Raw genomic sequence first — 71027 nt, 5'->3', positions numbered from 1 at the left:
ATTACATTAACTTGATAGGCATGAACACTTATTAAAGCTATAGACACCTCAGGTCAATTGAGAACAGTATTCAAAGTTCTAAAAAAGTGAACACAAGACATTTGTTTCCATTTTCCAGATGGTTTAAACCCGGTCTAATTTTGTGATGTCCCCACTATACAGGTGTTTGCAGCTGCTTCTGGTCCAATGAAATATCCCAAGTTGATGTCTTCAGTTTGGCCCACTGGAGTCCAATGATTTGGACAGTCTATTCAGAACACAGAAATGAGAGCAAAGACCCCATACAATAAAGCACAGGGATATGCTACTAGAAGTTGCTGTCCTTCCATTGCTAAGGCAGAAATAAAGATTTTGGAAGCAGAAAAGCTGCACCAGCCAATGATCCCAGCTGTGAAGATAATTCCCATCACTCCCCTGTAAAGATAAAAATAATACAAGAACTCATTCATGACTCGTACATATACTTACAGGAACCGCAATTGGATGCAACACCTCTTAAAGGCTAAAATCCTTCGAATTCAAATCTCTCTCTTGCTTTAAGAAGTCACACTGATTTCCTTTTGTTTGAAAAAAATGGATTTTGCATCTTAACTTACAATTAGCTTTTAGACTTGGCAGGTACTAAGATTTATCAGAATCAAAGCTGACTGAAAACAATACTGTCATTTGTCTCTGTGCATTTAAAAGCTGCTGACTGACTTAGAAGCAGTATTCCCACCTTCCTTTTTTTCCCCACCTGAAGACTGTCAATACTTGTAATTTTACACTTACTACAAATTCCTGTCATATCCAAATTGCACAGATCTTCACCACTGAACATCAAGATTTCTTTTAATAGCTGCCTTTATCTCACAGGAGAGGAATCTACAATCAAATTACAGTTTATGTACTTACTGCAATGAAAATACAATGGCAAAAGTGGAGAGCAGGATCATAGGAAGAAGACAGTATCCAAGGACACTGGCGACACAGCCAAATGAGACACCCGTCATGCTCATCAGGTTCAGGAGACAGAACATCCCTACGCATCCAATTGCACTTATTCCATACACGTAGCCAAACTGAATTTTGCCAGCCTGAAAGTCAAGCAGAGCAGTGCATGTTAATTACCAGGACAGGTAATGCCCCTCACGAGAAAAGAAAGAAAAAGGAAGAACAAACATTTACAGAACATCTTCATTTCTCTCACTGTCCTCCCAATCCCAACAAATTCAACATCTCCCCACAACCCAAATTCCAGCACAACCATACAGTCCAGGCACCCAAGAAGCATGTTTTTCCTAAGATCACATATTTCAATAAATGGTCTTTAATCACGTTGTTACTGTCTGATCTGGGCTGCAAAAGCCTATGAGCTTTCAGCAACCAACTTGTTAGTATGTCCCTAAAGATTTCCTGTAACAACAACCTTTGCAGAAGTAATATCTGAAGATTTAAGAAGTTTGGAACTCCTTTATGAATCAATTAAATTCTTTATTTGGGATTTGCAGTAGACTCCACAGCACGGCAGTACAATGTAAATCATGAATAAGCAGCAACCTTATCACTCTCTGCAACTTCTTGTGGAAAGAAAGCACAGGAGGACAGGCTCCAGCCTATGCACAGATGTGTGGGATCACCTCAAAGCTGTTCCAGAGCAGGCTCAGATGTTAGGAGACACTTTCTCCCTGTAAGGGTGGTCAAACCCTGGACAGGCTTCTTAGGGGAGCAAATGCTGCCTCACATCAGTCAGTGCTCAGGAGGAGTTTGAATGACGCCCTCAGAAACGTGCTTTTAACTTGTGGTGATCTGTGTAGTTCCAACTGAACTGTTCTATAGGAGTTCCCTAAAAGGCTGAAGCTGAGCTGCAAAGTACTGTATACAAAGAGCAGAATTAAATTGTACAGATTTTCAAAAAACAAAGAGTCAAAATCAGAACTTTGCTTAACTTGCAAGTGTGTTACTTTGTAACACGTGCACCCTATGTCAACATTTGTTTGTCCAACAATATGATCTTACTATCAAAATGCCACAATTCCAGCCCTGCAGAAAGACAGGGCCATGAGGAGAGCAGCGCTCCCCTGGTGCACAGCTCCTGTGTCTGCCTCCCACTGCCTTCCAAAGTAAGGTATATATAGCTCAGCTCTCCCCTACCCTCAAGCGCTACAAAACCTGCATTAACCCTTTCTTTTTCCCAGCCTATGTCTGCTTTCTGTCACTACACTCTCACATTCTTACTATGTTTTTTTACTTAAAATTCAGGTAAAAATAATAAAAGTAACATTGTCAGGGCTCAAAACACCTCACAGGAGAAAGTGATAATTTTCCAGTAAGGGTACATCCAAATTTACCCATTACGAACATGCTCATTAATTCTGCTGTCCCAGTTGCCAGAAATGAAGTTAGTTATAAAAGTAATTCCTCTCGGTGCCAAAGCACTGCGCTGCAGCAAAGTGCAGTTTCAGAAAGAAATAAATGCAGTGCCTCAAGACATTTAGAGAAGAAAACTGATGAATACTGAAGCTTCCTATGACAAGGAATCCTACCTGCTGCTACTTTGTCATTTAACAATTGACACTTTTGAGTCATTAAAGCACGATCTAATTTCAGTGAAGCTCAATTAAAAAGAAGGCTTCATCAGATGCTGACCTACCAAGAAGCATAAACTATTTGAAAGCAGATCTACTTTAAAAGTGTTTTAAGATTGACTATTCATACCAGAAGACAAACCAAATGTATCAACTGTAACAGCACTGGTGAAGTAATAACAGATGAACCTCCTCACCTGGAGGAACAGTGTAGAAACAGTGAATAAAGTATCACATAAAAGACACAGGGAAACAAAATAGAAGCCTCAAGCACTGAGCACAAGTGCTAGAAAAAGATTAAAAAAAAAAAAGAATATATGTTTAAATATTGAATGTGTACATTTTCCCAAGTCCTGATCAGAGCCAGGTGCTTCAAAACAACAACGCATGGTTCTGAAAGTCAAACAGCTCCATCTCCTAAGAGCTACATGTAAAATCTGAGAACATGGGTCACACGTCTGTTCTGTGACAAAAAGGATCCACGTTCCTCAAAAACAAAGTATTAAAAGAAATATGCATTCCAGTTAAATAAACATCATGCAGAAAGCAACCTCTAAAACCTTCATTTAAACCCTGCAGAAGAAAAAGGATAATTAACTTATTAACTGCAATGAGCATTGTACTAAACCCCAGTTCCTCTCCCACTGAGCTAGAAACACTCACCCGGGATGCATTTTTTGTGCCCTCTGGGCTAAGAAGTCACTTCCAACAAAGTCGCACATAACTTGGCTTTTTCCCCCGGCCTCTCCAGGCATGAAAGCATCAAAAGTAACAGGAGGCAATTAGTATCTTACCAGTAACAATGTGACTCCGAAAGCTAGACAGAAGACCATTGGTCCAGCCAAGTCAGTCTCATTCATTATGCTGCCATCTGCTACTTTTAACGGGTGCAGAACTGTTAAAGTTTTTTGCCATATGTGCTCAAAATTGATCCCAAGTTCTGCAAGTATAATGAGAAGAATTATGCATACATACTTTTCTCCGCCTTCTCCTCTTGCCCCATTTGCTTTGCTGTCACTTTTCCCTGCCATTCCACTCTAAATTCTTCTCCAGAAATTACCCTGCAGGAACCAGAGTATGGAGTAATTCCACCTCTCCTTAACTGCCAAGTTCACTGCTTCTACCAATTCCAGGTCTCATACACACTGAAGTGACAAGCCGGCTTCTAAAGAACCAGATAAGAGCACAAAAGCAGGGCTCTGTGTCAGACCAAAGTTCAAATAGACCCATACACTGCTGTCCTTGTATGTGACTTCAAGTACATACATACCAAAATATCAGAACAAAATATGCAGATTTCTCCATTCCCCAGGTTTCCAGTGATTGCTGGCTCAAAGATTTCTAATTCAAAGCAGTTTCTCTATACTTAGCTCCCTTTCAGTGGGCTTCTCTTTCATAAAGCGCCCATCCTACCAGTGAATCCACTTGAAAACACAGTCATCTAACACTGATGTCTCACGACATGTCCAGCTCCCTGCAGCTGGAAATTATTGTGAGTCTCCATCCACAGTTTCACCACAGCTGCACATGCAAACCTAGTTATGAGCACAGTGATCATCTGCGCACCTTGGGCCCTAAGAGGCATCTACATAAACAAAAGCATTCTGTGAATAATATACACAAGCCCAGACGGGCGGAAAAAAAAAAAAAAACAACTCTAAATCAGCAACTAAAAGAGCCTCTTGAGTTATTTGGTAATTAACAATGATGCATGAGTTGGAAACTCAAAGCATCCATCCAGGCACTCATTGTATATCCATTCTGGCATTTGGCAGTCTGTATTATGGACAGGAATTTCTGCAGTGTTTAGCACTCAGCTTCAGCAATGAAAGATCTCAGTTCAAACCAGAGAATTAACTGAAACTAACAGCACCAATTTGTTTCCATACAAGGCAGACGATTTTAAGTATTATTTAATTTACAATAGAAAAAAAATGAGCATTCTATCACGTTGCACAAAATCCATTTAATTTAACCTGCTTTCCACAGAACAGCTTGTATAAATAAAAGAGTGCTACAGCTCTGTATAGAAATTCACATAAGAACATGCCTTCTGTATACTGAAATACAGTTAAATAAGATAATATCAACTCAATTGCCTACTTTCAGAAACAGAATCTACACCCGATTACTCAAATCACTCAAACTGAAGACCATTGGAAGGAGTTTTGAATTTGGCCATAAAGCACAAGTTATACCTTCTAATAGAGGAGGTTCATCCTCAAAATTACTTCCATAGAACGACTGTGCTGAAGTTGAAGTGTATGTCTGTGTTGGCTGGTAAATCTGCCCTGTGTAAGGCTGCTGCTGCATCATCTCGGGAGGGACAAATCCACTTTGTTGAGAGTACTCGTAGCCTCCATACTGCCTATAAAGAATTACATCAGATCACGGAGAGATAAAGAATTTGACTTTAAACACCTCCATGCAAAAAGCAAAGCTCATACACAGTAAGCAAACAATGCTGCCCATCTTCTTGTTTTAGTTACCATCCACAATCCCTCTGCAGATCTAGGCCTGCTGGGCACTTTGCTACTTTCTCCTATTGAAACTCTTATAAAAAATACTGATCAGCTAAAGAAGACACGCTGCTACCAGCTAAATGAGTAATTACTGCTGCATGTGTTAGCATTGCTTTTTGCTTTCAAGTCCTAGGCCTGCACAAAGCAGTACTACTACTGCAGCACACGGGCACATAAGAGTAGGAAAACTATCAGAAACTAATTCATTTGCACCTTAATCACTACTGACATCTCATTTGATGCCATCATTAGCTCATGCTATCACTTCTGCCCCCCTCTATATTTGAAAAGCATTATTTAAAAGGTATATATTTCAAGTTTTAATTAAAGAAAGCCCTCATTAGAGCCACGTTCCATCCTGAACAATCTGCCGAGTTACTCCGGCCGCTGCCCGCCTGCAGGGACGAGCACAGAGACCTCAATAAACGCCCCCAACGGATGGTGAGCTGCACAGAAGGCCAGTCCCACCAGCCGGCCCCGCTACCTGCCGTAGGGGCTCCCGCCGTACTCGTAGGGCTGCGCCTGCTCGTCGATGCTGTAGCTGGTCTGGAAGAACTCCGTGTTGAAGCTCTCGAACCCCGACATCGCCGCCGGCCGCGGGGCGCTCGGCCCGGGGGACACACGGATCTCCTCACGGGCAGCGGCCCTCAGGGCGCTCCCGCAGCCTCAGGAACCGCTCCGGGAGCCGCTCCGGGAGCCGTCCGCCGCGACGGCCCGACAGCAGCGACTCACTCCGGCAGACCCAGACCCAGACCCAGACCCAGACCCAGACCCAGACCCAGACCCAGACCCAGACCCAGACCCAGACCCAGACCCAGACCCGTCCCGGTACCCCCCGAACCCCCCACACTCGCAGGCACCCCGCACCCGCCCCGGCCCTGCGACGTGTCAACGCGCCGCACGACCGCTTCCGGGGGCAGTGACCCCGCGCATGCGCACAGGAAAGGCGGCGTTGCGCCCCTCACTGAGCATGCGCAGCTCGCAGCACCGCCCTCTGCCTGCGTGGCGCCCGCCAAGTCTCGCGTTGCCATGGGAACGAGGCGGTGGCAAGATGGCGCCGGGCCTACTTGGCGTCATGGCGCTCCTCATGCTGGGCTCAGTCTGTTCCCTGCTTCCTGCGGGGCTGACCTCATGTTTTTAAGTCTCTCTGTAAGAAATGAGGCCTTGAAGCTTCACTTCTGTTTCCGACCATTTTGTCAAAAATCTGAAAGAAAGCAAAGCCTTACCTCACAGATAGGCATGGCCCATCCAGTTGTGTCCATTGGGCACCTGAATAGTCAGAGCCTCCTTCACTGCGTTGCTTGTGCCGTGTGAGCTGTAGGGCAGGGCAGAGCTGGTGTCTGAGGTGGAGCTATGAGCTCTGTGCACCAAAACACTACGATGGACTGTCACGTCCTCCCCTGGTGCAGCCATCAAATGTAAGCACTTGTGGTTATAAACCTTTATCTGTTCAGACATGAAATAGCCGTTGTTTGGGAGCACTGAGGAGAAGGTCTGTAGGTGCTGTTACGTGACACATAGAAGAAGGGGGACAAGAGAGTCTAACTAAAGAAGAGACTGATACAAAGGAGCTCCTTCACAGCCCAGTCTTTGCTAGTCACTCTGTTTATCCATCCAGTTCCATCATTTTGCTCCTTTTTTTCATGCATCACCAAGAGAAAAAGTTATACGCTGACTGTTAATTAGAGTTTGTTTTTATTGACTACCTGAGGTACTGGTACAGAGTGCAGGAAAAAAGAGAGATGCGTTGTTGACTCAGATGGGCTTTGTTGTAGACAGAATCAGTGAGAAGCCCAAGTGAGGTAATTTAGGAGAGGCTTCTGAACAAAATGAAACATAATTGCCACATTGTTGTTGTTGCTGAACAGGTAAACAGTGATGAGGTTTAGAAACATGTTAGATGTGAATACATAAACAGTTGCAATCCCATTCTCTATGCTTGCCAGTTGGGTACACATACTTCTGCAAACATGCGTCCCTGCTTTGAAGTACATTTTTTTTCTTCCCTTTGTGTTTTGTTTGTTATTATTATTATTTTTATTTTATTTTATTAATATCATTTATTTATTTCTCTATTTATTTATTTCAATTCATCCTGGCTTAGGGCACAATTGCAGTTATTTTGTTACTAACTCTTGGATGTAATCTTCTAGCGAGATTACTGTATTTAAATTATAGAGCTGTTATAAGCTTCTGCAAAAACGTAACTTGTGGTGCAGTGTGTACAGTATCTCCTGAGAACAGCCTCACAAAAAGTATGCGTGTTTGTAGAACTGAATGAAATAATGACGGGGGAATTGTAGGCACAGATAAGGCAGAGATCAGTGACTGTGGCATAAGCTGCTTCCCGCACATTTATACTTTAGGTAAATTAGTGTTAGAAGTCTGAGAAGATCCAAGCTTTCATGGAAGAGCTGTAAAGTGTGCAGCCTACATCTGATGTTGATGGCTTAGTGCCTCTTTACTGAACTGTGTGACTCTGTTGCAGTTCACTAGACAGTGAAATGAGACCCAAATCCCAGGCAGTGGGCTGTTTAATTGTGATTTGCTGGTGAAATGCTCTTTGGCTAGAAATCTATTTGGATTTGCTTAGATTATTAGAATTTGCTCTCAGCTTAGGTTTGAGCTTTCATTAATTATCTCTCTCTGTTTGCACTGAGCTTCTCAACACTTCTTTAGGGTATTAGTTGTCAGCTTCAGCTTTGCAGGACAAATTCACACTTGTCTGTGTCAGAGTGTAGCCTAGTATGGGCCTGAGGGTCCAAGAGAAGGCAAGACATTGCAGCTACACAACCATTTCCTACTTGCATGACATAGAAAGTGCATTGTGCTGAGCAGTGCTAATGGAATAGAGGGAAGTTTGGCCTTGGTACAGCTTTTCCACCAACATATGCTTTCTGGAGCTATGCATGTGAGAGAACCCCTCATTTTCTGGTGAAGCAAAAAAGGAATGATTCTGTAAGGGTGCTGCATGAAAGGGAAGCTTCAAAACAGTTAAGGAGATGTATCAGTTTCTGCCAGTATGTGTCTCACAGTTCACAAGTTTTTGCCTATAGGGCACTCGTAGACAAGTGGCTACTAATGAATTTTAACCAGCAGATTTGACAGTGCACCAGCTTGGAAAATACAGCACCTTTTACAATGAATTTGCTTTGGATTTGGTGTCTTATAAAAGGTGTGAACCGTTTTCTTTGCTGAAGAACGTTCTACACCCACGTTCTGTGTCTTATATGATAGGGGGGAAAAAAGTGTTGTCTCACGTTTTCTGTTTGAATTCTCTGCCTTGCTTACACTTGCTTAATCCTGCCTATGCTTACACACTGAGCAGCCATGAAAGCTGTTCCTCCTCTGCCTTTTTTTTTATGAAAGGGCATTATGCACTTGAGTTATAAATAAAAGATCAAGGGCAAAGCTGTATAATGCTTTACCGTGTTCTTTGTAATAAACCCTACTTTATGGCACTCACTCTTTTGCTAGCAGATCTCCTTTTGGGGAGATTCTGTCATTCGGTGTTTCTCTGTGCTTGTTCTGCAAGGTGAAAGGTTTGTTAAGTCTTCATACACTGATGGATTTCAGCAGCTGAGATCTGCACTGTGTGTAATTTGCACTGCTGGATCAGTGGGTAACATTGTTTTATCTCACTATTATTCTTTTTCTTGCCTGACTCAGTTCTTGGGAACTTAGTTTCTAGAGCTGCCTGAGGGATGTGAAGTCTGCTTCACTCTAGAAGTACAAGAAATCTTTCATGAAAGCATCTAGGTTAAAGGTCTCTGCTACAGCAGAGTTCCTACCAGGACATGGTTACTCTCAATAGATATGGATTGAGACTGGGTTAAAAGTGCTGCCAGCTGCCTGCTGCATCTGGTGGTGGTTCTCTCTGGAACCAAAGTCACTTTACAGTGCTCTGACAGTAAGCCTAAAGCACCTGCTGGGGACAAACATTTCTGCTTCTCTTTGTCACATTACTCCCCTCAGCAACTGCACTCTTTTCTGTGGTTTAATTGAGCCTTACCCTGGTGGTGTGTTGCTTTGCTATTTAGATAGGAGGCTGCTGAGGAGCACTGGAAGTTGAAGAATATGTAGCTGAAGGCTCCTTGGGTGGCACTGTGAAGTGATTTCCAAATCAGAGCATCAGTCTGGAACTGAATGTACAGCTTTCCCTTCTTTCTTTTCGCTCTCTCTTTTTATTTTTTTTTTATCTATTGTGTTTAAAAATCCCCCAGAGCAATGCAAGTTCCCAAGTGGCTTTTTAGTGGAAATCTTCTGTCCCAAATCCAACTTCAATATTTCTTTCTTCTCAGAATAACTCCTTCAATTTCCACTAGAAATTATTGCAGTATCTCTGAGTGCCTCAAAGTTCAGTGCAGAGCAGCTAAATGCTGATAAACAGCTCCTACATTTCTCATTATGCGTGGGTGGCTTGACTGGTATTTATAGCTTGTGCTTTTGCACTTCGAGATGGGAGGTGAGATGCGTACGTACCATTGCTACTATAGACCAAATTGAATACTACCCTTCCTAACATTCATTGCAGTTTCTTTAAAGATGCTGACCCTATTTTAGCATCCACGAAATCTGATGAAGTCAGTAGTCCCATGATTAGTGAAAGCTTGAGTGCTAACAGCACTTTGTCATAAGGAAGGGCCTCAAACCTGTGAATGATGTCATATCACTGATGCACTGGGTTTTAGCACAGCTCTGCTGTGACCTCTGGAACATACGCTTTAAGCTTGGGCTAAATTTTCCCCTATCTAAATTGAAGGTTATGTAGGCATCTCTAAAAGTGGGACAAGCTTCAGCCTCTTCCTTCTGATAGATGCTGCTTTTCTTTTCCATCATGGAACCGTAACTGCACTTGAGGTGAGCTGCTTTAGTTTCACAGCTGAATAGGTAAGGTTCTTTGTGTGGTGCTGACACATATTTTACATTTAGGTCACTGGTGTATTTGGCCCAGATTTTCAAGTTTCACTTGTCTCAGTCAGTGTTTGGATGGATTTGGCCACTGGCTTGTATTTAGCAAGGAAGCATCACGTGATACTTCTACAATTGAAATCACTGCATCAAAGGAAATTGTATTACAGTAAAATGATTGGAACATCCTGTGTGAAGAAATAAAGGTAGGAGTTGGATTTCTTTCATTTATTATTTGAAAAGTGCAGATTCTTTTCTAAAGCTGTTGTGATTAAAATTCTAAGGTTTTTGTTCTTTTCAAAGGACAATTCTGATTATAATTATTCAGAAAGACTTGGCGTTTAAGTACGTCTGTATTCACTAATCACATGGTATTGATGTCAGAATACTTCACAGAACCTTGTCAGGAATCACAGCTCTCTATAAGACTCATCCCCCTGCTGTTGCCTGCACATCAAGCCTGCCCTGTTTCCACTCTGGCTTCAGGACTTCTGCCCAGGGGATTCTATCAGTCTCCCTTGGGACTTGGATCTGTCATGCCGTGTGACCACAAATGACTTTGGTGTTTGTTTGGACAGGATCAATTTTTTACTGGGCACAGTGAATTGATTCTCCAAATCTTGCCAATAGGACAGCACTGGCTTCATGAAAATTGACCTAAATATTATTAAAGCATATTAACTAACATTAATAACTAAAGTATTTGAAAAAGCTGATGGAATACTCCTTACTTTCAACCAAGGCAGCACTAATGAGTTTAAATCCTAAAGGAAGCCCATCATTTCATCTACCTGGTCATGCAGATGTTAAAGCCTGTATACTTTGACTCTACTAGACTTAAATACATGGTGAAGGCATCTAAGTTAACATGTCCTCACACCAACCCTTTTAAATCCTCATTGTAAGCTTTACAGTTCCCTTGACAAGTTCTTCAGCTGGTGTGTGGGAACAGCAAGTGAAGATGTACAAAACTGTCTTTTTCTGAGATATAATGTACATCCCTGCAGCAGTCCCATACTCTGCTGGTTTGAAAATTAGAAGTCGGGTCCAGCAGTAAGAGAGAACCTTGGTTCAAGAGCCTCACAGCTGCTTCTGAATTAATGAATTGATTAAGGTCAAAAGCGAGGGTTTGATATACTACTTGACTCTCAGGCTTGAAATTGAGAAGCTTGTAAGCACACAGATCAGTGCTTTCCTCCCTCGGGCTATAGAACTGTACTCTTTAAGTTAATGTCCTCCTCAGTCCCTCCCTTCCTTCGTTCCTCCTGAAGTATCTGCAACTTCAGTGCAGCCAGCAGAGACCAACAGCTCAGTAACTTCCCTGCACAAAGATTTGACTCTAAAACTTCCTCTCTGGGTTTTCTTCGATGTGTGAATGAAGGGCTTTTTATCATACATTCATCATTCCGAGTATCCCCATTTTAATGAGAACTGATGTCTGCCAAAATACACAACGCTGAACTTTTCTGATACTTTTTCTGATACTTTTTCTGACACTTTTCAGACGATCATGTGCAATTATGTGTGAAATCGACTACACGCTGCGGTGCCCATTTTGTGCACTAGCTGAGCAACCCGGTCACTTCATTTCATTTTATGTTGCATGCCGTATTTGTTTAACCCGAGACAAAGCAGTTCACGCTGAGCAGAGCCCACGGTGCCCAGCTGGTGGCCGCAGCCCACGCCCCGCAGCGGCAGCTCGGTGCTCCCAAAGCCCATTTTTTTCCGGCGTTTTTCATCTCGCCTTTCCCGCAGCGTTTGCCCTGGTAACAGCGCTTGGGAAGAACCGGGAGCAGGGCCAGGACTGGACGCGAGGTGGCGGTGCCAGCACGGCCACGGCCGAGAGGAGAACGGGGCGCGGCGGGAGCCCCTGCCCCCGTCCTGCCCCCGTCCCCATCACGGTCCGGCAAACGAAGTGAGTGCGGCAGCGCTCCTGCCGAGGCGCCCCACCTCCTCCTTTCCGTCCCTGCGGTAAATGCACAGCGCCTCGTTACTGGCTTCTGCCCTTTCTGGGTCACTGCTGGGGAGATGAGGAGCGCGAGCGGCACGATAAAACCGCACTCCTGCCGGAGAGCCACGGGCGAGCGTGCCGGGAGCGCCCACCCACCGGCTGCTCCCACCCTGCCCGCCTGCGTCGCTGGGTGAAATCACCGCCTCGCCTGCGCGGAGCCGCGGACAGGCACGTGTCGGCGGGCGGGCAGGGGCCGGGAGCTGCCGCCCGGAGCTGCCGAGAGGAGCGGAGCGGGAGGAACTTTACCCGAACTCGGGCGCTGAGGGCTGCGGCGGCGGCGCCCCGGGGCGGCCAACCCGCTCGGCGGAGCGCGGCCCGGCGCTGTCCGCGGTGCTGGCGCTGCCCCGGCTGCTGGCGCCGTCTCCGGTTCCGGCCCGGTCCCGGCCCGACTCCTTTCGGATGATGCAATCGGCGTCGCCCTCTGCGCTCCCGTCCCCGCGCCTCTGAGCGGAGCGGATCCGAGCAGGGCGGCGCGGCAGAGCGCGGGAGCGGAGCGGCACAGCGGGCGGCCCCGGCGGGGACATGGGAGCGCCGCGTTCCGCGCTGCCCGGGCGGCTGCCGCCGCGGGAGTCGCTGGAGCCTTTCAGCCCTTAGCGCGGGCTGCGGGGTTTCTGCAAGTCATCTGAGGCAGCGTCCCCCGCAGCGCGTTCCCCCGCTCTCCCTTGGCCCCACTCTCAAGGAACCCGATCGGATTTATTTGGGATTTTTGTGCTTTTCCCCTCCCCCCTTTGTGCTGTGTGTCTTGTTTTCTGGTCACCTGCCGTGGTTAACTTTTTTCATGACTCGGTTTAACTCTCGAGATCTACACGAATGTTGTTAAGAGCACTTTTCTTGCCTTTGCTGTCCCTTGCTGGGATCGGATCTGATACTATCTGGACTCTATGTGCCTGTATGTGTGTTCTGAGTGTCTTGAAATTTTGCTTTCCTTTCCAAGAGCTATGCATTATTTGTAACCAAGGTAAGAGTTGATGTTCTCATTGCCTCTTCTGCATGTTTAAATTAGATGTTTGTTTGAAGATAAATTACGTTGTATTCTATAAACTGCAGGGTCACACTGAGTCCTTTCATTGATTAGTGTTTCTGAAAAAGAAGGGGAGAACTTGGGAAAATTAGATATATTTAGCAGGAAGGCTAACAGCTTTCTAGAATGAGTTGTTTTTCTCTATTGCAATTGCTGGCATGCTTAAGAGGTTAATTTGAATCTTATTTTGTTTTCCCTTTTAGAAGACCAGTGAATTACCATAGGCTGGGCTTGACCTTGATTTTGATGGCTTTGTTGGAAGATCTAATGATGTGATTGTGTTTCACGAAGGGATTTTTCTCCAGCCCCAGTGGCTTAGGATATAAGACACTTCTATCACATTGCTACTTATGGACAATTCAGATATTTTTTTAGACATACCTTTTGGATTTTTTTTCTTTCCTTGCTTCCCCTTTCCCCCGTTTCACCTTAATACTGGAGCCTTATTCTAGACTTTGATGTGACTGACTATCCTTCGTGCTACTGTTTTCTTTTTTAAAGTACAATGGCTCTAAGTGGCAACTGCAGGACTTACCTCCCTGCCCGAGAGCAGGGGTCTGGGCTGCAATCCTTCCCAGAGGTTGTGGAGCTAAACGTGGGTGGCCAGGTTTACTTCACTCGCCACTCCACCTTGGTTGGCACCCCTCACTCCTTGCTGTGGAAAATGTTCACCCCAAAAAGAGACACAGCCAACGATCTGGCCAAGGACTCCAAGGGAAGATTCTTCATTGACAGAGATGGTTTCCTTTTTCGCTATATTCTGGACTATCTCAGGGACAAGCAAGTTGTTCTGCCTGACCACTTCCCTGAAAAGGGAAGGCTCAAGAGGGAGGCTGAGTATTTCCAGCTCCCGGACTTGGTCAAAATCCTGACTCCTGATGACAGCAAGCAAAGCCCCGATGATTATTGCCACAGTGACTACGAAGAGGTCTCCCAGGGCAGCGACACGAGAATATGCCCCCCTCCATCTCTCTTACCATCAGATCGAAAGTGGGGATTCATTACCATTGGGTACCGGGGTTCATGCACTATTGGCAGGGAGAGCCAAGCAGATGCCAAATTCAGGAGGGTCCCAAGGATTTTGGTTTGTGGAAGGATCGCTTTGGTCAAAGAGGTCTTTGGAGAAAGTTTGAATGAAAGCAGAGATCCAGACAGAGCTCCAGAAAGGTACACCTCCAGGTTTTATCTCAAGTTCAAGCATCTGGAGAGGGCTTTTGACATGTTATCTGAGTGTGGATTCCACATGGTGGCCTGCAACTCCTCTGTGACGGCATCCTTTGTCAATCAGTACACTGATGACAAGGTCTGGTCCAGCTACACTGAATATGTCTTCTACCGTAAGTACAAGACATTTCTGAGGGAAACACAGCTGCCTGTTTGAAGCCTGTCTCTTCTGACTGTGCACAGTTAGCAAAGCATGAGAAGTGCAGATTTCTTTGTATCTGCTGCAGATCGGAGCTTTATTTTGATGAGGTGATAGGCTTCAGTTTAAGCTTCCGAACTGTAAGGCCAGACTGAACTCAGTGGCTTGGTCTTGGCTAGGTGGCAGCACAGACTGCCAAAAGCACCCTATCCCTGTGCCTGAAGGATGCTGTATCTCTGCCTGTGCAAATCTGATGGCCTGCACACTTCCTGAGTGCAAGTAGGATGCAATGTAAGCCATGCAAACACACTGCAGATTTAATTACAGAAAACCTTCACATTGAATTCAATTTACAAAGGTAATATCTGCTTGATAATAGTCAACCATCTGTCAACAAGCCTGACACACTTACATGCAGGGAAGGGAAAACAAAATCCTGTCCCCCTGTCTGCTTTTCAACAGGGAGCCTTCTCAGATCCAACTGATGTGCTCTGAAATGAGGGCTTGGAGCAGAGAGAGGAAAGTTGCTCTGCCCTGTTATGCAACATGCCTATGAAAAACAGTCCTCGTAATGAGAAGTATCTGCCCTGCTTACTGCAATCACATTGGATCACATACTGTTGTGGTAATTTTAGCTGATCGCTCTAGCAGGCTCATTAACTTTCTAAGTTGATATTCAGGTAGAGGCACTGTTACCAATGGAAACATGAAGATGATTTTGATTCTATACTCCTATATCAGAAAATCATTCCTCAACTGCTATGCATAAATTTGTGAGAGGTTCATGAGGATGTTCTTCTCCATTTTCATCCCAAGAGGGTGAATAATGGAACATTCACTGGTCATTTGTACAAATGGACTTCAGCTAGCTGCAGCTTTGGACAAAGGGATTTAAAGAGGGTTAAAAAGCAGACCTACTGTACAGTTGGTAGGCTTGGTAATATGGAGAGCTGACAAAAGTTTTAGATGAAAGATGACGTATCAGAAATTGAATGGCTTGCGTGTAATACTGGATTCAGCACCATCTACTCGTGTCTCAGCTCAACAGGCAGCCCTAATCTGCTTATGTAATGATGCTTAAGTTAGCATCATGAAAAGCCATATGTATTTTTGACATGCATAGATTTACTTAAAATTAGTTTTCTAGCTGTATTTCTCATCAAAAGTTCCAGAGGTCTTAGATCTGCTTATAAGCTAACAAGGATGGATGATTCCTATTCTTAGGCTTCTCATGTTTGAAGATCAGCATTTTGTGCAAGACAGAATAGACCAATTCATGTAGTTCAATAAATGAATTAGAAGGAATTTATTTAAATTTGGATGTGGTGCTCAGAGATATGATTTAGCAGAGGGTTGTTAGAATTAGGGTACTATGGTTGGGCTGCGGTTGGACTTGATGGTCTTTGAGGTCTTTTTCAACCTGAGTAATTCTATGGTTCTATGAAATGTAGAATCAGAAAATTTTCTCATGGGTCCAGTGTTTTACTAATTGAAGAGAGGGTGAAAATAAACTTGACTCCAGTTACCAAACATGGACTAATAACTTCTATATTACTCACATTTTTATCTTCAGGGGTTGCTCATTGCTTCCACATCATTACAGATAGGGTACCAAGATAAGAACATCACAAATTTTGGATGGTGAAATTTCAACAAGCATCACAAAAACTTCTGTCACCAATGCAGAGAACTCCAAATCTAATTAACATTCTGTTATAATGGGAAAGATTAGCACAGTATTAGCACAGTGGAAGGGCAATACAGGAATATAACAGCAAAGGGACCAGCACAGATAGGATGGTATTTCAAAGGAAAAGTAAAGGTGCTCACCCATCTCTGAAGATCTAGGCTTACAGAAAGGACTCCACTAAGGAGGGATCTCCAACCAGAGACCCTTCCCCAGTGGCAGTCAGCCCTTAAATGGGGTCTAAGAGAGGTGCAATCAGGCTCCACCCCTTCCTGTCCCACAGCTGAATTGCCTTCACCTGTGCTCCCAGGGCTGACTCCATCCTTTCTCCAGGTGCTCAATCAGTAGTTTAGGTCGGGACTCAACCATATGAGTTCCTGGGAAGGTATATCCAGTTGAATAAGTTTTGCATTTGGCTCATACCAATTTTGTAGATTTTTGACACTGATGCTGTTTCAAAGATGGGTTTTTCGAAGGATCCTTCCCTAGGCAAACAAGGACTGTGATTCTTTTGTATCTTGACCCAGATGTCTTTATTACTCTTTGCAGTGGTTGCTGCTCTCTTTGACAGAGATGCTGCTGGGCTGCAGGGTTCACCAGAGGTATGTGTGGGGCAAGGCTGCAACAGAAGGGCAGCACAGTGCCTCCAGCATTCACCTGCAGCAGCAGAAGTCCCTTTCCAAATCTTCCAGTCATATCTTTTTAAACTTTGAGGACCAATAAAATTGACATCTGGTTTTCTAGTGGAACATTACAACGTCTCTGCAGCTGTTTAGTCATAATTATTTAATTAGAAACTGCCAACTGTGTCTGTACAAGGATTAATCCATCAAGCTGTTGTGATCAGGTTAATGGTCCTAAGCATGGAAGGTGTCTAATACAACTAGATAGACGTGTGCAGAGCAGCTTAATAGCTCATGTGAAATGTGCATTTGAGGGAGTCCAGAGCTGGGGAAGGATGACTGTTTCCAAAGGAGAAGGAATAGAAGGAGGTAATAATGTTCTGATGCACCAAATACACTGTGTGCTCCAAATGCTCCTCAGGAAGTAAATTTCTGCTGTTGGCATGAAGATAAAGACCATTCTTCATATACAAATCCTTTTGAAAGTAAAGCACATGGGCCAATGGGGATATAAATCGTGCAGCTATTCACATGGGGACAGTGCGTGCTATTAACAAAAGTGGAAAATTAATATTGTATGACATTTCCTCCCCTTGTTCAAGTTCAGACGCTCCTAAAGCTAATGGGAGATTCATGTTCTCTATGGAGGAGATATTCCCAAAATGCAGGGCACACAGGAAATACCCAGAGCAGCAAACCTGCAGCTGTTTTGCTGAGTGGGTGGTGAGATGGGCTGCAAATCCTGCACACAAGATGACAGTGCAATCCTGGGAGTGCAGCTGGGCATCACTCCAGTTTCAAATAGGCCAAGGCAAAGGAAGATTTGGAGACAGGCGGTGCAGGTCCATTAGGCCCATAATTAAGCAGTTCTCTGAATCGTGGTAGCTTTGCAGTGGGCAGACAGGAGCCACAGACTGCATCTGCTCACAGGTGGAGTTAGGCACCTGCATTTTCTTTCCTTCCAGATTCTCTTACGTCAAGGAATTTTTTAAAAATTAACACTAAAGGTTGGATTTCTCAACTGAATATTGTTATGTTTTTCTCTGCTTTTTCAGTGATGTTGAAGTAAAGTCCCACCTCCAAACATTCCTTTTTGATGAGAATTATCACCTGTGCTTGGATTTACATTTTAAAATGGAGTGAATCAAAAGTGCTCACTGGCACAACTGGTGGATGTTGGGGGCTGGTGGTGTTAAAGCATATGGGCTGGCTCAGCCTGGCCCTATCCTTGACAGCAGCAGAGGCAGGCTCTTTCTCACCGCCTCCCATAACCTACACAGCAGCCCTTTTTGCTTGGATCCCAGCACAAATCATTGCCAGGACTGCTGGTGACAGTCCTGCACACGCATGCTGTGAGTACCAGAGTGCAAAACAACAGGCTGGGAGTGGAGGAGGCTTTGGCTTCAGGCGGCAGGTCAGCATCACGGCTGGGTGCATGCATATGTCTGCAGTGCGTCATGGTAGTGGAATGGGAGGGGGAGAAACTGCAGCACAGCCCCACCGTGTATTGCTGTTGCCCCCAGAATCCTGATGTCACATCCCTTCCTTCTCTCTGTGTTTTTCCTCATGATGGCAGGATCTCAGAGAAGCTCATGGTACAGAGGGGAGACTTTGATGCCAGCATATCACATCAGCTCTTGCCCCTGCTCCAAGTGGCTGCGGGGTGCACAACAGGGAGCCAGTTGCCCTCTGCTCAGCTGGAGCAATGAAAGAGGTGGAGAGGAGAGCTGTTAGGCAAAAGGGAGCAAATATAGAAGTACAGATGGAGGAAAAAGATAGAAAATTCACACTCAATCTGGACGGAAAGAACTAGGGAAAAGATGGAGGTACTGACAGCTATACCAGGGTGTGGGGAGGGAGGATTTGTTAGGAACGCCAAGCTGTCAGTTTATCACAAATGTTTCTCTGCAACAAGCAGGTGGAGACGGGTTGAGAAAACCTCCTTCAAGTTCACTACAGAAAAGAATGCAGAGATTTAGACAGATGGCTGCCCCTACCCTTCCTGAGGCCATTTTCCAAGTCAGAGCAAGTGTGAAAACAACCGAACAACTGGCCTGGTTTCTTACGCCTTGCCTTGTGCTGGCCACTTCACATCTTTCAGAGCAGCTTGAGCACCTGCAAATGATTCAAGGGAACTGTGAGGTATTCCCAGCAGTGAAACTCTGAAAGGGAAAAATGACTTGACAAGGCATTTGCTCCTGAAGGTTGTGCACTGCCTCCAGCACAGGGTGCATTTTGCCCTTCTCTCCTTTCTCTTTCAAGAAGATGCTGGTTATGTGTGACTGTCATTTGCCTGGTAGGAGGCTGAGATATTTCTGAAGTAGGTTTTGGATTTTGCTGGAATAAACAGACGAGTTCTATTGGGTGGTGCTGGGCAGGAGGAAAGGTGAATGCCAGAACGCCCGCAGCCAGCCCTGTTGTACATGTGAACGGAGCTGAGAGATCTCACGCTGATGTACATGTGGCTGACTCATAAATTAACTGCGTGGTAGAAACTTGACTAACAAGACTGAATCCTCTTGTACAGGGACACCCACAGCTCTGCTGTCAAATGGTTAGATGTGGAAGATGAGTATTGCCTATTTTCCTACATCTTTACAATTTTATGTTCTTGTAATTCGTTCTGTCTGTTCTTAAATTGGTAAAGAAAAAAAAAATGACCCAGAAGACAACATAATAAAATCTAATCTAATTAATTATACACTCTTCCTTTCCTGTTGACAGGAGTTGTTGGTTTCCAGGTAATTATTGTCATCATTGGTGAATCTGGTCCACCTTGCTGAGCAAACCTCTCTGAATGTTCACATGGATGCTCATCTTCACATGTGGGGGGTGCAGAGCAGTGTGCTGGGTTTGTTTGTGTGTTTGTGGGTGTACAAGAACCTTGCTGTCAGCTTTTTGGTCAGATTTGAGTGTTAGTTGATTCTTTCTGACTTTGTCATGGCCTGCAGAGGTTGTCAGTCTGATTGGAGTTATTCCATAGATGAAAAATGCTATTATTTATTGGAAACCAATAACATCAAATATGGTTGTTAGAGTAGTCTAAGAATCATCAGCTCAGTGGGTAAGTGAAGCACAACTCAGTCAAAAAGATTGGTTGGATATAGAGCTCTGAGTTCATTCAGTGAAGTTAAGGAACCAACAAGGATGGCTCTGGGTACTGCCCTGTGTCCCTCCCCGGTGCTCATGGCATGGCTGTTTTTTTCCCATCCCTTTCGTATGATCTTCATCGATCTGGACATCTATAACAATATAGATGTTTGGAGGAGATATATAGATCTATTATATTGCCTCTTTAAGGAACATCTCAGTGGTGTACATATTGCTCTGATGCAACCCCCGCTTGGCAGCCTGACAGATTTCCTGCCCCATCTGTCCCGCACTTCCACAGGCCTCTGCACACAGTGGATTGCTGAGGTCGTATGAGGAAACCAGTGCTATGGCTGGGGCTTTGGCCTGGTTAAGTTGCTCGATGTTTGTGGTTTTCCAGCCTTTTCAAACCACCTGGAGGGCTGTGCAGGCTCAGTGCTGTACAAGTAGGGGAGAAAACAAGGGTGTTTGCACTGGGTTGGATGGTCCCAGCAACCTGTCCTTGCTGCAGTGGGGCAGCTGGAGGCAGAGCCCTGCAAGGTCTGTCCTGTGCTGCTCCGCAGGCAGAGAAGGGCTGCAACACACAGAGGGGTAACCAAGTGGAGTGGCCATGCAGGACAGCTGGCCCTGCACTGTACTCCTCAGGTGGGCAGCTCAAGCGGGATGCTTCTTAAGAGTGATGTGCACAAGATCCTACTGAACCATGCCTGTAGGTGGCTGATCAGAGGAGGGTTTTACTGTAATAAATACTGTACTGTCTATAGGTACCAGCCTGGTGTTGCTGTCCTGGGGCCACAGGGGCAGGGAGCACTGCCTGCAATGGTTTGGGTGACAGCTTGGCACATGGGTGTGTGGGGCTGCGGAGCTGGAGGGGAAAATGTCACAGCTGAGAGTGAAGGGTTCTCCAAGCAGCCGCTCTGCAGCCTTACAGTGCCTGATGGGTTCAGATCTTAAAACTTGCTGTTACTTGGGAAAAACAAAATCAGAAAGAGCAGGGTGTAAATATGACAACACAACACAGATATTGCCATTCAGTGAATATCAGCAACATATTGTATATACAGACAAACACTTCCTTGCAGCAGGTTGGTTTTTTGGTTTTCTTTTCAAGTCATCCTGGATTTGTTTAAATTTGTAACCACAACATTTTCTCAGTTTCTTCTCTCTTTTTTTTTTTTTTTTTTTTTCGGCTTTTCAAGTTCAAGGCTTCCATTCAGTAAATATGGAGACAAGAAGCAAAATTTAAATTACATCTTTGAAAAGAGGAAGAGTAATCTCTTATGAATCTTACTGAGAATTATATATATATATATATATATATTTTTTTTTAGAGGAAGAAAATAGACCTAAAGGAATTGCTTCAGTTATTTCTGAAATGTGATGATGAATGAGTTGGTTGAGCGATTTTGCCCAGCTGTTTTCAGAAGGCATACTCAAGCTAATACTGGGATAAAATAAACCATTTGTGCCATTGTCGTGCAAGCTAATGTTAAACCAGTTGCTTCAGTTTACATGTTTCAGGTACACTAGGTTAGGGTGGGTCTTAAGGAGTAATGGATGTGGAGCTTTAAACCTGCTGGTGTAATTGAGCTCATTATTTGGGTGACGTGAGGAGTGTTGAACACCTGCAATGCTTTGCAAGTCCATACAGATTCAAATCTGATGACTCAAATGTTGTACCCAAGCTTGGTACGGAAGATACCATCTCATTTTACTGGTCCAATGTGGGAGACGGGATTTATTTCAGAGCTAACGACCCTCACTGAGGCTTTTGTAAGAACTTTTAACTTCTCTTTTGGAGTCAGTGGTCCTTGCTTTTATCTCTGCTAGTAGGAGCTGGATGGGTAAAATAGGGGGAAACTACAGCAGAGTACCATGTAGGCTGTTCTCTAGATTAATTTCTTGTATTAGTTTTCTAATTATATGTCTTTTTAAGTGAGATGCCCGGGGCTGTGATGATACTTCTTACATTTCAATAGCTGGTTATGAACATTGTTGAAATACCCATAAATATAAATTGTTTGATTGGAACGTGTTCCTGTTGGCCGCTTTGTATTGACTGCCCATCATGTAAAATACCCTTCTGTCCTTAAGTGAGTGCTGGTGTGAGCAGTGTGCGGCTGTAAGAACTGCATGGGCTTTGGAAGCTAGTCCGTAAATTACTACTGCTAAGAAATTGTTAGCACTTCTGAGTCTACTAACAAGCGATCAGCAATTTGTAGGAGCTCATTGATTAGCTGCTAAGGCGGCTAAAATATTCCCTTACCCAAAACAGAGTGGAGAAATTGATGTCTATCTTGCTTTGCAATTCCCTCTGAAAACATGGTGAGCACCAACTGCTGCTGTGCTCGGTCAGAGCGCAGCTTAGGGGTGGCTCAGTCTGGCATCTTGCTGATAACGAGTTGGAGTTTTGGGTTGTGTTTGTAGAATGGGATCACTTGGGAGGAGAGCAGCAGGACAGGCACAGCACCCAGCAGAGCCCCCATCCACCCCCTGCCATGGATGGGGGGCAGCAGTGCCCTGCTCTGTGCATGCCTTTGGCCAGGCCTGGCAGCCTGGCTTGTAAAATTGTTCCTTCTCTCTTTTGGAGGAGTATTATTTTAAGAACCTCAGATTGAATTTCTATCAAAATGAATCAGAATACATTTTTGCAACAGAATTAAATCAGGCTGAAATAGAACCCAGAGGAACATGCTGATTTTGACTGAATATTGCACTTAAAATATTCTCAAGGCCAAAAACTCTGAGCAAAACTTTACTGAGTGCAAACATGCCATCAGAGAGCCTGAAAATGTCTTAGTTTGTGCTCCTCCAAAGAGAATTTTACTGAACTTTTCTTGGCTCAGGGTTTGCACCAGTAGCGTGGGGAAGTTCAGTATTTTGTTCTGTATAGGAACAGAGGCTGAGTTCAAGCCTGGAAGGAGGTGGCAGCTTTTACAAACACTCTTTGCATACATCAAAATGTGGAAACGGGTCATCAGCTAAAATGTAACACCTGCATGAATAACGGGTGCTTTTGTATGAAGTTTGGCAGTTCTCTCCCTGTGGAGACTTGCAGACCTGCAGCAGGCTGTTCCTGGGGAGCATCAGGCCCTGCTCTCACCTCCCTCCACCAGCCCTTGAGCACCGCTTCTCTGGCTGCTGTACCCAGATAGATTCCATGCAGCACAATGAGGTGTGCTCATGTTTGCTATTGGCAGGAACAGACCCAGGATCAAACTGAGCCTGGATGCAAACAAGAGCCATGGCTCCCAAAGCACCTGGGACTGTTGGCAGAGCTGGATGCTGTCCTTTCATTCATTTCTCTTCCAAACAGTGCCCTGTGCTGCTGAGCTATTTCTTGGTTTGAGCTGGGTGTTATAGATGAGATGAGCTGAACTGATGCTGTGCTACAGATCTGTGTCCTACAAAGAGATGAGTTTGTGGAAAGCCAATCTGAGCTGACAGTTCAAAACCCCTGTGGGGACTGGAACCAAATCCTGAATCTAAACATTTTCTCCTTTGGGAAAAATGGCTGCATGAAAACATGGCAGTTCAAAAACAGAAAGATAACAAAAGGAAGTAAAAAGTCATCAGCTTAGTGGAGCGGCTGCTCCACCATGTGCTGCTCTGAGCAGTACTGGGCTGGGGGCACTTGGTGATGCATGGGGAGGTGTCTGAACATAGAGAACTTTTGCTGGTGGCTTCAGTACAAACTGCACCTGCTTGAAGCCTGCCTGAACCCAGCGACAGATTGTGGCGTGTGTGCGAGTGGGAGCCTTCCCCCAGGTGCATGGGATGCTGCCTCCTCACAGCCGCCCGCTAATGGGCACGTGGGAAACCAGTCATTTTCTGGATGAAAGCTAAAAGCTACATGGCAGACAGTAAATAAATAATTGCAGGGAGCTATTGCACATAGATTTCTTTGAGGCACAGAACTTAATTAAATTTCACGCACATGCTCACGTAGTTCCATTGATCAGGAAACAAACATGTGCTATGTCTTGGAGATTTACTCACCCGGCAGTGTTCTGCCATCCTCCCCTCTCCTGTGCCAGTTTCATTCATTCTACATCCTGCAATGCCAAAGGAACGCTTTTCTATTTTTCTTTCTTGAAGAAATTGATCGTAAGACATGAAGAACATGATATATGCTTTGTAACTAGACAGGATTGCCAAGCAAAAAAAAAAAACCAAAAAAACAACAACAACAAAAAAAACAAACTCAAAACGGAAGAAGGCTCGACAGATACTACATTCACTCCCATTTTACAATGGATTTTTTCCCACTAGGACCAATAAAATTTATGTGAAAGCTTTCAACAGCCTCTCCAGTACTAATTAGTTAAAAGATGGCGTAAATCTCGCTGGGCTCATTTATCAAGGTAGGATTTTTTTAGACACTTCACAAAACTTATTTTTGCCATCAAATTCAAACTCAGCCTAAATTCCCAGTGCAGACCATTGGCCCTGCACTGGGATCTCATCACCTGCTCCTTGTCCCAGCACAGTGCTTGAGGTGCCGCAGCCCTCCAGCAGCCCCACCACACACCGCAGTGAGCAGCCCTGGTGCAGCGCTGGCTGGCTAGAGCCATGCACAGTGGCAATGTACCTCTCTTTGGGGAGGGCTTTGTTGAAGTAGCAAGCTTTGGAGGATGCCAGTGAACTTCTGGTGCTGAGAACATGGGGTGCAGCATGAAGAGCATAGCAACTGGGTGAAGGAGGGTCTTATTCCCTGTGCTCTGCCCTGGGGAGGGCACATCTGGAGCACATAGCACAGTGTGGGGGCTACTCAGCTGCAGGCAGATAGGGATTGCTGGAGAGAGATGAGAGGAGGGTGCAAAGATGAGGGATCTGGAGCACCTCCTAGTGTGGACAGGATGAGAGCCCCAGGGTTGTTCCCTTTGGGGAGAGAAGATGTTCCTTCCAACTTCTGTGGTTCTGGGGTTCTGTGACTCTTGGACATGCTGTGAGAATGCAGAGGGTGTTCACCACGCCCATCAGACCTAGATGTCCCACCTGCACCTGCTGAGGGCCCCCCCACCAGCTCTGCTCATTCACCTGTGCTGGGCTCCTGCATTCTGCCCCCAGGGGCTGCTTTTAGCTCCCTGCCTCGTTTAGGCACGGCAGGGAGCTGTGGGTGAGCGAGGAGACTGCCTTCCTCACTCACGTAACTGTGATTTGGCATATTGGTACAGTATTAAAATTCCAGTTGAACAGATGGTGTCAAGATTTTAACTTATGCTTATGAGATGCAGATGGTCCACATAGTGAACTTGTACACCAGCTATTTTTATTTTGAGCAGGTTAAGAACAAATTACTTTTTGACTGTTATTATTGCTCTCCTTGTTGCTTCTTTTTCTGTGTGTGTGCTTGCACATGCGCCCATGTTCTCAAAATCTCTTTTCCTCATAAACTGAAAGCACCCTGCTCTGCCCACAGCTACCTCCCACCAGCTGCCCACCACTCAGACACATATGGAGCAGAGCTGGAGAAAGGGGTAGCTCCACACCCCACTGCTGCCTTGGGCAGGTGGCCTCTGATGCTCGGGGAAGCACTCATGCATGTGTCAGCCTTTGTCCTGCCAGGGCCTGTGGTTCACTGGCTGCTCAGTGAGATCTGTTTGGTACTGCTGCCTACTGCCCCTACCCTGCCCTGTGCCCACACATGCTGTTGTGCTTCCATCTGACTCCACTTGCACAAGGTGGTAATACAGAGCAGAGCAAAGGCTCTGCTGCTCTGGGTCTCCTTGTTCCCCAGATGTCTTCAGGTGATGTGGGCTCCAGAGCCCACCTGACATCCTTTATGTCCTCATCTCCTTATCTTATTTCCTTCTGGGGATCATTGGTACAGTGCTCCCATCCCTGGGCTGAGAAGGCATTATTACCCAGCTCACTGCTAACCTGGGAGTGCATGTCTGAGCTCTGCCTGTGGTCAAGTGATGGGAAAAGCAAAAATAAATCTTCGTCTATTGCCTGTCCTTGATGCATTTCACATTTACATTCTGACAATAATGTCTGAGAGAAGGTTTCCACGAAAGATGATGAAAACATATGGTAGGAGGGCAAAACCAACAGCTGCAGGTGGAGGCATGATCAGGTTCATTTATTCCTCCCTCATACCTGCTGTCATTACTCAGTAAGTTGCATGCAAAAGGCAAGCATTGCAGCACCTGCCAGACCTGCAGCCTTCGGATGCTGCTCCCACCCCAAAAGACTGTGGGTGGAGCAGGGAGTGATGCCCAGGAGGAGGGGCTCTCCCCAGGAACCATCCCATCCCACCCTATAGGTCAGCCATGATGCACCCAGGGCTCTTGGGATCTTCTGAAGTGCAGAAATTGTAACCTCCCACTATTACTGATAATCAGTGTTTTTCAGTGTTATCCTGACTGGGATGATGCTGAGCAGCCCAGTGGTAGCCAGGGTTGTTATAGAAGCTGAAGAAGTGGCTGCCTGGCCCCACTGGGTCAGGGAAGGCCACACAGAACTGCTCCCATTCTGCAGCTTTGTGGTACTCACATCCTGATGGGGGTGGGATGTGGGATGAATAATGAATATTTCATGAAAAGCCATTACGAGACTGTATGTGATCAGCTGACATCACTGCACCTGCACTGATGCTTCCTCACTGCAACTAGTGCGTTTTTCCTGTGCTGTTGTTACCAGAATGAGGAAAACCAGAGTTAGACCACCACGCATCCCCCAGCTGCCTGCCCTCCCCACAAGTGCAGAAATATCAGAGCTGTGTTGCTGCTTCTGAGAGAGGGGATGAAGGTGCTCTGTGCTGATACTGCCTTGCACTTTGTGCACAGCCTTCAGGAGCCCACCACTCCCCTGCCTGTCCATCCCAGCACAGAACAGGATTGGGCTCCCTGCTGCTCCCAGAGCTGCTCCTGCAGAGCAGACCTGTATGGAGCAGCCTGGGAGAGACAGTGACTGAGGCACTGCAGTGCTGTGTGTCCTGGGTTTGAATAGATTTGAAAGAAGCAAAATATGTGAAATATTAGCTGGAATGCATTTACTCAGCTGTGGTGACAACTTCAGTTGCATACTGTAATTTCTGTTCGCAGCTTTACAGAACCGTAGCTATAGAACAGATTGAGTGTTGTTTAAAGAAATGATCAGAAGTTTTGTTTGCAATCATGCTGTAACTCTTCCCTAAATACGGGAAGCGTTCTAAATTGGTTTGTATTGATAATGGCATTGTAATGCCTTTTCTTGCTTGTACAGATCGTCATTGTTATAATGTGCTTATTCCCAAGAGACGAAGTAGCTGAGGAGAACACATTATGTTAAACCTTAAAGAATGTTTTCTTAGGGAAAAATCACATTTCCTTTAAAACTGTTTTGCATAAGGTTATTGGCATCTGATGGTTTGCATTTCCAATTACTCATGTCAACTGTGCTCACTGCTAGAGCACAATGATCAGTCTCTTGGCCATGAATCCTGCGGCTGTACATTCACAAACACATATGTCTTCAACCAGGATGGTGCAGGCAGGACAGGTGCATGCAGTGTGGTACAGATGGGGCAATGCAGGCAGGACAGGTGCAGGCAGGGCAGTGCAGGTGAGGTTGTGCAGGCAGAGCTGGTGTCTGAATCCTTCTCCCTTCCCCCTCCATTCCTTCCAACCTCTTTCCTTCCCCTGCAGGGTTCAGGGAATGCAGCTGTGCTACCCCTAGAGCTTCGAGGAGGCAGCCTGCAGGGCACAGACCATTACAGACACTGTATTTCTAATCCAAAGCATTTTCCTTTATTCCTATTTGAAAATGCAAACTTGGAGACACTTGTGTGCTCATCAAAGGGCTCCTCCATAGTTTTGCCCGTCATCACAGCTCCATCACATCTTGTGCTAACTCTGTGGTGGCACAGCCACTTCTGAAATACAGATCCACTTTGAAAAGCCCACCTAGACACAGCTTGCCAGGAGCTGTTTGGCTGTACATGGCTCACAGCTGCACTGAGCAGCTCTGTGCACATCCACCTGCATATAGCTCACACAGAACCGCTCCCTTCCATGGGACAGGGATGTACCCACATGTCTCCAGGCAGTTACTTGTTCTTAAAAACATCCTCAATCCTCCAAACTTGCCACAGTCGTGTCTCCAGGCAGGTGGATGAGGATACACATCAGCTGTCATGAAGCACTCATACAAACGATGAGTTGGCAATGCCTGTGCATAGGCAGTACTCTGTTTACATTCATTGCAATAAAGAATATGACAAAATCCTACAGAAACAAAGCTTCATCTGATCAAAAACTGCTTTAATTGCTCATGTTTGTTGATGCTCTGATCTCTGGTGAATAAGTAGTTGGATGAAAAACAGAAGCCTGCTGCATTTAGAGTCACTCACAGCTTTGTTCCCTGGAAGCAATGGGTGACCCCACAGAAAGCAAAGAAACAAATATTCTTACTTACCAACAGATTATGTGTTAGATCATTTAAGCTCCAAAATATTTGGTTGCTTTTCGCAAATTGTGCTGCCTCTCCTTGCCTCTTTCCCCACCTAGTTGCCCTAAGGCTTTTTAACTTCTGGCTGCACTGTAAAGTATCTGCAGGTACTCAGTGCTGTGAGCTGCAGGCTCTGCTGGGAAGGCATGCTTGTTTGTAAGGGTGTGTGCGCAGATCAGGAGCTCCATTTTTTAGCACAACTCAAGCTGTGAGAACACTGAAGTGATGCTGGGCCTGAGCAGTTCCATTCCCAAAGGAAGCAAAAGCAGCAGCAGCAGAATGGGGCAATAGCCACAGCAAGCAGCCAGGGTATGTGCGCCCACAGCCCCTCGGGAGGGTCACAGCTGTGCAGATCTCTGTGTGAAGTGATGCAAACTGATGGCAGTGCTGCGCCTTCTAAAAATAGTGTCCTGCTTTCCTGAAGTCATTCATTTTTTATGAACAACTCAGCTTTGCATTTGTTTGGCAGCAGTGCAGTGTTCCTGCATTCTGTGGGCATCATTTCAGCTGCAGGTATCTCTCACAAAGGCTGCTTTGAATCATGCAGTGATCAATAAGGTCCTCCACCTATCGCTTGTTATGAGTTTGCTTTCAGCTATTTATTGAACACAGCTGTAGCTACTGTGGTGGCTTCTGTCTGCAGCTGTGGTTTATGGAGGTCAGAATCACCTCTTGGTGTGGGGTTGAATCGAAGATGTGGTTAGACTCAGAGTTTCTTCACTGCTTTGAGTGTATGTGTGTTTTTGGGGGTGACCTGCTTTCTGTGTTCCTGTAACCTAAAAACACAGCTAAAAGGAGCTTGTTTGTATTATTTGATGGCCTTCAAGTTCTTCCACCTGTTGCTAGTTACAAGTCTGGTTTCTTCTACTTAATTCAGCAACCATTGCCATGGTAGCAATATAAACTTAACTTTCTGCAGATGTAATCTGTAGCCACATACAAAGCATAAGAAAATCCAAGCCAAAAGAGCTACTGCTAGTATAAGGAAAACTTGCTTGCACCTCAGGGGCTGTTTCTGACATAAAAGCATGTATGAGATCAAGCTGATAAGCTTGACTTCTAAAGCCATACTGCTTGAGATGAATAGTGTGATGAAATGGCCACGAACCCCCATGCTGCTCCCCAGCCCTTAGCCAGCCATGGGTCACAGGCCCCTTTGGGGCTGCTTCTGGGAAGGCTTTTGGGAGATCCCTTAGAGGTGCTGGGGCTTTCTGGAGGCCATACCCTGCATGGGGAATGGGGCTGTAGCAATTGGGCAGATCAAAATGATGGGAAAAGGCATTTCACTAGAGATGATGGAAGGATCAGCACAATAAAAAGGTGCTATAAAGGAAAGGAAGGAGGATTGCTTACCCGTATCAGAAGATTCCAGATTAGCAGGGAAAGCTGCACCATAGAAGGAACTTCAGAAAGAGGCCCTTCCCAGTGTCACCCTTAAATAAGGTGTAAGGGAGGTGCAGCCAGGCTCCACCCCTTCCTATCTTACAGGTAAATTGCCTTTTCCTGTGCTCCCAGAGCTGACAGGGTCCTTCCCTCAGGTGGTCAGTCTGTGGTTCAAGATGGGGCTCAACAGTTCCCATATGGGATTGCGTAAGGCTGCAGGCAAAGAGGTACAATGGAATGCTTTGGACTCTGCAGCCCCCTCAGCAGCAGCCCACCTCTCCCTTGAGTGCACAGTGATCAGCAGGAAGTTCTCAAGCAGAGCCCAGTATATCTGGGCTATCTCCGAAAATGGTTTGTTTGACCTGTACTTTGCAAACCGTCAGCTCTCATGCCCCTCAAATACAGGCACTGCTCAGATAACATAATTCACATGAAATGATTTCTTGAAATTCTTTAAATGCGCATTAAAATGCAAATCACTCTTCTTATTAAAGATTTCTGGAGGTTCTCTGACAACACATTTAAATGCAAATCACTGAAACATAGACTCAATATTAAAATCCAAACAAGTGTGAGATCCATGGGCTGAAATTAGAATGGGACCCCACTATGCATCTCTGCAAAGTCAGGGCCACCCCAGCAGCATGTAGAGGAGCTTTTGACGGAGCAGTTCGGTGTTCTTGGAGTGGGGAGGGTCTGGGTGCATCCCTGATACCATGCAGCCCCCCTGTCCCTGCAAGGGTCCATCTGGTATGGATATGCGGTGTGGGTTTGTAGCACTGCATGGCAGAGCTTGGATGTAATGTCAGATGGGGTCCAGTTGGGACCCTGAGGTCATCCAATAACCTTGTGACGAGCAGGGGCACAGCTCCTGACACTGGCCATGTGTCCAGACTCAGGGATACCCCTGAGGTACAGCCAGGAGTAAGAAGCAACAGAAGAAATGAGTGCCCTGAATGAGTAATGGGCTGCAGCCAGATTTCTGAGTTTTCCCCCACATTATGCAATGTAAGACTCTGTCCTCAGCCAAACGGATGGTAATGATTTGATGGGGTTTTAATGGGAGCGCTCTGAAACCAGCTCTGAAAGCTGCTGGTGCTTTGGGATGAGCTCAGCTGCATGCATCTGAGCTGCTTTGACTTTAAAGTGTGATGATCCATTAGGAACAACAGGCTTTAAATGTCTTTAAAACTGAATGAGGTCTTTTTTTCTCTTGCTCTGCTGCACTCATTAAGTTCCTGCAGGAAGATGTGAGAGGACAGAAGGCACTTTTCCATCACCTCCACCACCCTGAGTTTATCACTGCTTGCCAGGGCTGTGCTGGGGGTGGTGGAGCAGAGCAGGGTGCTGGTGCCAGGCTCAGGCCTCAGGGCAAAGGTGGGTTGGAGCATAAAGATGTGGAATTGGCACCAGTGTCGTTCAGTTCTGCTCAGGATGAAGGCAGGAGGTCACTGCAGCTCAACTCTCACCTTACGCTGCCATGTCTGTTGCATTAGTGGCTGATGTGTAGCACACTTGGAAACATCTCCCTGCTCTTTCTTCCCCCAGGAGGGGATCCTCCTCTTGTGCTGAATACCTCACAAACAAGGGCTTGTGTACTTAGGGGAAAAGCTCTGCTTTTCTCTGATTTTTCTCTGTAATTTGAAGTGCTAATCAGGGCTTTTAAACTCAGCTCTATCAGTCAAATGCTTCTTGATGACGATGAGCAGAACTGAGCAGTGTAGCTGCTGAATGGATCATCAGTGAGTTCTAATTTTAAGGGAAAAAGTGTTTTTTCATCTCCAAACTATGATGATTAAAAGCCAGAATAGTGATGTTGGACAGAGAGTCTTACCAGTGAAACTGAATCCAGCATAGAAAATGTACCTGGTTGCTTCCCCCTCCTCCATACAGTGTTGTGTTGTATGGAAATAAGTCATGCCCAAGTAATTGTGAGTGATGCACAAGGGCCGTGCTGCCACTGGGATCCTTTGGTAGCTGAAAAAGAAGGGAAGCTTTGCAGCTCCTGTATTCTTGTGCTGCTCATCTCTGCCTTTCCTGGAAATTCTTTTGTGCTGGGGAAAACGAAATCAGATCATAAACTGTAAGTGACAGAAAAGGAATCGTATGTGCCCATGGGTGGGTGCCTCAGAGAAAGGGGAAACCTGTGTCCAAAGGGAGCTCCCCAGTTCCTCCAGAATCTGGGTGCTGAATGAAGGCTGCTGCTGCTGCGCTGCTCCCTGGGTCTTTGTGTGACACCAATTGCACAAAGTGCAGAAGTGCATGGCTGTGGTTTTACCCCCTTAGCTAGAGAGGAAGAACAGCTTCTGCAGCTGACTTCAAACACTGAAATCCCTGACTTGTGCTCTTCATTATGAGCTTATGTTGCCTGGAAAATCGGGGAATCAGATTTGCCTTGACATAAAGTGTGTGAGCCGCAGCACACAGTGCAGATCATGTTGGAAAATGACATTATTTTTGAGCCATTTATCCATGGGTTTCATTGCTAAGTAGGTGCTTTCTCATTCAGAAGAAAGAGATGTGGCAGTGCCTGTCCTGCTGGGTGTCACAAACACATGCTCTACACCAAGTCCATTGCTTAACCTTGCTCTCTCCCTGCTGAGATCCACATGTTCTGTTCCTGGGCTGGAAATGCCTTTTGTTGGTGTTGGGAATTTTTCCCCACCTCCATCCTGGGGCAGAGGCATCGCCCATAACAGACATCGTCCTTGGTCAGACTGCCCTGGGAACACTGCCCTAACCACAGTGTGATGGTCTCACAGCAGCAGTCAGTACTTAACGAGGGCTCCATGGAGCTGCTTTCTGGGCTCTGGGGTAAATTCCTAAGGAAGCAGTTTGTAGGAAATATGTTGGAAAACTAACACTGTGTTCATCAGCACGTTGTTAACATTTCCTCACCCTAACAATCGGAATTGCTATGACATTTTTGTTTCCACCTTGGTACATGTGAGCACAGGTAGCAGCAATGCATTCCCCCATCACCAGTGGCAGTGCTGCTCCCCAGGCTGCAGCTTCCCCCATGAGTGGGAAGAGCAGAGAGGAGTGCCAGCACATGGGTGAGCAACTGCTCAGCACTGAGCAAAAATGTCCTGCCTTAAGATTCCATTTTTTCCTTTTTTGAAAAGGAGCAAACTGCATCATGAATCTCTTTTGTAATTCTCCCTTTCCTTCCCTTCTCCTTCCCCTCTCCTTGGCCATACAGTGCAGCGTGTGATCTCCTCCTTTGTTTCCCAGTGTCTTTTTTCATTCTGTGTCAGTTTCTTTGCTGCACAAAGAACATTCTCTTCTTTAGATGCTGGCTTGTGAGTGCTAAAGATGCAAAAGCTTCACTTTCCTTTTACTTACACTGGATAAATAGGAAGGACCCCCCCCCCCCCGCACACAATTTTTAATGAGTCCCAAGTGAATTGCCTTAAAGCCTAATGTTCTCTTTATTGCTTCCTATGAATAACGACAGGTGGAATCAGCAGGTACCTTGGCTGGTGTCACCCAGGGCAGAGCTGCTGCAGGTGGGTGGGGTGTTCCCAGGGCTCACTCAGGCTGCTGAGGTTGTTTCCCATTCAGGTCCCTGTTTGCAGGCATCAGGACCAGAGGGTGCCCCAGCCCAGGGTGTCCCCAATAGTCAGAGGGGTGAGTTCTGCAGTTCTGGGGGTGAGAATTTTGTTTACATGGAGCTGCTCATATAGTCATGATGTTGGCCATAGCGGTGAAGTGCGTGATGGTGCAGCAAGAGAAGTGGAGCTGCTCCAGGTCCCTCGGTCCCCAAAGGGTGGAGCTGGGCAATCTTTGTTGGAAGGGAAAATTCTGGAGCTGGAAGCTGTGCTATGAGTCACTGGCACAGATCATGCATTAAAGACGTGTTCGTTGGTGAAGTTCTGCAGGGACAAATGAAAGGCAAAGACAAAACAGGTCATTCTCTGAGATCTGTGTAGAGCATTAACAAAGGTGGTGAAGAGGATTCTCCAAATGCCTTTTGTTAACATGTGGGTCTCAGGATGGCTGCAGTTGGTGCTCCATAACGCACTGCCTCCTACCCAAGGGTGTCACCTGAAAGGTGGGCACGCACACACACTCACGCTGTGTGTGTTGACCCCATCCAGGTCACTGGGCACAATGTGAATGTGCTGGTGGGCAGCTCCACATGCTTGGTGGCCGTGTGGACCCCTTGCTGTCCCACATTACCCTCCAGCACTGGGCACAGTTCACTTCTGCTGGGCTCGGTGCAGCAGAGGTGACCATGTCCCCTGGTAGCAGACAAGGAGCTGCCTTCCATTTACCATTGCTCTGATTTGCATTTATAGCCCTAGCAAGTGTTCAGAACAAATGGATCTAAAAAAGCAATCAATGCCAGTAAGCTGTTATTCTAGAAAGGCCACGGGCATCACAGTAGACCTTCAGCTTAAAAAGCTTTTGAGGACCTCAGCAGACTTGTGATAAGGTCTCAAATTTCATCCTTATTTTCTGCACTCATGCTGTTCAGCCCTTCAGCTCTGTCCTTTGCTTGTGTTATCCAATGCCTTCAATCCCTGACCACAAACAAGGACAGGGAATGGGCTGCCAGGTCAGCACTGATAGTGCTTGTACAGAACAGCATTGGTGCCCGACCTGGAGGGGGGCAACCAGCACACAGCTAGGCTGGGGGGGCTGTAACCAGCACACAGATGGGCTGGGGGGCTTTAAGGTCCCTTCCAACCAAAAACATTCTATAGTTCTTTGATTCTTTAATGTAATTATAATGTATTTTCATTCACTGACCCTGTTTTACTTGTTAACGTGTGCTAATTACTCTAGTTCTGCATGTTGATAATTGCTTCATATTATGATAATAGTTTAAAGATCACAAATGAGACACGCATCTTAAAGCACAATATTAACTTGCTCTGTAGCCCACCGAAGAGTTTAAACCCAGTTTAAAGCTCCCATCGCCCGCATGGAGATAATATTATAGCTGTGATAAATGTAATAAAATCTTCATCTCCATCCCCCTTCAGATTTCATAGTCAATGCCTAATTATTCTTTCCCATAACTAGACTCATTCTGATCTTACTAACTGAAACAAAAAGCCAATTTATTACACTGTTTGGAACAGCCCAGCAGTAGCCACGTGGCAGCTGGAGCAGGAGGCCTCATGCAGCAGGGCCTGCTGCAGCCCACACACAGCAATCACTGGTGGCCTCATGGTTCAGGGTGGAGATGGGGACCAAGCTGTGCTCCAAAGAGCGGTCAGCACTGCACAGCTGCCCAGGGCAGGGGGGAGTCCCCATCCCTGGGGGTGTTCCAGAACATGGGGATGTGGCACTGCAGGATGTGGTCAGTAGGGATCATGTGCTGGACTGGGGATCTGTGGGGTCTTCTCCTACCTTCATGGTTCTGTGATTCCACAATTCTGCTGGGATTTGGCAGCCTGGGGAACTGTGGGTGTTTGTGGAGATGCTTTGGGCTCACCCTGAGCCGACAATGTGCTCACACTCTTTTTATTTTAAACCAAGAACAGCATCTCAGCTTCTGAAGGATGCAAGCTGGAAATATGTAATGTTCTCTCATCTCAACTGCCCAAGTTTGCAAAGACTAAAACAAAAAGTTATGAAAATATATGCATAATTACTGAGTGTTTAGCACCATGGGAGCATGTTTGGCAACGTGTTCCCCAACAAACAGGAAACAACAAAAAAAAGAAGCTGTTAATAATTGTGATTTAATTAACCTGGATGTGTCTAGTTAAGCAGACCTACAATGTTCTACTCAGAGCATACTCAATCTTACAACATTTTTGTTAGAAGTTTCTTATTATATTTATAGATGCTACCTGGAGTTTTCTATGAAATTTTGTTTCCATTAATCACCTGCAACTTAATCATGATAAGGCATAGCTTTCACCTCTATAAAATACCTAAACTTGAGGGGCATGGGAGGGCTGTGAGTGCTCAATGGCCTCTGCCTGTGCTGTGCTCTAAATGAACGCCTTCTGTTGGCATGCGCACTGGCTTGGCACAAGCAATGGACCACTTGTGTCTATCTGCCTAAGTTTGTAGTTCAGGCTGGTAAGGTAGACATGAAGCCTGGTTTGGTAGACACAGGGCCTTAAAATGTGTGAGGTGTAATTAACAGCAGGTGCTGATCTCCAACAGGCTCCTCCCTAGCAGCCCCGTGCAGTGCAACACTAGCAGAAATGCTCCCTGAAATCAGTCAGAGACTAAAGTAGGACACTTTGCCTTTTTGACATTGATTTTGTTAAGGCCATATCAAGTGTAGTTTCTATTACAGAAGGTGAAGAATTCAGAGAACAGTTTCAGCTTATTGGTTTAAAAATAAAATGAATAAGGCATCTGATGTAAGCAAAAATCTCCGCAGCTAATGCAGAAAGGTCTTCTGCTATTTAAACAAGAAATGCATTTTTGTTTAAATAAAGGAGAGAACAGACTATTTATTACTGTTCAGAAATCTGGATGGTATTAGCAGCTGTGTAAATTAGTTTAACTTAATTGACTTCAGCAGAAATAAACTGGCTCATCTCTGCTGAGAGCTTGGTTACATGGGACTTAATTGATTTTTGAGCTGATATTTTTATTAATGGTGATGTTTAGGGTTCAGACAGTGCCAATCAACACAACAGCCTTTTGAGGCAAATGCACTTACTGTATTTGTATAAATCGAGGTAGGCTGATAAAAGACCAGCTATGAGGACTGCAGGCAGCCCACAGAGAGGTGAGGGATCTCCTTCTCCAGAGAGATTAAAACCCACCTGAACATTTTCTCATGCGACCTGCCACAGGGAGCTGCTGTGGAGGGCTTCACTTTCAGCCCAAGGGCCTTGCAGTGGGTCTCTGCCTCTGGGCTGTGGGCACTGACCTCCAGCAGGGCTGCTGAGCATCTCTGGGTGCTTTCTCACCCCCATTGTGTCCTGCTGTAGCCAGTGAGAGTCAGGACTGGGAAGGTGGAAGAAGGAAGAGAAAAACAAAGGAAGAAGCTGTATCGTATCAGTGCTCATTGACTGTATTTAGTCTTAAGCTGTAAATTTGGTGTCATGTGTGGAATGCTGTATCTGGCAGCAGAACTGTGTTCTTTGAGTAATTGCATTATGTACTTCAGTGCTTCTTTGATAAGGTGTAATTTGTGGGAGGTGATAGGGATGTGGTAATCCCAGCACCTCAGATCGGCTGTACAGGGGAGGATGGTGCTGATGAAAGAGCCGTGGGCTGACCCTGGGGGAAAAACCCACGTGTCATGGGGAAGTGCTGTGTGCAGCTTAATTGGGGTGACCCTTGCAGTTAGCACCTGGTGCACGGAAACAGCCTGAAGTGTAGGAACACATGATTAGCTTCACCCTTAGAATAGCATGTACTGAAGAGCCTGCAGTTAGAGGCAGGGGTTTCCATGCAGGAATGGAGGAGGAGCAGGGGGTGCTCAGTGCCCCTGCAAATGCAGCCATAGCTGCAGTCCCACAGCTGTGGGTGCTGTTATGCTCAGAGACTGGAACAGAGATGGGAATGGACCAGGACAGCTCTGTGTGCTGCCAGCTACCAGCTGTGATGTGTTTCTGGATTTGTGAGCAGTGGAGGTGATGAAGGATGGAGGCACAGGCGGTATTTATAGAGCGCAACTCATTACGAAAATGACCCTGGGACCACAGCAGCACACTGCAGCAGGGTTTGTTACTTTCCCCCCCAGTCTGCCCTTTGCTGGTGGGCAGCCCAAGACCTCTGCAGCTTTGGCTTTTCCCACATGTTTGGGATCTTGGTAGTGCCATGCAGGAGTGACAAAGCCATGCACATACAGGTGGATGCAGAGTGTTGTTTTCCCTTTTATCATTACTGTATTAAATGCTGCTACTTTAGAAACAAACATTGTGCAATAATTTGGTTGAGTGCCAAGAACAGCATCTGCATTTGCATTCTGTGAATTAGAAAGCAATCTGTTGCTGGAGGGAAGCTTCTTGCTTGCTGGAGCTCAGTGTGCTCCTGAGGTATTTCATGAAATAGTACCTGAAGCTTTTCTTCTCCTGTGCCTCAGAGAACAGTACAGATGTACTGGATAAAACCAGATCTTGAATGAGGCATTTATTGGTACAGTGTAGTAGTTGGACAGATCAATACAATGGGAAAGGCATTATAATAAAGGTGTGATGACAAAAGGACTGGTACAATAGAGATGTGCTATAAAGGAAGAAGATTGCTCACCTGTGTCAGAAAATTCTGGGTTAGCAGGGGAAAGCTCCACTAAAGAGGAATTTCCAACCACAGACCCTTCCACAGTGGCAGTCAGCCCTTAAATGGGGTCTAAAAGAGGTGCAGCCAGACTCCACCCCTTCCTGTCACACAGCTGAATTGCCTTCATCTCTGCTCCCAGAGCTGACTGGCTCCTTTCCACAGGTGCTCAATCAGTAGACCGGGCCAGGACTCAACAGTTCCCAAACAGTACAGCAACAGAAAATGGAGTAGTTCTGAATGTGAGGTGTTTGCAGTGAAAGCTTTAAGTACCTCTGCAGGTGTCTGCAGGAAAAATCACATTGTGACATCTGCATGGGCACCCCCAGTCATGGGGACAGCAGACAGTCAGGCAGGGCTGGGGCACCTGCAGCTCTGAGCAGCAGTGCCAGGGGCTCACCACCCTCTGAGTGAAAGATTTCTTCCTGACATCTGGCCTTAATCTCCACTTTTAGTTTAAAGCTTTTTCTTCCTTGTCCTCTCACTATCTGTCTGTGTAAAAAGACATTCTCCTCCCTTCAGGCACCAAAGGCTACGCTGAGGTCTCCATGGAGCCTCCTCTTCTCCAGGCAGAACACCCTCAGCCTTCCTCCCCAGCAGAGGTGCTGCAGCCTCTGAGTACTCTCCAACCGCCCGGTGTCCTTCTTGTGCTGGGGCCCCAGGCCTGGATGCAGTGCATATTCTTTGTAAAATGCAAAAGTGTGTCTGAACCTGTAAATAGCACTGTTGCAGTGGGTGTTGTGGTCTGTGCTGGGTAATGCTTTCCCCAGAAACCTACAAACAACCAATATTTTTAACTTGAGGGAACTGAAAATGATTTTTTTCTCCGTTTCAGATGAAACTTTGAATGAGCATTGTGGAACAAACCCTGGGGGCTCTGCATCCCTGCTGTGACCACACAGACAGCCCAGCAGCTGCGAGTGCAGTGCCTTTGGGTCCTGGTTGGGCTCTGGGCACTTGGGGTCCCACCCCTTGCTGGACTATCTGCACCATGAGGAGCAGGTCCTGGTTTCAGTGTTTTTTTTCAACAGCATACCTGGAGGTTTTGTTTACTTCAGCTGCCTTCCTTGCTAACTGTGCCAATGCATTTAGCTGAATCCTTGTCACGTTGCTTGAGCTAAAATTGAGATGCAAATGCATAGCAGCTCTTCCAATTTTTTATTATTTTTTTTTTTCAGATGTAGAGAGCAGGCATAGGGGAAGATAAATCACTGTAGTTCCCTTCAAGCACATGCTGCTGAGAAACAAACACTAAAACATCAAAATAACACTTTTTCTCCCCTTTCACTCTTTTTAAAGCAAGAATATAATTACAGTGCACAGATCTCACAAGAGCACAGATCAAAGCAATTAAGTAATGGCTCTCGGCGCTGTGCAGAGTGGTAGCACCCAGCACTGCCAGGGCTCTGCACCATGGGGAGCTGTGGGCACTGCCTGCTGCCATCCTCATCTGCTGCAGCCCCACGGCTGCAGAAGGGCTGGGAGGGGCGGATCTCTGCTTGCATGGCCTCTATCCAATGTTTTGCTGTGGAAAGCTATCATTCGTGGATGGCGCTCTTTGGGACTGGTGCTTTGTCTCAAGCTGCAGCAGGAAAGTTCACCCTCTGTGGCACAGGTGTAATTTGGTTGGGAGAAAAAAGCAGCTTTAAAACTGACGTTTTTTTCTGAAATGAACAATAATATTAATTAAAATATATAATTGTAGAATTACAAATATGTAATTGTTGTAGGAAACAGTGATAGGATGCATGATTGTTGCTCTGAATCCTCTTGATGAAGAAAAGAGCCAATAAAACAACACATTAATCATAGAGGTGAAGACTGGAGGGCATATGACTCTCGAGGACCTGAATGTCATTGGCTGCCACTCCATCTTACAAGCAGCAGCCGTTTGTGTCTTTCAAAACATGTCTGAAATAGGAAAACCACGAATCCTTCCTAAATCTGAGCTATGTGAAAGGGTGCAATTTGTGTGCCGTGATTGCATGGAGGCTTAGGAGGGGATTTGAGCTCCTATCTGGGCACCTGCAAAGCTTGAATTCCTGCCATCACTGCTGGTTGGCTGAAATAAAACTCCTGCCAGAGATCTTGGCTGTGCACAGCTTCACCTTAGCTATTTTCAGCTATCCTCTGTCTGGTTTAATCACAGACTCTTCAATGGTGCTGGAAATTATACTTCAGCAGTGTGCCCATAACACCACCCTTATTGTAAAGAACTTTTTAGTCACATCCAGTCTAAATCTCCCAATATAGTTTGAAACCATTTTCCCTTGTTCTATCACTCAGTCCTTCCTAAAGAGTGTGTCCTCTTCCTTCCTCCAGCCTCAGGAAGAGCAGAACCTCCTGCTCATGCTACTATTAGGAGGTGGCTTTGCACTAATCAGCACTCGCTGGCTAAGCACTGTTTCCTATTGCCCCCCTGGTACCTGCATGTGGGGGCATTGCCCAGGGGCTGCAGGCTCAGCCCATGCAGAGCTCTGTGCCCACCCGCTGGGTGCCAGCCCCCACAGCTATCCACCACACCAGGTAACTGGGGAGCAGTGCTATGTGCTGTTACCATAATTTCAGGCGCCAAATATTTTACTGTTCATTTGAACACAAGGCTTTCCTTAATGCTTTGTAGGGCTTTGAAGTTAAATTGCAGTTTCATCAGTTGCATGATAAATCACTTAGCAGAATTTCCCAGGGGACATAAAATCAAGTTTGTATTTTCTTACCAGAACATCAGCCTCATTGCTGTGATGGGGGGGAGCTCAGGGATATCTCATGCTTCCCCAAATTCCAGCTTCCCATGCCAGCACTCCCAGAGCTGCTGTGGGCTGTTGCTGCAGGTTGGTCCTGATTTTATTGTCCAGGTGGTGCAGTGCTGGTGCAGGCTGGGAGCGCTTCCCAGGAGCTTTGCCCCGAGGAGAACCTTCTGCTCTGAGCCCTGGTCAGACCTCCAGCTGCCTCCTGAGCAGTCTTTGGGGTGGTTTTAGCAGCACATTCAACATGGGAGAAAGCTCGTGCTCCAAGTGAACATCCCAGTGCTGCCAGCAGGCTCACAATGGAGAAATAAAATGGAACAAATGAAATTCTGCTGTGAAGCTTGCGGTGCCTTGGGGAGGTGGTTCTGCTGGCTTCCCTATGCTGGGGGCAGCTCTGGGTGTGGGGCTGCCAGGGTGAGTGGGTGGGGGGCAGAGCAACACCTGGCACAGAGGTGAGGAACTGGAGCCCCAAAGAGATGGGTGCATTCCCAGTGCTGGGTTTGACTATTACAGTAAACATCCTGAAATAAAGATATCGGAAAAAATGTCAGACCAATAACCATATCATAAATATGGATTTGTACTACGGTGAACGAATATATCTGCTGAAGTGTTTCTTTAAACAAATAAATTCACGGCCTAAATTATTCAATGATTAATATTTGAGCAGTTGCAATGTACGCAGAGTTACCTTAATGTGTTTGTAGGCCAAAAGCAACTCCGTAACACATCATTTGTGCGCTGCTTTTTACTTTTGTTAAATATTAAGGAGCTGTCGGTCACATGCACTGGGGCCCCATCAATCAGTTTGACTCCGTAAAGGGGCCTTGAAGCAGAAGTAAATTACTTTGGTGCTTATTTTATGGCCCTCGGATGCAGAGAGAGAGCCGTGAGAAGGCAGAGCATGTGTGTGAGCTCCTGGCTGGCAGCGCTCCGTTCCTTTTGCTGCCTTTCCTTGCCTGTCTTACTGGTGAGTGGCACTGCTGTGAGTCAGCACTGTGCCCTCACAGCTCAGCCAGCAGCTGTGTCCTGGACTGCAGTGATGGATGGAACTAGATGGTCTTTGAGGTCCCTTCCAAGCCAAGCCATTCTGTGACACTTTGACTCTCTAAGCAGAGCCTGGAGGCACAGCCCTGCTCTGACCTGCTCTGGGCAGCACAGTGCTGCTGCAGACCCAAGGCTGGGCTGTTCCTGCTGCACTGCCATCCAATGTTGCTTTTTTTCCCCATCTCAGCCTGCCTTGTGATGGGCCTTGCTGGCTTCCAGGCAATGGAGGAGTGCAGTGACTTTTGAAGAAGCAGTGTGTGCACACTGTGCTCCAGCTGAGACACTGTTCTCCTCTGAGGTCCCTTCAGTCAGTAGTAATGCTCACATTATTTCCACAGGGATGGAATCAGGCTGTGATGGAGCTGTGAGTTCCATTTCCAACATTTTCTCTGGGTCAAAGGACACTTATTCCCATTTTCCTGTGTTTGATGCTTTCCACATTATGGCTTGTAGAAAAATCCTTCTGGTGTTATTATTTTGAATACATTTGTAATGCTCTGGGATTTCTTGTCAGAACATTTTTCATCTGCAGGGATGCTGGGCTTATAATCACTGAGATTTTCTACTTTCTTATGGAGAAGTTGTATGGGATTTAATAATGCAGATAGCAGCAGGTTTTCTGTAAATGACACTAAAACCCTATAGAGTTCAATAGGAGCCACTAAACAATCTCTAAAGAGTTTTTCCATCCTCCACTAGAAACACACTGAGGAAAATTTCTAATAATCTGTTTGATTCCGCAGAAAAAGAACAAAAATAACCCTGTTTTCTCCTACAAATGCAGAGTGGAGGCTGTATATGGAAACTGGGCTTTGCTGCGCCATGGGACATGGTGGCCTGCTCAGCACTGTGCTGGCCTCATGGAGTGCCCCTGTTGGAGTGCCAGGAATGGCTGCCTGCATCAGCCTGGTGCTGCTGCTGGAAATGCTGTGAGCAAAGTGCTGGGCTGTTCCAAGCCGTGTCTGGAGGGTCTCCTGCTGCATGAATTCATTTAATGCAAAAGTGCTTTGCTCTAGATGCTAAAATGGATAAACCACGCCATTCATTTCCTAAAGTTCAATTCTCCACTTATAGGATAGTAAATAAACCAAGCTAACCCACAGCAAGATTAAACTGCGAGATACGGGGTTTAAGGCAAAACCCACTGTGGCTGGGAACGCTTCTCTCATATAAACAACATTTATCTCTACAGAGCAGAAGGCTGTTTTATGAGGTTGAGACAGGAAAAAGAAAATAAAAGCTTCCAGAGAGAGTGTCTTAAATAGCTCATAAAAACCAAGTGTGTGCTGCTCCGGACAGGGCCCTCCCATCCTCCTCAAGTGCAGTGTTGGCTCTGGGTGCTGAGGGCTCCACTCCCCACTTTGTTCAGCACAGCATTCTCAGAGAGCTGCTTCTCAGAGTTGGGTTACAGATAATTAATGAGCAGCAGCCCTACAGGATCCCTTCCATACACCCTGATTGCTGTGTAGCCCTTAAGTTAGCCAGAACTGAGTAGTGGGTCCATGGAGCAGTGGGGCCATGTTACAGTGGGGCCAAGCAGTGGGGCTGGCTCACAGTGGCAGCAGCTGGTTATCAGTGGCTGCTGTGCCAGAGCCATGCAGTGCTGGCCTGAGGAAGCCATCTATGAAAAATGGAGCTTGGTTCAGCGCTATTGGAAATGCAGTGCAACAGCAAAGAACATGAGTTATGTATTAGCACCTGCTGTGCTATACCACGCAGAGCTCTCTGTGATGCTGAGCACTCCACGGGTGGGGAGCACACTGTAGACCTGCTGGCAGCTCTGCAGTCTGCTGTCCTCTTGCTGCACTGATTCCAGGTGACTAGAAAAGCAGTTTGGGGACATATCCTTGCAGCACAGCACCGGCACACGTGCAGCCATGCAAATAGCACTGTGGACTTTGTTTTGACTTCACATTTGGACATTTCAGCGCCTAAAGACAGCCTATAAGCAAAAGAGAAGGTGGTTCTTTACACTCAGATAGCGATAGAACAAGGGGAAATGGCTTTGAACTGAATGAAGGGAGATTTAGGTCAAATGTTAGGAGGAAATCCTTCATTCGGAAGGCGGTGAGGCCCTGGCACTGCTGCCCAGAGCTGGAGGTACCTGAGGCCTTGGATGGGGTGCAGTGCAGCCTCAGCTGGGGTGGGCAGCCAGCCCATGACAGAGATGGAGCTGGGAGGGCTGTAAAGTCCCTTTCAACCCAACCATTTCATGGTTCTATGACATGATCTTATTATTCCAATGTTCATAGCACACCGCTGAGCACACCCATTGCCCAAAGCCATGCCATTCCCTGCTGCATCCTTCTGGCATCTGGTGGCTGCTGGGTCCTGTCCAAGTGCTGCCATTGCCAACACATCATCCAAGTATGAGTTTATTTTGGTATTTTTTCTATCTGCAAAAGCAAAACCTTTCCTAATTTCTCTTTAGAACCTGTGATGTGTCTTTGGACAACCCTTCCCCATACTGTAATAAAAAACAGCCAAAAAAAAGCAGGCTCCCCTTCCCCTCCTGCCTTTAGCACCGTACCACTGTTAATGCTCAGGTGTCATTGGAGATGTTGGCTCCAGCTGCCCAAAGAGATAGTGGTGCCATCTGGAAACTCAAAGTGGAGGCAGATGTATTTGTTCAGTAACATCAGAGCTGCCACTTTAGAAAGCTTTGCACGCAGAAGTCCAACAAGAGACTGAGGTGCTCCATTTCTGAAGATCTGGAATCCGCAGCTGCACATTTGGCTGTTTGTGCCCATGAGGCAGAGGGCTGCCAGGAGGCTGATGGAGCTGCTTCTGCTTCTGCATCCTGAGAGCTCTCCGTACCGATGGCATCTGCAGGAGGTGAAGGGATCCACACAGATTATTCCACATTATGTTCAAAGTAATGACGAGTCTTAAAATAGCTCTCAATTAGCAATTGATTGCAATTAATTGGAACAACAGAGATTGACACGATGCCTTCATATCTCTAGAGCATTTATCTGTTAGGAGTCCTAATTTTTAAAAATTCAAGAACTGTGGCTCCCATATTATCATAACCATCTGTTGGCAATTTGCAATGCAAGTCTTCCAGGGACAGGACACCCGCGTTCTTTGTCTTTGCTAATTAAACAGGTTTTAGAAGGGGCTCAAGTTCAAACGTAAATGATGAAGGGCAGAACAAAGGATAACCTTGGGGCGAGTTTCCACCTGTACGTCTGAAAAATGTGTGTATATGAATGTGTGCATCTCTTGGTGTTTTGCAGCAGCTCAGTGTAGGCTGGCGGGGCCATGGTGCTGGCAGCACCCACAGAGGAGCCAAGATGCCTTGTGGCACTGAGCTGGCTCTGAGTGTTTGCATTATGCACCGAGGGAGTCTGGAGCAATGCTCGTATTGGTAATTCTAAAATGAGGGCACTGAGAGGGGTGCTCTGTCTGATTGGTTAGCCTAGATCGGTTTTACCTGCATTTTAATTAATGGAGGATTTTAACTCCTTTCCTAATAGACAACAGGAGCACGTTGGTGCTGAATGTCTGAGAATTCAATCCATGATCCACCATCACTGGGCCCTGACTTGGGGGTCTGTGCCCTGCTGGATGCTCTGCCTCCATGTCCTGAAGCAGGGCAGACCCTGCTCCTTTATTCCAACTTCACTTTCAAGAACTGGAGTATAAATTTTAAGTAACAAGACTGTATTAGGATAATATGTTAAAACTACAGTAATAAAGATACAGTCTCAAACTGGAGGAGGCAGGACTGGATGTAAGGGAAGATGTTCTAGTGGCAGCTGGTGATCCCTGGTGCACCCAATTTAAACAAGCTGAATGTTTGAGAGAGGGCAAGAAGAGTAAATGCTATTGGAGGAAGAAAACTTTTGCATCATTTTTTTTCATTTCACTGTAATTCTCTTGGAGAAAAATAAATGCCACAGTCCTAATGGCCAAATATTGTTTCCAATTGCAGTATTTGGAAAGGAAAGGGACTGCATTTCAAGCACAGTGTTACAGGGAACAGGAGTTTCAGGTTGGGTATTAGGGTCAATTTCTCCTCCAAAAGAATGGTCTGCAGTGGCACAGCTGTCCAGAGAGGGGGGGTCACCATCCTGAAGTGCTCCATAAAGTGGGGATTTGGCACTGGAGGATGTGGTTGGTGGGCATGGTGACATGGGCTGGGTTGGGTGTCTGAAGGGTCTGGGAAGGAGCTAGATGTCTGCGGACATCAGAGCCTGGTGATGAGTTTAGCAGTGAGCAGGATGTGGAGGAGAGGAGACAGCTTGGACAGTGCTGGCCGGAGTGCAAATGAAGGCATTCAGAGCAGTGCTGTTGCTGCTGGGGCCTCCCCTGCTCTGTTTGTCTGAGGAAATAGCACCGAGAGTCCTTGATCCAAAATGCACATAAATCTGCTGTACATCCATCCAGCTGCCAGTGCTGGTACCAGAGCCAGTTACTGCATGGCATTTGTCGTTGTTCCTGAGTTTTACCTTGGTAATTTTATTTGGACAGCAGTATTTTCCGCTGATAGTTCTGGCTAGATTACCAACTGAGAATGTATTTATTAAAACACCAATTAGACCTCGGTCTCTCATCAATCACAATACCTTTAATTCATGCATGGATGCAAAACCCATTTGAGGCATTGTACATGCGTGGATGAGAGGTTTACATCAAGTATGGGCCACCATTGCCTGTCTGCAGGCCTTGGTCATCCAGGCTTCACTGACCTGCCAAGTAATGTGTGGTAGTTTTCAGTGCCTCAGCTCTGAGGCTGGAAGGAGCAGGAGTGGGATGTGGGGCACTGGGCTGCCTCACTGCCACCGATTCTGAAGTTCTATTTAGTGGCTTAGTGGCATGGTGGGGGTGAGCTGGAGGCTGGCATTGGTGATCCTGGTAATCTGTGACAGCTTCATTCTGAAATGTCACAACATTATAGATCTGAAACTAAAAAGAAAATTGGTATTAAAACTAACATTATAGGGTAGATGTCAAAACGAAGGGAGCTGGTGAAGAGCTGAGCACTTTCCCAGTGCAAATGTCATCAAAGTCACCATCTGCTTTCAGAATACCGCAGCTCCAGGAGGCAATGCCAGTGGCAAGGACTTACCTGGGGAGTGCCCACCCCTTCAGCTCCTGCTCACTGGGCACTCATGGTCTCAAGGCTGGCTCAGAGGCTCCTGCTCTTGCTGGGGCCATGTGGGGATGTGGCCCCAGCACTGTCTGTGTGTTCTCACCGCTCTGCTGTGGGGTCCCTTAGGGACTGGTGGCACTCATATCTGAATAACTGATGTTCTGGTGGGCTGGCACAAATCACACTTCTCGGAGCCCATAATGGCAGGCAGCAGATGCCCCACTCGCTGCAGTCACACTGCAGGGTGCTGTTGGGCACATGGCAGTGTACCTGTGAAGCTCCACTCCCGGAGCAGTGTGGCTGTGCTGGGGGTCACCGTGGGGAGCCATGTTCCCCATGCAAAGGTTGCAAAATTCCAGCTCTGTGCCTGCTATGGGCTGTGCAGTGCTGGAACTGCTGTCCACGCACCATTTCTAACAACAAAGATCAACACAAAACCCACGCATTTTCATTGCTTTCAGACTGCAGGCTCCATGCACATCTCATACCATGAGTGTTCCCTGCCCATGGGGTTGCTGCATGTGGCAGCTCAGGTTTCCCATTCCCAGCTTGCAGTACATTTGCTTTGAGAGGGAGAGGAGAAGCAGGCAACAGGCATTTGTGTGTCAGTTATACATCAGAGGCTTTACTGCTGCTTCAGAACCTTCTAATAATTACTATAGTTAAGGCAGCAGGAGAGAAATGTTCTGAGATCAGGGAGAGAGGCAGCAGGGCCAGGCTGGGATTAATGAGCCCCTTTTTTCCCAGCTCCACTCAGCAGGCAGGTGGTAATTACTGAAGCGTGTGGTCACATCAATGCAGCGTGTGCATCTCTGCCAGGACAGGGGCTGCTGGAGGCCCAGTGCTGCCCTGCACTGCCCTGTGTACAGTGCATGTGCCACGTGCCTCTGCTTGGGAGCACTGGGGGTGCCAGGGCTGCCTCATGTGGGATGAGACATTGGCACAGGGGCTGCATGGTGGAAGGTTCCATGCTTTTGTCAAAGCCACAAAAACAATGAGGAATTTCAGTTTGACTATTATTGACTTTCATCAGACAAGTCCAAGAGCAGGTCCTGAAGAAAGCCTTGAATTCAGTTCAGGTACAGGGACACAGACTGGGAGACTCCTCCATCGCTGAGCAAGGAGCAGACACTAGGAGGCTTTTGGCTGTTTGTTTCTTTCCCTGATTCTACAGCTGATGTGTATCCTGTTTGTGGCTGCAATGGGGCTGGTCTGAGGGCAGAGTGCTCCATAGCTGTGCTTTGCCTCCTATTTGATGAATCTGGGATTCTATTTAGGGATGTGATTCGGTGGGCATGATGCGTTGGGGTTGGGCTTAGTGATCTTGGAGGTTTTTTCCAATCTTTATGATTCTGTGATTCTGTGATGCCCATTTGTGGCCTTTGTAGAGGGCTCTGTTTGTGCCTCCTGCTGTGGGTGGGTGTCATTGATGCAGCATCCAATTCAGTGCTGTAGCTTTGTTTTGTTACTTTCAGAAATAGAAAGTAGTTCTACTGTATCCAATGAAAGCATGAAGCTGCAGATAGCACAGGCTTTAGTGACAGTGAGCGTTGCCCTGGGCAGGCAGTGGCATTGCCTTCATGCTTTATTCCCATGAGACCACCTCACTGTGCTGGTGCTCTGTGCCACTGGGCACACACATGGCTCCAGGCAGTGCATGCAAGGACTACAGGGAGAAGGACCTCAGTCACTGCAGCCATCAGGGAGCTGCTTAACCACCCCCTGCACCATCGGCACATCCATTCCTGCTGAGCATCCCAAATGTGCCCAGGGCATGGGGCAGTTCCATCAATGGGCATCTATGGGAACTGTGGCATCAATGGATCCAAGGGCTCTGCTCCAGGAGAACTGTGGGCTCAGGGAGCTGCCTGCAGGCTCTAACCATGCTCTCTCCCTCCAGGTGAGCCGTCCCGCTGGGCCTCATCCCACTGCGACTGCTGCTGCAAAAACGGCAAAGGCGAGAAGGAGGGTGAGAGTGGCACATCCTGCAATGAGCTGTCAACATCCAGCTGTGACAGCCAGTCGGAAGGCAGCTCCCCACAGGAGACCGTCATCTGCGGCCCCGTCACGCGACAGACCAACATCCAGACGCTGGACCGCCCAGCCAAGAAGGGCCCCGTGCTGCTCCTGCAGCACTCCGAGAGCCGGCGCAAGAGCGACCTGCTGCGGACGCTCACCTCGGGCTCCCGTGAGTCCACTGCTGGCAAGAAGAAGGCTGTGAAGGAGAAGCTCTCCATCGAGGAGGAGCTGGAGAAGTGCATCCAGGATTTCCTCAAGATCAAAATCCCGGACAGGTTTCCAGAAAGGAAGCATCCCTGGCAGTCGGAACTGCTGCGGAAGTACCACCTATAGGTGGGATGGTACCCATTGCTGTTACAGCGGGATACGGAGCGATACGGAAATAATTCCTGATAGTAATTATGTGTTAGGTCACAAAGAAAAAACCAATCCATCTCTATAATACTGCCTAATTTGCCTATCTCACCTTAACATTTATAGTTGTAGGGTAATGATATTTTTCCAGTTGTGGAAGCACAATGACAAATGTTTTTCTATGTCAACTCTGAGTCTTACACAAGCAGAGTACCTTAAGGGCACACAGGGCTGGCAGTGTGCACTGCTTTGCTCTCTGCGGGTGTGCAGCTCCGTGTCCGGGGGCAGCAGGGCTGTGAGAGCAATGTGCTGGGACAGCATTGCCTTCAGCGCCTGGGTGTGGGTGTGCACACATATATATGTGTGTATATACATCTCCATGTATATATATGTATATATATATATATATCAGTATCTATTGCTGACAGATTGCCTGGCTCCCTCCTGATCACTGCACTTTCTCAGGAAAGAGCACTGTTAGCAGCTGTGGATGGTCGGCTCTTTGCAATCTCTGTGGGCTGCAGCAGAACCCCCTCACTCCATCTCTCCTTTCCCTTTTCTGAGGCACCGTGAATGCAGTTCCCTGCAGACAGGGACAGGGCTCTCTGTTGCTGTGTTCCATGTGTTTCTGGTGCTCTCTCTCCATTGCCCCTCACCCTCTCTGTGTCCCTGGGCTCTGTGGGGGCAGTGGGCTCAGCCCATGCAGGTGGCAGGGCAGGCACAGCAGGCTCCCATCTGGTGCAGAAGAAAATACTGGAGATGATCAGCCTGATGAGACGTGCTTAATGCTCTGACTGGCAGGGAATGGGTCTTTGGGTCATCAGCAGTGCTATGCCAGCTGTGTGCAGTCCAGAGAACTGGAAATGAACCGCATGGAGTGTCCCTGGGGCTGTGGAAAGGGAAGGGTGCAGAGTGGCACAGCTGCAGGGGGGAACAAGCCTTGGGGTGCTCAGAGAAATGATTCTACATATATGGGGCTGTGGGAATGGATGGCTCATCTCAGACTTATTTAGCATCTTCCAGGCTCCAGAGCTCCTGAATTTGAGACCGCCATGGGAGATGATGTCAGTGTGCACAAGTTATCATTGCTGATCCTAAGGCAGTTTCAGTGAGGGGCTCCTCTGCGCTTGCAGGGCTCTGTTGTTCCCACATCAGGGAGCTTTTGTTTTGCCAGGAGGACCATAAGGGCTGCATAAACAGAGCATCGTACCCATGGTGTGGCTGTACTGTTTTGGTGAGGGTGCACGTGGGCCAAATGATTTTTTTCCCCTATACTTTTCCCCTATATTTTTCTCATGTATGCACCACAAAGATGCTTTACAGTGCTCTGGTGGACAGGCTGTGGGGTTTTAGTTCCAGCCTGGGGCTTGGTTTGTTCCTTTCTTTGCAAAGCAGTGTGCAGAGGGCACCGCTGGTCTGCCTGGTACTGGCAGTGACTGTGGGAGCTGGGACCCCCAAGTACCCCCAGGCCCAGGAGGGACCCCCTCCCCCTCCCTGCCCCACAGTGCTGTTGCATGTGGTCTGAGTCCCTGACATGTCAGCCCCATGTGTACCATGGTACGAACTACTTGTCCAGTCCTATGGATAGATTATGCCCCTGCGGGGTTTTGTAGATTAATAGTAAAAAACAACAATGACAACAGCAACAACAATGACAACAACAACAAAGCACTTTTAAATTATTTATATTATAAAAAGACATTCTTTATTTTTCTCGGCATCGATATCACTTAGCTACAGTGACCGGTTTGTAAGAATGCTACTGAAGATTTTAATCTATAGCAATGACCGAGCATGGGATGCAGCTCTGGGGGCCGTGGTGGGGGTGGGGGCTGTGGGTGGTGCCTCCCCAGTCCCACTCAAATCACAGCCCAGAGCTCACAAGGCACGCAGTGACTTCGCCGCGGTGGAGTCCATCTATTGCACATCGACGTAGGTTAAGTGGCACCCACCGAATTACCTCTTCTACTCTCCGACGTGGTTCACTTGTATATAAGTGTAATGTCAACTTGTTTACAGGTTACTTTGTGCTTAATTGTGGAAGAAAAAACTAAAGTTTTAACGACAAATGTCAAGGAACCAATTTGACTGGAAGGTGTTTAACAATGAATGTGCTTAATGCAGTATAGACATCATTGGTTGTGGTCTCACACGAATGCATGTATCTCCGTGTCGTCAGTCCCCACCAGTGAGGTTATTGGCAATATTCTGCGGTCTGTGAATAGCAAATACGCATACACTGCTGTGACTCTGACAAATATAACTCAGTTACTGTTTCTACTGTGGTATGTAAAAAACAACAACAACAACAGCAACAACAAAGTAGCTTTTAGCCTGCTGTATTTCCCTGGGACAGATAGCACTGAGAGAGCATGGAAATGGGGAGAGAACAGCTGTGCCCGAGCATGGCCTGGGGGCTGCCAGGAGCTGTGTCCTTCGGGGGGGCACTGGGAGGTGCTCGGGGGTTGGGGCTGTTGGTTGTAGCAGGGAGCTGAGCTCTGGCTTAGGAGCTCAATAAGCACAGAGCAGTGGTGAAGAAATGGGTCCTACACGGGTGGGTGTTAGCAGCGTGCTGATGGGAGTGCACACATACTGTGAGAGCACAGGCAGAGCTAAGTGGGTTGGTGCCCTTCACCTGCCACATGCACACACAGGAACATGTATTGGGTGCCTCCATGCCTCCTTGCCTGCTGTGATCCCACGCTGCTCCACGTGTACCAGGTCCTAGCAGAATGGGGATCACTTTCCCCCAAGGTTTTTGGTTTTGCCCCATTTGTACCCACAAGAAGCTGGAGGCATCACAAACAACTGTGAGCTTCAGTTCTCCTCCCCTCACCTTAAGCAGAGATGGGAGCACCACCACAGCCGCAGCTTATCTGGAACAGCTGGCACTGCATTGGGTTCACCTGATGGAGCATCCCCAAGAACAGCATGGCGGGTCTCCTGTGCTCTGCAATACACCCTGTGTACCCTTGTGTGCAATACACACCAATACATTGCAGGGATGGGGCAGCTGTGGTTGGGGTAGGCCCACCTCTATACCCCCTGCAGGGCCACGCTGTGTGGCAGCTGCTGGCTGTGGGCTTCTGGTCATCCCCTCCCTGAACGATTTCTCGACGTCACTGCTTTGCACCACCACAGCTCCAATGGGGTCAGAAGTGCTGGGGTGGAAGAGCAAAAGGAGCAGCAGCCGAGTGCCCGTGTGGCTGCACATCCAGGGAGGAGGGTTTTGAAAGTATTCTAGTCTTTGGCTGTTCATCAGCAGAGCCCGTTCTGACAGCACCTCCTGCACCTGCACCTCCCATACTGCTGCACCTCCTACACTACTGCACTGCTGCACTTCCTGCACTCCTGCACTGCTGCACAACTGCACTTGCACCACCTGCGCCTCCTGCACTGCTGTGTTGCTGCACCACCTGCACTGCTGCCTGGAGCAGCACTGAGGAGCACCGTGTGCTCATCTTCATCTTCCATCCAGAACTGGGCGCTGCCATCAGGTTCATTGGCTGTACCACGGGGTCTGGGGCTGTGGGGCTGTGTGCACGAGGAGCCAGCAGCAGCCGCTCAGTGCTGCAGAGCAAAGCCAATTAGCAGGGCTCCAGCTTCCTGATAATAATTCTTAGGAGAAGATGAACTGTTCTGGAATACATTATTGTCTTCATTTCTTTTCATGTGCAAAGAAATAAAAAGCTTGCCCTTCACTGGAAGCTGGGGTGAGGACGATCCAGTGGTAACGAGACAAGCCCCACTCAGAGGCGGCCCTGCCGTCTCCCTCCCAGCACACAGAAGGGGCTTCTGATCACCTCCCACTTCCACTGATGCCCCTATATACCAAGGGGCAGCAGCACAAAACCCCACAGTGCTGGGGCCTACGGTACCCAGGGGTACAGGGCAGGAGCCTCACACAGGGTGGATATGAAGGAGCAGAGGCTGTTCAGATTGCAGTACCTGTATGACAATGTGTGCAAACTTAATTACCTCCCATTCACACCGCACAAAGTGCATGGGAGGTAGGAGTGGTGTCCTTTGATACCAGCTGGTGTCAGAAAATAATTTTAATCTGCCTTACAACTATATAATTAAAAGCGCTTATATATAGATGTATCTACACACACACACGTGTATCTCTTTCCTATGCTGATGGACCCACAGCTGTTCTGCCTGGCAGTGGCACTGACCCACATGGCCGGAGCAGTGGGGCTGAATTACTGCCGTGCCCCAACACAGAGCACTGAGCTCAGCAGTGCCAGGAGGAGGAGGAAGAGGCTAAAGCTCCTCTGAAGGGATGGGGAGATCTGTAAATACAGCAGGTTAAAGGCTGGCAGCGTGACTGCGGTCTGTATTTCAAGCAGATGTTTCCCATGTTTTGTAGTATCATTTTATTGGTAAATAAAAACCAACCAAAGACAAAGAGGCGTTGGGTGCTGTCTGTCTACAATTCCATGCAACCCCTTCAGGCACTGCTTCCAGCTTAGCACCCACCAGTGCAGAGGGGATGAGCATCTCCCAGCCCAGCACTCATGGTCAGGCAGCTCCAGGCACCGCAGGAGCATCAGCGCTGCCCTGAGCTCTGCACAGCACTGAGGCTCACTGGGCCAGAAAGCTTAAATATTCAGGAAGGAGTGCAGCTCACTGAGCAAGTGGGGCATTATTTCTGGTCTCTGTTTCTGCCTCAGGAGCTGCATGTGCATTTTCTATTTATTAATGAATGAATAAAGCTCACAAACAGCGTTATTTCCCCTCCATAAGCAGCAGGCAAGCTCTCAGCACCCAACACTACGTCAGGCTGCAGCTCCCAAGCACTGCAGTGTGGGCTCTGCCAACCACAGCCCCACTGCCCCCACAGTTTGGCAAGGAAGCAGCAGTGGTGTTTAATCATAACAAAATAAAGGCTCTGCTTTGATTTCTTCCATCAGGGTAACCATCCCCCTCTGAGCTTCACCCACCAGTTGGTATCCAGTCTTCCAAAGGTTCCTGTGTTTTTGAAGTTAATGGAGTGCTAAACATTATAGCAGGACCTGGGTGCTGAACCCAGCTGCAATCAGTTAATTGATTTGCTCCTTCAGGTGGCTCCTATTAAATTTACTCACATCTCCCTGTGCATAGTGTATCTCTGGGTTCTTCTGTGGAGATCAGGGCTGCTGAGTGGGGGGGGTTTGCTGCTCCATCCTCACTACTGTCTGGGATGCCAACGTTCAGCTCTCTATACTCAGTATCTCTCAGTACAGTATTGCTGTGGTTCTCTCTCTGAGGGGATGTGCTGGGTGGTCTTTGCTCTGCTGCTGTTCCCTCCTCCAAGCTGAATCCACTGCCATCCTGCAGCCATGTTTCAGCAGTGTTATAACTGATAATCTCCTCCAGGTTAAACCTTCAAAGGCATCCCAAGTCGTGTGTTTAAATGACAGCAGCAAAAATCCCCCTAACTCCTTAAAGTTAATGATCTTCATTTTCATTTCCACATATTTCTCTCCACATAATAGCCAGGTGCTAAATCTTCATGAGATTTTTATAGTTTCACTGAAGGAATATTTGCATAATTATTAGTGCATAATCTACTTTAATAGTCCCCCTGATTTTACTATTAGAGCCAAGCGTGTGGTGTCAGCTCGCAGCCCTGGGCTCACAGCTGCCTCCCCGTGCAGTGCTGTGCTGCTGGAGCACAGTGTGCCAGCCATGATGCACTGTGATGTGGGGCCTTGGCCGTACCATGGTGAGGGGGAAGGGGAGGGAGCATCGTGCTGCCCAGCCCCATGAGTTTGTCACAGTAGGTGTGTTTCTTCATGTTACGTAGGTGGAACACATGGGAATTTAAAGTAAGGACATAGACCTGCATCACTCTGATTGATGTGGGGAAACTTCCAGAGGCACTTGGGCCCAAACTCAGCAGTGCCTGCTGTGTGTGGGCATTGCTCAGCGCTCAGTGGGTGCTGTGCTCAGCGGCTCTGCGGGCAGCTTGGAGCAGTGCGTGGTGTAGAAGGAGCCGTAGCAGCCACAAATAGACTGCAGCTCCTTCCTGCCCCATTTGGAAGCTTACCCACTGAGACTGACGTGAGAGCGCAGAGAAAGCATCTCCTAAAATAAGAGCAGTGAGGTGGGGGTGCTGTGATGACAGCGATTATATAGGGAGGAAACACAGAACTTCTAAGGCGAGACACCAACCTTCTCATACCTTCCAGCCAGAGCACACTCGCTCATAAAGTGTCATTTCCAGATATTTTTTAGACCACTCTCAGAGAGTCTGGTAACTGTTCCCTTCCTTAGGGCTTGACAAGGACAGAGGTGGTTGATACTGTGCTCAAAAATGGACAGAAATATTCAGCTCAGCAGCTCCCATCTGGAGTGATGGTGTAGGGCTAATCTAGACCAAACATTGGCTTTTATTAGTTACAATTCTGACACCAGCAATCCAGGTGTAAATCATACCTCCTCACAAAAGCCAAAGCCAAGACTTTCTGACTCATAAAAGCTGGAGAACACATAATAAAAACATCTCAAAAAATATAGGTAACAGTATGATGACAATACTGTCTTGGGGCAAATTCTTTGTCTGCACTGTTTCTGACCATGTCAATATCCACTTATTGATACCTTTAGTCAATAGAATCATGTTTCATTAAACACCTCCTGGGCTGAGCTGGGCTGCTCCTGCTGCCCCACGTCCCCACAGGGAGACCTCAGCCACTGACTCCTTCAATAACCCCATTAGGTGCAGCTCCAAGCAGCGATGGCTAGGAGAGGTCTGGATTCATCATCTGATGGTGTGCTGTTCTGAGCTGTGACGCCTCTCAGTTATTTCAGAAGATGTTGTGTGACACCTACACGTGGATGCTCTGAGGCTGTGCTGTGCCTCAGCTCATCCATGGGCTCCATAGGAGCTGTACTGGCCACGAGCACCTCTTTGCTGCTGACATCATCTCCATGCTGCTCTGAGCCCCCACGCAGAACACCAGGTCTGCTCTCGCACAACAGCTGACAAACAGCATCCCCTGTCATCCTCCCAGCTCGATACAGGCAGCAACAGCACAAGTCAGGGATTTTTTTTGAACAGGACCTGTCAGAATAAGATGATAAAATGTTGCTGTCATCTCCCCAAATTGTGCCTACTGTAATCTTCAAGTTTTTTCAACAGTTTTGATGGTACCTTATTTCCATAATAGCAGATAAACAACTATGTAGCACAGGGCTATAATTTCATTGATTGTTCCTGGCAACCTTGTATGCTGTGACAGCTCCTGCAGCTCGAGTGATTTGTCACTTGGATATCAAGATGCAGCCCTCCGTCTTACATGGGCCCATACTTTATGCACAGCCTGCTGAAACTTCCCTTCCCTAACGTGAAGGTGTGAGGATCCCAGGGACATGCTGCCTTGTTTCCCTGCTGCCTCCTTTCCCATCTACCCCAGCAGTGCCTGCTGCCTCTGCGCACACCCACCTGCACCCAAAGTCCTCCTGGGGACAGCAGGGACATGTGGGTGCAAAGTGGGAGTGCTGCCTCTGTGTCTGAGAAACAAACGATCCTCCTTTGTGAGCGGCACAGCTGTAAGAAATTAGGAAATAAGTTCTGGATAAATAGATTTATTGGTTCAATTTGGCTTTGCATGGTGTGTTTGTAAAATATTTATTGTTTTCCTCTACGGTGCTGGAATGAGAACCAGTTGCACAACGTCTGGGTCTTCATTAGTGCAATAACACATGCACGTCTGTGTTCTGCCTCCTCTTGTCCCTTCATTAAGCTTTCCCTCATGATAAATTGGCCTCAATCGTTAGTTAATGATTGCCTCTTTAGTTCGGAGTCAGATTCCTCAAGTTAGCGGTGCTGGTTGCACATCTCAGACTGTGCACAAACCTGTATGTGTTTTTCTGCTCCATATTTAAGCCATTCCGCTATTCATCCCACAGCCCATCAGAACAGATAATAAAGCACTTTGTGAACAGATGTGCCACTTACTCATCTCGTTCTATAATGATAACGAAGAAAATTTAATCTGGAGTGTCTTTGGAAGCTGATCTGAAAGACAGATTGGTATGAATAATAAAGGCACTACACGAGGATGTGAGAAGAGCCATGAGAAGGCGGTCATTCACTGCTGCACAGCGCTGCCTCTGTTGGAGTCCAACCACATAGGAAAGGCAGCGCCTCTTGGGGCCGGGCTGCAGCAGGAGCCGCTGCCTCTGCAGATGGAAATGCTGTGAATTGCTTCCCCTTCAAAGAATAAAAGATAATTTCTCTTACAGCTGGAAGCAACATCTGACATTGCAGAATGCTGAAAGAATATTGGAGAGGGATGGGAGAGCTCAGGCACTCAAGGTGAGCGAGATAATGCACAGAGCATTTAGCCAAAGCATGTAAAAAGGCAGAGAGGAGTGGAATTCTTGGCTCTGAAGGGCCATTCACCCCTCATCAACTGTACATACATTTATCTGTGTCCTCATATCTGCTGCTATTGATTCCTGTCACTAGGAAAAGAATCGGGAGTGTGCCAGAGGCAGAGCTGCTTGCTGCAGGTGAATATTTGCAGCTACTGCAATGGAGTTGCATAGTGAGTGGGTGCTGTTATCTGTCAGAAGGATCATTTAAAATCCCCAGAGTGTATTAGAAGGTTAAAAAAAATCATGTTTAATGTTGGTGAGATGTCCTGGGCTGGTAACAGTCAGCTGGGGATTCCCCAGCAGGGAAGGCACAGACAGCAGCACAAGCTCTGCCAGGGTTGCACTGAAAGGAAGAAAGCAGTGAGGCATCACATAGGGATGGGGATGGGGACAGCCCTGGGTCAGCCCAGCTCTCTGCGCAGGAGCGATGTGAGCACCCACTGCTGTGTGACACTGCAGCTCCAGGCTGCCCAGCACTCAGAATGGGTCACAACCTCACCTTCCTGTGACAGAGAACAGATTTTAATGCTTGGATCATTTTACTCTTCAGCAAAAGACACAGCCCTGCCCTGCCCAAGGACAGGTAATCACATGGGCAGCCCACAGTGAGAGTGAGCCGGAGGGGTTAAGTTCATTCAATGCAACATGAGACCCTGATAGAGGACCACGAAGCTACATCTCTTTGTGATGTGGCTGAGAGCTAAGCAACAAATTAGCATGAAAACTGTTGGCCACAGCTACTCCAAGAGGGGCAGAGGAAGGATTACAGCTGTTGCTCCTTTTGGAAATGAATGTGAAACTGTGTATGCTGTCCACCTGAGAGGGGACCTGGAGTGTGGTAAATATGGAGATGTAGAAGAGCATCCCTAAAGTTGTCATTGATTTTTCCACTCCCAGAACCTGAAGAGGCAATGGGTGACCCCAGACAGTGTTTTAAGGGCCCCTCTGCCCCAGTGCAGGCCTTGCAGTGCTGTGTTTCACAGCTGGCAGCAGCACTAAGCAGTAGGGCTGGCATGCACACTGATGGATCAAGTGCAGTCTTAAATATTATAGGAGGGTGTATTTCATCCAGACAGGGAACTTTAAGCAGGACACAACAGACATTTTTCTTACAATATTAACAATTTACCACCTGAACTTTATCTTTGCCTTGGATAATAACCACAAGACGCTGGGTAAAGGAACAATTGATTTAAGATCTCAATCAAAAGGAAGCATTACTCTTATCTGTATAGCCAAGCAATGAAGCAACAGTCATCCAGGGTTATGGTACATTTGTCAGTCCATTAGAAGCACAGACTCTATAGATCTATATATGGAACGGGAGACATTTGCTGAAATGACTCTTGCAAATATCTTTAGCAGTTAAGAGCTGCCGATCTATGCCTCTCACTCAATTTCCTCAGCATGTACTGAAACAGCGCAGGAAAAAAAGATCCTTTTTCCTACTTCCTCATGCCCAGACTCACCCACTTCCATGTCCAACAGTTTCACTGCAGCCGTGACCCAGAGCCTGTCTGGGTGTCCCCACATGGAGGATGCAGGGCAGCCCTCCCTTAGCATGGTGCTTGAGCCCACCACAGCTCAGCAGAGGTTTCAGTGTGTTGTGTTCTGAAATGTTTGGCACTGGGGGTTTATTGGTGACCCCCTCTAAGCACACATGGCAGCTGGGCGCAGGAAGTCTGCTCACAGATAGAGGAGCATTTTGCATGGATTTATTCAACCCCATCCACTGCTGAAGGCAGGGGAAGGATTCATCATGAGTTTCCAGATGAGAAAAGCACATCAGGCATGTACTGCGCGCCCACCTGTGTGTGAGTACAGTTTGAAATGCAAAACCAAGAACTGCCAATTCCAAACCAACTTGGTAGCAATTGCCCCCTGCATTCTGCTGTCTTTTGTAGGGAATATACCAACATGAGGCAAAAACATCAAATCCAGACAGCTCTGAATATTACATTGCAGTATGTTTGGTGACAAAATGAAGTCCCCGAGCCCTTTTTCCTTCCCAAACTCACTCTGCTGCCTGCAGCGTGCTGTGCTCTCCTGGCAGGGCCCCGTGCAGTGGCTGAGGATGCTGGTGCAAGCTGTGTTTATTTTTAACGTGGCTGTTCTGCAGAGATAATTGTGTCAAGCTGAATGCACAGCACAGGGGTTACATTTCTATTCAGTTACCATGGTTGCTAATACTTAAAAAATTGCCCGAGAAAGGACTGGAATCGTTCTCCCCATGCTGGGAAGTGTCCCCTTCCTCCTCCCCGCAGGCTGCAGTGCCATGCTCTGTGTCTGCAGGCACCGCTTAGCTCCCAGCAGCCATCCCCAGCACCTCGGCACTGTTTGATGCAGGGAGGAATCTCCCTGCTGCTGCCAGCCTGCAGCCATGGGAGAAAATCACACGCATGGCCCTAGCAAGAGCCTGGAAGAGCAAAGTGAGTGGGGACAGAACTGCTGCTCCATACATAGTGCTGTTCAGTGACAAGCATCACCTGTGAGATAAAATCCAGAAGTGGGACGAGAGCCGTTCCTAAAGCACGGTGTATCCAAGTATACCCTGGTTCCAGCTGACCTCCATTCACTCCTTCCTTTGCTCCTTTGACCCTTCCATGGTGACCCTTTGCCCACATGTGGGCCTTGCCTAGAAGAGGAAGTAAAACTGTACAATAAGAACCAGCCACACTGTCTGTATTGCAGTGTTCCAGCTGTACTCATTCAGTGCATTAACACACCCTCATAATCAGTTTCCAGTAGCAGACCTTCCCAGTGCTTTGTTTCAGATTCTCTTCCAGCCTAGCTCCATACAGACCCCACTAGCACCCCACGTGTTACAAGAGAAACCAAGAGGTAGATTTGAAATTATATTAAAAACAAACAAAAAACAGCCCACTATAAAAAATTATTTTGCATAGCTGTCTGTGTCCTACCGAGGGACAGCTCTGGGCCCTCTGCAATTTGAGAGAAAGAAATGGCAGTATTAAATTAAAGCTATATATTGCACTGCCCCCCAGAATAATTCTTTTGAAGGAAAGGCACAAAAAGGTTTCTGCTTTCCCATAAATGAAGTGCTACAGACCACAGCTGGGTCCTGCAGGTGCCATCACACTGCTGGGTCTGCCTGTGGGAGCTGCCCTGTGCTGGGGATGTTGAGGCACCTCCTTCTGCTTTCTGAGTCTGCCAAGAGGAAAAAAAGCAATTAAACACCCGGCTTGTCGGCCTTGCAGTGAGGGAGCTGTGGAGTTGAGGCTCACCTGGCTCTGCTGTTCCCTCTGAAATGAGCACATGGTTTATTGCTACCCATCCATAAAATTATTCATCATTCCTTGCAAAATTTGGTATGAATTCATGTGAAAAGCCATTACACGCAACAATGTTCACCTCCCATTACTCTTCTGTTTCTGCACTCCTATGGTCACTGCTGCTGGCTGTGCTCAACCACTGCTGCCCCCACTGAGCACCTTGGGAGGGGCAGTGAGAGCCTGGTGGGGGTTTGGGCAGAGCTCTTTGGGGAACACTGCTCCAGGGGCCTGACTGCAGCCTCCAGACACATGAGGTGCACAGAGTGGGCTAAGAAATGCCTGTTATGTGTGCTCCAAGCATGGACGATCCAGGTCATGGCAGTGCTCTGCATGCAGCATGTGGCACGGGCATGTGCTCCAGTGAGAGCTTACACACCTGAATCTGGTGCTTGTTCCATTTTCCAGAACTGCAGGAGCAGTTGTACCAGTGCATGTGGGGACACAGCCAGGGAGCACCTCACAGCACACTGCCTGTGTTTGCCTTCATGCCCTTCTGTGGGACTGCAGGGGCTGCACACAATTGGCACAATGGGGTGAGAGCAAAGGAAACCTTATCTGGGGCTGAAGGTAAAGCAGGGGAAGGCTCAGGGCGGGGCCCAGGGGCTTGCAGGGCTGAAGCACATGTTCCTGTATCTGAAGTACCTGTGGCCACTTGAATTATTCAGCACTGCTCAGCACATTGCCATGCAGAAAGTGCCTTCCTACACTGAGGAAAATGCACAGATACTGAAAATTGTGCAGAGCCAATGCAGGATTTAGTGCTCCTTCTGCACCCCAGGGGACACTGCTCTGTTCCCATCAGAACACCTGAGCTCAGCAGCCATCTGGGTTACAGCTCCTTGTGGATGCTGCTCTGTACCAGAAGAACAACCCAATGGGACTCTGCTGTGCCCACCTGATGCTCACTGCCATCCACCCCACTGCCGAGTCCCGGTGTGCAGACCTCCCCCAGCCAGGACAGGAAGGGTCCCCGGGTGCTGAGGCACAGATCAGAAGTGAAAATGTGGGGGGAGAGAGCAGCCACACAGCATGTCCCATCAAATCAGCTCAGAGAGCTTCCATGGCTGTTCCCCAGGGCCCAGGGAACTGCTTCAACACAGAGCTCAGTGCCCCATTTAGGTGCCTGCAGTGCTCCTTTACACCAACATCTCAGTGCCTACATCACCTCGGTGCCACCCTCTTGCTGTACCAAACAGACCTCAGCTGTGCCCTGAAGCCGCTTTGGATTTCTGAGGGATTTTCTATGAACAAAAGAGGAACTGCTTTTTTTCTTTTTTTTTTTTTTTCTCCTTCCATCAGCAATTTTCTACAGTAAATAAGAACAGGAAATGGAAAACCTTGCAGCAAGCCCCTGAGTGCACAGGCTTTTACACGGGCTCAGGTATGAGGTGGGCTGAGCACAAATGGATGCGCTGAGCCAGTGTGGGAGATAAGAGCTGAGCGCTGCCGTAAGGAGGAGGAATTAATGGAGTGAAGGGACAGGAACGACAGGAGCCCAAACCTGAGCTGCGATGAACAGCAGAGTGGGGATGTGACAGCTTTCAGAATACCCTCCAGAACCATGCATGGCAATGGAAAGTACTTCCTCTGTGTTAACACAATGATCTCGCCCTAATGTGGCTGCATGATAAGGCAGACAATTAGTTGGGCCTTTTCCCCATCCTGTTCCTAAGTGCCACACATAAAGAAGCACATCCTGCTGCTGTCAGACCCACAGGAGCAGGGATCAGCCCCTGTGAAGCAGTTCCATGCAGAAGGGAGCGGAGTGATGAGCAGCAAAATGTGATGAGTGCAGAAAGCCACATGGCGACCCTGAACCACCTCCCAGCCCCAGGATGACACTGACAAAATGTAGTCATGGAAATGTCCCCAAATAAGTCAAAATTAAATACCTGAAGCCATGTAACAGGTTGCTGCTGGCAGCAAGCAGCACTCGCCAGGTATGTTGGTGCTTTTTCACGCTGTCTTGGTGTTTCAGAATGGTTCATCTTCACATAACAGTCCCTTTACCCTAAAAATGCACAGCAGTGATGAACCTGGTGGAGAAAACCAGGTTCAATTATCAGGCAGTGAGATGGCCCTTTGTGAGATCCTACCTAGTGCCCGCAAAGCTGGAATGCACTGAAATAGTTGTTGAATTGAGCACAGTCCCCTGTATGTCCACTATGGCGGTTGTTTCCCTGAGACAGTCAGCAGAGAATCAGCTCGGAGACCAACATGCCAGGATCAGAGCTTGCGGAGCTGTGGGCCCTCCTTGTGAGGGGTGCAGAACCCTCTGCCTGCACACAGCCACATACTGCAGCACTCACTGCCCCAGAGCCACCGCTGGTTCATGGCTCCATCTCCCAGTGTGGGAGTGCTCACCTGAATGAGGGAGTGAAGCTGATTGGAACAACCCTTTTCATTTGCAAGAAGAGAAAAGGTTGAAAGGGGCAAAGAGAAACCAACCTCCAAGGGATCATTTCTAGCAGAGCCGTTGTACAAGAGCCATTCTGTGCTGATTTATGCAGCTCACTTCAGTTCTGTCAGGCTGCAGCAGGGTGGGCAGGCAGAGATGTGCAGGTTGGTGATGCCAAGCCCTGCAGCATGGGGTGCTCCCCAGATGGGCTATCCAGTCCAGCAGCCCTGATGCACCAGTGGCCATCACTGCTGCACAGCCCTGCAGCCAGCAAGCAAGGCCCAGCACTGCTCTGACTGCGTGCTGCTGCCAGCCACAGCCACAGCCCCACTCTGAAGGTTTGCACTGCCTCCCACCTGCAGCACGCAGGCACCCCTCAGCCTCATCATTTCCCACTAAACACGTAACTGCTGCTGAAGGTGCTTCCCACTTACCCACGTCTGAACGTTTGCTTTCTTTGTTGTTGCATTATGTTTGTAATGAATTTCCATTTTGTACCTTGTAAAGGAATCTCTCATTCATCACACACTGCTCCACGTTTCTTTTGCTTAACTCAAAAGCGGAGAATGTAATTTGCAAGTAGAGACAAAAATGATGTTTTTGAAGACTGTGTTTGGTGCAGAATAATTCAAAGTAGATCACAGCTCTTCCGCTACAGGATCCTTGATCACAGCTCCTTCTCTGCTGCAGCAGCACTGAAATCCAGGTTTCTGGGTGACTGATGCAAACCCAGCAGGGAGATACCCAGAGCTGCTGCTCCTCTGCACTTCCAGCTGTGGGAGGGGGGGAAATGCCCACAGGCAGAGCTCTGCAGGCTGGCACAGAGCAGTGGTGTGTGCCAACCCGGCACCAGGCAGTGAGCACTTCTGCCTCTTCTGTGCCACCTATTGTGGTGCTTACTGTTCTGGAGTTAAATTGCTGTTTTGAATGTTGTTGGCCCCCACAGTTCAAGATAGGACTAATTGTGAGTAACAGCCTGTACTGTTCTTTTATCAGATTTTGATTAGAGGGAGGCATTGTACTTGGAGATTCCCTGTGCCAAGTTGTTCTCCCAGCTCTGGAGCTCACATCCCAGGCTGGCCCTCACTTGGAAGGGCAGAAAGGAAGTGAAGGAAATTACTTGCTACTCTGGTCTTGTCCACCAGTTGTGGGTACCACCTCTCTGTGCACTGCAGAGCTGGAGCAGCAAGCAGCACTCAGAATCTGATCACAGCCATCAGCCTTCAGCCCAAGCCCAAAGCAGGGCTCTGACATCCACAACATGGAACTGATGTGCAAATGGGCTGCAGCCCATTGGGGAGGCAATGTCTGCCCATCAGAGGCATGAGTGGATCAGCGCTGTGCAAAGAGGGCTCCTGCAGAGGTGCATGCAGGAGCTGCACCACAGCAAGGCCAGGGACACTGCCCTATCCTCACAAGCTCTCCCACTCCCACAGAGTTTTGAGGGTCACATAAAACCTGGTCAGCCAGGTTTTGAGCTGTGGCACAGCAGTGCCTGCTGGGTGGTGATGAGCTGCTCACGCCTGGATCTGGATAAATGGTTTCTGCTGTGAAGAGACCTCAGGTGTTAGAAGTTGCTGCTCATTTGTGGCTTTAAAGCATTCCAAGGACAAATCCAAATGCCTCACAATGCACCAACACCTAAGTGAGATGGTCTTGCTGCAAAATCAAACACTCAGTGCTGAATCTCAGTAAATTTGTTTGAATTTGAATTTTTCTGAGTGAGAAAAAAGGTGACATCTCAGAAACATCCCCCATCTCCCACCCACACCCAGCACTGCTTCCAGGAACCATGCCATGGTTATTTTTAGCTACCTGTTTTCACATGAGATTCAGGCCCAAATCGCTCAGGCTCATGGCAAACAAAACACATTCAGCACTGAGCTGTGGGCAACGCACCCACACTGCATTGCTCCCTGCAGGAGGCTTTGCCCAAAGCCCCCCCGTATGTGCAGCAATGGCAGCAGCTGGGGGAACACCAGGGCATAGGCACAGCACCCCGGGAAACCTGATGCACAGCATGGCAAGGGAACACCCCATCCCCACTGATGTTATCATGATTGGGAGCTCATTCTTCACTTTGGTAGATGCAGCTAAAGAGTCAAGGTGTCTTTAAGCCCTCCCTTAAAGCACTGTAAATGCCATAGTCATACAGGCCACACTCACTGGTGGCTTTGCACTCAACAAACATGACAGATCAGCAGCCATGGCGAGAACAGATGGTTTGAGCTGGACACAGGGACAGGAGCACACTGGCCATAGCACAGAGTTTTCTGAGGGTTCCCAAACTGCCAAAGGGCACTAAAAACCTGGTAGGCTGCAGATTTATCCCTTCCTTTGTTCTAAACACAGTGAGGAACAAGCCCAGAACACCTCATGCTGCATCAGCCACCTGCTCAGTTACCCAGATCACCAAGCATCAATGGGTGCTTCTTTCCATCAAAGAAAATAACACACCTTGGAGCACAGCACGGCACACACTGAAGGCCACTCAGATACAGGATCTGTTGCTGATATTTAGGGACACCCCAGTGAATGCCGCAGCATCTGTTCTCAGGGTTGGGCTTTGCTCTGCCTGCAGCTGCAGCTCAGTGTTGCTCTGGAGGCAGCAGGCGCTCCCCAGGTCACCCCTGGAGGTGTGGTTTTAGCTTAACCTCCATCATGAGGCTGTGGGAATTGTTGGTGTTGCTTTTCACTAAATTCAGCTTTAAAAGGTACATTGGGATCCAAGCAGGCCTTGACACAAGAGCTGTGCCTTCCCAGGAGTGCTGTGGGGGCCCCTGCAGTGTTTCTCCCTCACATGTGGTTGGCAATCTGGGCTCTGCTGCACACCATGCTGGATGTGTGGCAATCCAAGCATCGCTCTGTGGGGTCTGGGACAGCTTTGCTGTGGCATCTATGTGAGAATGGGATTTATAGCATAGGAGTAAGAGCTATCTGAACATGGCCCATAAAACGGAAAGAATCATATTTTTCTCTTCAGCAAGTAACTTTTAACAGCTCTGTTGGGTGCTTATTTGCAGTCACAAGGCAAAAATTTTGTCTCTGCTGTTTATGACCCTTTTACTCATTTCTGCGACAGGAGGGTGGCTCAGAGAGGCGCCAGGGATGCTCTGTTGCTGGGTGTGCTGTGCTCCGGGGGCTCTTTGATATGCAGCCTTCTGCTGCACTAATGTTCCCATTAGTCTTGATTACCTCTGCAGGGGGTGGTAAAGGCTTCTGTAACAGCGTGTCTAGGAAAATCCTTCTTGAGCCTCTGTTATTTTCTTTGTGATATTTCCCAGATCTTTGAGGAGATCCGTTTGGAGTCATTTCCAGCCCTCCTGATGGCCTCAGTTCCCATTTCCATGGGGAGCTGGATGGCTGCTGTGGGGTGTAGGAGCAGCAAACCACTCATTGTGGGTCTCACACGGCCCTGATCTCCTGACTAAAGCTTTCGGCTGCTGAAAGCATGCAGGCCAAACCCAGGAGGCAATCAAACACATGAGCTGCTCCAAGCACCGCTCACAGCTCCGCCAGGAGGAATGATCAACAAAAATAAATGCAAGGAAGCGCATGTACATAAACCATCCCAGTGAGGAAATGGCTGAGGTGGGACCCAGGGGGTTCCACTGTCAGAACAAGAAGTGGAAAATTAGAGAAAAATTAGATATTGGCCTAAAATGTTCAGAAGTGCGAGTGTTATACAGACTATGGGAGCGCTGTGGGATGGAGGCTGATCTGGATTGAAGACGTGCCGGTGAAACCTCATAAAATTCTTTCCACTCCAGCCTGCAGAAAGCAGCCCCTCTGCAGAAGGACTTCATCACAGATTCAGTCTGGTTGAAAGACCTCTCACACCCCTGTGCCCACTGACCCCGACCCCCAGCGCCACGTCTCCATGTTCTGGAGCATTCCTATGGGCGGTGACTGCCCCACTCCCTATAGTTAACAACAAAAAAGTTGTTTTAAAATATCCAATAAGGCAGGAAAAGTTAAATGACTTTTCTTTTCCAATGAAAATTACACTTAAACTTGGGGGGGAATTCAGGGGCCAGTTCAGAAGTGCCGTGACAGCCACTGCTGCTTTGTGCAAAGGGCAGAGCCATGTCCTCTTGCTGCAGGGGACACACAGGTCTGTCACACTGGGGCTCAAGTCAACAGGAGCTGTGTAGAGCTGCCACCATGAGCTGTGATTCAGACACATCTCCCCGCCATGCAATTCACTGTGCCAGACACCAATTTACCATCATTACTACACAATCCTTTGGTTCAAAGACCACTGAACATTACCTCCTATTACAGCTTGCGCCTCCAAAACACAAAGAAAGGGCAGAACAGGGCTGCAAGCACACGGTGGAGGACAGCAGCAACTCCACATCACACAGAGCTGGTGCCACTACTGTCAGGCAGCTGGGGGCAGTCAGGTTTGAGCCCCATGCCCTGCCTTGGCACTGCACCTGGGGAACAGCACTGGGAGACCCCCACTCCATGTGGACCCTGAGCCAGGCCTCTACCCCCAACCTGAGCAGCCAAGGGGCCAGGGTCTGCCTGCTGCTGTGCTGCTCTGCTCACATACTGCACACTGGAGGTGCGGGTAAGGACAGCACTGGATCCGAATGCTGTGCTATAAGAACAGCTGTGATTTAAGAAATCAGCACCGAGAAGCTGGTACATTTAAAACAGCCCCTGGCACATCTAAACACTCTGTAAATACAGAGTTAGTACCTCCTGAGATCAATTTGTCATTAATAAGTTACAAAAACAGGATTTGATGCACAGAGAAGTGCAAGCATGGAAAGAAGCCTATTCTCTATTTCCAATTTTCTCTCCTAAAATTTAGCAGTGATATTAGTGTGACCCAATCTATTAAGGGGAAGCAATTGTTACAGGTAATATGTATTAGGCGAGAGTCCAGGCAATAGCTTGAAATGCATTTTCCAATATATTTTGTCCCAAGTTGGGCACATTAGGGCTTGACTCTAATGCATATAGCAACAATTTTCATGTCTGAAGAAGTGCATTAAAAACGAGTGCTCACTGATGTTTTAATAAGGATTGAACTGAATATATCAGTCAGTATCCATTCCAATTCTGGAGGACAATTATCATCCATCAGCAGAAGTCACTGCGATTAGAAACCACTGTTAATGATTACAGAGAACAGCCTGGAATTGAACCCAAGCATTTAGTGACTGCACAGCCTATCCTTACCTCCAAAGGTATGGATGACTGCTCACCCACACCATCCCCCCCCTGCCCATCTTAGTCTGCTGCTGACCCACAGCCTGCCTTCTGCAGAGCACCTCTGAAAATGGAAGATGACATGGGGATACCCAACCAGTGTCCTGGAGCTGTGGGCAGCCGGTGGGGTTTAGAACATTTGGGGATTCCATCCACAAAGTTATAAAAATTAATGATGGTTACTGTGATACCTTTTCCTCCTTTAATCTCAAATAATATGCTTCAGGCATACATCTATCATTCCCTGGTTCTTAAGCCTCCTTTATCCATAAACCAGAGAGTCCATCAAACGTTCTATGCATCATGCAAGCTCAGGGAAGCCACACAATTCTGAAGTCCCAGCCTGGCTGTGCAGGTGACACTCTGATCAATGCTCCATGCATCTGGAAAACTACTGATCCCTTCCATGTATTCACAGTATGGACTTTTTTCTCCCTTTTTTCCTGACGTGCTTTTATCTCAACCTGGTGACTGCCAGCCAAATCCCAAGCAGCAAAGAGCACAATGAGCCCTTATCAGCTGTGTTACACTCAGCATTCCTTCCACTTTCACAGAGATCACAACCTGAAAGATGAGCACTGCTGTCACAGCCACAGGAAGCACAGGTGGGACAGAGAGCGCTGGAGATGTGCCTGGGAAGGACCCCCGAGGGCAGAAGGTGTCTTACAGCATGTGGCTCTGATGCAGCTCTAAGCCGTGTGTGAGTGCTCTGCTATGAAAGGCAAAAACATAGTCTGTAATTCTGACTGGCTCCACTCTGTCAGGACGAGGACAGATGAAGAATGAAGCATGCCAAAGCCCTTGGTGGTGGTGTAGGATCCCAAATCTCCCAGTGAAGGAACCTTCCACGTGGTTCTGAGAACCACCAAAGCACTCAGGCTGACTGTACAGCAGGACACCGAAGTTCTGCACAGCTCTGATTTTCTGTGCTGCCTGCACAGTGAATAAAGCTCCACTTGGTCTAACAGGTGTGTAAGGCTGTATGAAGGCACTGTGCAGTTGGTGTGATTTATGTTTTCCCACACACCCACCCTACAGGAAAAGCACCCAGCAGAGGTTCCTATAAGGGGTGGGAAAGCAGTCCTGTGCTGAGCAGGGCTCTCTGGGCTCCAGTTGATGCTCCGCAGGAGATGCACTGTTGGCTGGTGCTGGGGTTACTGCTAATGGAGGTTCTTCACTGATTTGGTTCTTACCATCCCTGTGCAGAATGGAAAAGCTGCATCCAGCTTAATGTGGGCAAAGGGCAGAAGGGTCTCTGTTTGTCTCTGTTCTGTAATAGACAAATAATTCTATGGGTAAGCAGAACTGGAGGAGAAGTTTTGATTTCCGATGTGCTACAAAAAATTAAACCATACCTGGAAGGATTGCATTAGAATCCCATGAACAGAAAACCAGTGCAGGCAGGCGAGATATGGGGAAAGGCACCAACCACAAGATCCTTCACTTCTGCTGGCACCTGCAGTCCCTCCATGACTGGGCCTCAAGGCAGAGCACTTGTGGGTGAAACAAAGCTGGTACACATGTAAATAGTAGAGAGTCAGCAACCTTCTCTAATTTATCTGCTCTATGAAATGCAGAACAGGTTGCAGAGCAAGATAACGCTCCCTGCTCTAGAGCAGATAGTGCTGGATGGCAGCTTGTCTTTCTCCCGGAGAAACAAGGATGAACAAAACGTAACACATGAGTTATTTGAGAAATGTGGGTCAAATTGTCTTCATCTGAAGGAAAAGGATGCTTTCCCAGCTTTCCCTGATGGCATTTTAGCTTGCAGCTCCTTTCTCATCCTGAAAGTCCTCACACTTTGCCAGCTGTACCCCATCCCTGCTCAGCACACTGTGTTGGCACTGCTCCCTTTCTGGCTCCTGGGCAGGGGACAAAGTGCTGCCCTGTGCTCCTGCTGTCTTGTCCCTCTGCTGTGGTGCTGTATGCAACCTCTAACCTTAAATACTGTGACTGAAACACAGAAACAATGCAGTCAGTTCTGTTTGATGGGAAGCTGCCACCTGAGCATTTTGACCTTATTTTTAGCTTTTGCTGCAGACCTACACCTTGTCTGTCCATCCAAGTGCTGCCAGTCTGAACATGGTGAGCTGAGCAAGAGAGCACAGTTATGCACAGGATGGCACTGTTAGAGGATAACAAAGCACTGTGGCAGATGGAGCAGAGATGGCACCACCTCCTTGGGTGGCTCAGGCTCTACACTGCCTTCTCCCATAGAACAGCAGACGTGTTTATGATGCTGACCATACTGATGGATCTGGGCTGGTGGCAGCCCCAGCACAGCCCAGAGCACCCTGCCCCTCCCCTGCAGGTCTGTGGGCTCCAGGGGCCTCCAGATGCACCCCAGGAGACAGCAGGAGGAAGGAGAGCTGCCGGTAGGTCAGGGACAGGCGGGCACCCCCCAGATCCAGCACTCCTCCACCCCAGGAGGAGTCAGCACACAACGCTGAGTGCACTTTCCAGTATTCAGCAGCACTGATGGTGATTTAGAAACACTTAAAACTGAGCTATGTCACTGGGCAGAACAGTGCTTTCAGGAGGGAGGGCTGCAGGCAATTCCCTGTCCGTTCACTCCTGTGACAGTCACTTGTATTTATTTACTCACAACGGCACTAAATAGGACTTAAAATATCCTATAACAAGTATCCCCCAATCTCCAGTT

General features: G+C 47.5%; 2 protein-coding genes across 3 annotated transcripts in view; one reads left to right on the top strand and one right to left on the bottom strand.

Annotated features, from left to right (window-relative positions):
* YIPF5 (Yip1 domain family member 5) overlaps window positions 1-5899 on the bottom strand; it is a 6609-nt gene extending 710 nt beyond the window's left edge. Inside the window, exons 1-5 of the mRNA XM_015875525.2 lie at window positions 5574-5899; window positions 4766-4935; window positions 3362-3507; window positions 895-1076; window positions 1-414 (exon numbers count right to left, since the gene is read on the bottom strand). The exon at window positions 1-414 is cut by the window's left edge and continues 710 nt beyond it. Of these exons, the coding sequence (XP_015731011.1) occupies window positions 252-414; window positions 895-1076; window positions 3362-3507; window positions 4766-4935; window positions 5574-5674 (762 nt within the window). The 5' untranslated portion in view covers window positions 5675-5899 and the 3' untranslated portion in view covers window positions 1-251. The remainder of the gene's footprint in view (window positions 415-894; window positions 1077-3361; window positions 3508-4765; window positions 4936-5573) is intronic.
* Window positions 5900-11883: 5984 nt separating this feature from the next.
* On the top strand, window positions 11884-57015 carry KCTD16 (potassium channel tetramerization domain containing 16). 2 transcript variants are annotated; one of them, XM_015875528.2, is made up of 3 exons: window positions 11884-11971; window positions 13236-14369; window positions 48609-57015. In XM_015875528.2, the coding sequence occupies exons 2-3, from the start codon at window positions 13538-13540 to the stop codon at window positions 49058-49060; spliced, it is 1284 nt and encodes a 427-aa protein (XP_015731014.1). In that variant the 5' UTR covers window positions 11884-11971; window positions 13236-13537; the 3' UTR covers window positions 49061-57015. The 2 variants fall into 2 exon arrangements, with proteins under 2 accessions (XP_015731014.1, XP_015731013.1); XM_015875527.2 differs by lacking the exon at window positions 11884-11971 and adding an exon at window positions 11991-12969.
* The last annotated feature ends 14012 nt before the right edge of the window (window positions 57016-71027 follow it).

This window comes from Coturnix japonica, chromosome 13 (assembly GCF_001577835.2).
Source record: "Coturnix japonica isolate 7356 chromosome 13, Coturnix japonica 2.1, whole genome shotgun sequence".
Taxonomy (NCBI): Eukaryota; Metazoa; Chordata; class Aves; order Galliformes; family Phasianidae; genus Coturnix; species Coturnix japonica.
The sequence above is the reverse complement of the archived record's forward strand: the minus strand, read 5'-3'. Positions and strand labels throughout refer to the sequence as shown.

What these genes read in the sequence shown, in the direction of transcription:
- KCTD16 (XM_015875528.2), top strand. Translation starts at nt 13,538, where the DNA reads ATGGCTCTAAGTGGCAACTGCAGGACTTACCTCCCTGCCCGAGAGCAG. An exon ending in CACTGAATATGTCTTCTACC is followed by an intron (nt 14,370 to 48,608) that starts GTAAGTACAAGA and finishes CTCTCCCTCCAG; the next exon opens with GTGAGCCGTCCCGCTGGGCC.